The sequence below is a fragment of the Pseudophryne corroboree genome, chromosome 7 (assembly GCF_028390025.1).
Source record: "Pseudophryne corroboree isolate aPseCor3 chromosome 7, aPseCor3.hap2, whole genome shotgun sequence".
Lineage (NCBI taxonomy): Eukaryota > Metazoa > Chordata > Amphibia > Anura > Myobatrachidae > Pseudophryne > Pseudophryne corroboree.
In genome coordinates this window covers 365,510,872-365,582,960 of record NC_086450.1, presented here as the reverse complement: position 1 = coordinate 365,582,960, position 72,089 = coordinate 365,510,872, and the positions used below count along the sequence as shown (strand labels likewise).

Here is a 72,089-nt window from a genome sequence, read left to right as displayed (position 1 = left end):
GCAGGTCCGTCATCAGTCATTACATAATAAATATATATAGTACCTGTCCGGCTGCAGTACTAATGATATTATATTGATTTCATCTCATTATCAATAATTTATCATCCAGTCTAGACTCTATATTAGCAGCAGACACAGTACGTTAGTCCACGGCTGTAGCTACCTCTGTGTCGGCACTCGGCAGTCCATCCATAATTGTATACCACCTACCCGTGTTTTTTTTTTTTCTTTCTTCTTTGTACATACTACTATAGAGTATAGTAGCTTACTGTAGCAGTCTGCGGTGCTGCTGAGCTGACAGTGTCCAGCAGGTCCGTCATCAGTCATCATTACCTAATAAATATATTATCTACCTGTCCGGCTGCAGTACTAGTGATATTATATATACATACATATATATATTGATTTCATCTCATTATCAATCATCCAGTCTATATTAGCAGCAGACACAGTACGTTAGTCCACGGCTGTAGCTACCTCTGTGTCGGCACTCGGCAGTCCATCCATAATTGTATACCACCTACCCGTGGTTTTTTTTTTCTTTCTTCTTTGTACATACTACTATAGTATAGTAGCTTACTGTAGCAGTCTGCAGTGCTGCTGAGCTGACAGTGTCCAGCAGGTCCGTCATCAGTCATCATTACCTAATAAATATATTATCTACCTGTCCGGCTGCAGTACTAGTGATATTATATATACATACATATATATATATTGATTTCATCTCATTATCATCCAGTCTATATTAGCAGCAGACACAGTACGTTAGTCCACGGCTGTAGCTACCTCTGTGTCGGCACTCGGCAGTCCATCCATAATTGTATACCACCTACCCGTGGTTTTTTTCTTTTCTTTCTTCTTTGTACATACTACTATAGTATAGTAGCTTTTTGTAGCAGTCTGCGGTGCTGCTGAGCTGACAGTGTCCAGCAGGTCCGTCATCAGTCATCATTACCTAATAAATATATTATCTACCTGTCCGGCTGCAGTACTAGTGATATTATATATACATACATATATATATTGATTTCATATCATTATCATCCAGTCTATATTAGCAGCAGACACAGTACGGTAGTCCACGGCTGTAGCTACCTCTGTGTCGGCACTCGGCAGTCCATCCATAATTGTATACCACCTACCCGTGGTTTTTTTTTTTCTTTCTTCTTTGTACATACTACTATAGTATAGTAGCTTACTGTAGGAGTCTGCGGTGCTGCTGAGCTGACAGTGTCCAGCAGGTCCATCATCAGTCATCATTACCTAATAAATATATTATCTACCTGTCCGGCTGCAGTACTAGTGATATTATATATACATACATATATATATTGATTTCATATCATTATCATCCAGTCTATATTAGCAGCAGACACAGTACGTTAGTCCACGGCTGTAGCTACCTCTGTGTCGGCACTCGGCAGTCCATCCATAAGTATACTAGTATCCATCCATCTCCATTGTTTACCTGAGGTGCCTTTTAGTTGTGCCTATTAAAATATGGAGAACAAAAATGTTGAGGTTCCAAAATTAGGGAAAGATTAAGATCCACTTCCACCTCGTGCTGAAGCTGCTGCCACTAGTCATGGCCGAGACGATGAAATGCCAGCAACGTCGTCTGCCAAGGCCGATGCCCAATGTCATAGTACAGAGCATGTCAAATCCAAAACACCAAATATCAGTAAAAAAAGGACTCCAAAACCTAAAATAAAATTGTCGGAGGAGAAGCGTAAACTTGCCAATATGCCATTTACCACACGGAGTGGCAAGGAACGGCTGAGGCCCTGGCCTATGTTCATGGCTAGTGGTTCAGCTTCACATGAGGATGGAAGCACTCAGCCTCTCGCTAGAAAAATGAAAAGACTCAAGCTGGCAAAAGCAGTAGCACCGCAAAGAACTGTGCGTTCTTCGAAATCCCAAATCCACAAGGAGAGTCCGACTCCAATTGTGTCGGTTGCGATGCCTGACCTTCCCAACACTGGACGTGAAGAGCATGCGCCTTCCACCATTTGCACGCCCCCTGCAAGTGCTGGAAGGAGCACCCGCAGTCCAGTTCCTGATAGTCAGATTGAAGATGTCAGTGTTGAAGTACACCAGGATGAGGAGGATATGGGTGTTGCTGGCGCTGGGGAGGAAATTGACCAGGAGGATTCTGATGGTGAGGTGGTTTGTTTAAGTCAGGCACCCGGGGAGACACCTGTTGTCCGTGGGAGGAATATGGCCACTGACATGCCTGGTGAAAATACCAAAAAAATCAGCTCTTCGGTGTGGAAGTATTTCAACAGAAATGCGGACAACAGGTGTCAAGCCGTGTGTTGCCTTTGTCAAGCTGTAATAAGTAGGGGTAAGGACGTTAACCACCTCGGAACATCCTCCCTTATACGTCACCTGCAGCGCATTCATAATAAGTCAGTGACAAGTTCAAAAACTTTGGGTGACAGCGGAAGCAGTCCACTGACCAGTAAATCCCTTCCTCTTGTAACCAAGCTCACGCAAACCACCCCACCAACTCCCTCAGTGTCAATTTCCTCCTTCCCCAGGAATGCCAATAGTCCTGCAGGCCATGTCACTGGCAATTCTGACGATTCCTCTCCTGCCTGGGATTCCTCCGATGCATCCTTGCGTGTAACGCCTACTGCTGCTGGCGCTGCTGTTGTTGCTGCTGGGAGTCGATGGTCATCCCAGAGGGGAAGTCGTAAGACCACTTTTACTACTTCCATCAAGCAATTGACTGTCCAACAGTCCTTTGCGAGGAAGATGAAATATCACAGCAGTCATCCTACTGCAAAGCGGATAACTGAGGCCTTGGCATCCTGGGTGGTGAGAAACGTGGTTCCGGTATCCATCATTACTGCAGAGCCAACTAGAGACTTGTTGGAGGTACTGTGTCCCCGGTACCAAATACCATCTAGGTTCCATTTCTCTAGGCAGGCGATGCCGAAAATGTACACAGACCTCAGAAAAAGAGTCACCAGTGTCCTAAAAAATGCAGCTGTACCCAATGTCCACTTAACCACGGACATGTGGACAAGTGGAGCAGGGCAGGGTCAGGACTATATGACTGTGACAGCCCACTGGGTAGATGTATGGACTCCCGCCGCAAGAACAGCAGCGGCGGCACCAGTAGCAGCATCTCGCAAACGCCAACTCTTTCCTAGGCAGGCTACGCTTTGTATCACCGGTTTCCAGAATACGCACACAGCTGAAAACCTCTTACGGCAACTGAGGAAGATCATCGCGGAATGGCTTACCCCAATTGGACTCTCCTGTGGATTTGTGGCATCGGACAACGCCAGCAATATTGTGTGTGCATTAAATATGGGCAAATTCCAGCACGTCCCATGTTTTGCACATACCTTGAATTTGGTGGTGCAGAATTATTTAAAAAACGACAGGGGCGTGCAAGAGATGCTGTCGGTGGCCAGAAGAATTGCGGGACACTTTCGGCGTACAGGCACCACGTACAGAAGACTGGAGCACCACCAAAAACTACTGAACCTGCCCTGCCATCATCTGAAGCAAGAAGTGGTAACGAGGTGGAATTCAACCCTCTATATGCTTCAGAGGTTGGAGGAGCAGCAAAAGGCCATTCAAGCCTATACAATTGAGCACGATATAGGAGGTGGAATGCACCTGTCTCAAGCGCAGTGGATAATGATTTCAACGTTGTGCAAGGTTCTGATGCCCTTTGAACTTGCCACACGTGAAGTCAGTTCAGACACTGCCAGCCTGAGTCAGGTCATTCCCCTCATCAGGCTTTTGCAGAAGAAGCTGGAGACATTGAAGGAGGAGCTAACACGGAGCGATTCCGCTAGGCATGTGGGACTTGTGGATGGAGCCCTTAATTCGCTTAACAAGGATTCACGGGTGGTCAATCTGTTGAAATCAGAGCACTACATTTTGGCCACCGTGCTCGATCCTAGATTTAAAGCCTACCTTGGATCTCTCTTTCCGGCAGACACAAGTCTGCTGGGGTTGAAAGACCTGCTGGTGAGAAAATTGTCAAGTCAAGCGGAACGCGACCTGTCAACATCTCCTCCTTCACATTCTCCCGCAACTGGGGGTGCGAGGAAAAGGCTCAGAATTCCGAGCCCACCCGCTGGCGGTGATGCAGGGCAGTCTGGAGCGACTGCTGATGCTGACATCTGGTCCGGACTGAAGGACCTGACAACGATTACGGACATGTCGTCTACTGTCACTGCATATGATTCTCTCAACATTGAAAGAATGGTGGAGGATTATATGAGTGACCGCATCCAAGTAGGCACGTCACACAGTCCGTACTTATACTGGCAGGAAAAAGAGGCAATTTGGAGGCCCTTGCACAAACTGGCTTTATTCTACCTAAGTTGTCCTCCCACAAGTGTGTACTCCGAAAGAGTGTTTAGTGCCGCCGCTCACCTTGTCAGCAATCGGCGTACGAGGTTACATCCAGAAAATGTGGAGAAGATGATGTTCATTAAAATGAATTATAATCAATTCCTCCGTGGAGACATTGACCAGCAGCAATTGCCTCCACAAAGTACACAGGGAGCTGAGATGGTGGATTCCAGTGGGGACGAATTGATAATCTGTGAGGAGGGGGATGTACACGGTGATATATCGGAGGATGATGATGAGGTGGACATCTTGCCTCTGTAGAGCCAGTTTGTGCAAGGAGAGATTAATTGCTTCTTTTTTGGTGGGGGTCCAAACCAACCCGTCATTTCAGTCACAGTCGTGTGGCAGACCCTGTCACTGAAATGATGGGTTGGTTAAAGTGTGCATGTCCTGTTTATACAACATAAGGGTGGGTGGGAGGGCCCAAGGACAATTCCATCTTGCACCTCTTTTTTCTTTAATTTTTCTTTGCGTCATGTGCTGTTTGTGGAATGTTTTTTGGAAGGGCCATCCTGCGTGACACTGCAGTGCCACTCCTAGATGGGCCCGGTGTTTGTGTCGGCCACTAGGGTCGCTTATCTTACTCACACAGCTACCTCATTGCGCCTCTTTTTTTCTTTGCGTCATGTGCTGTTTGGGGAGGGTTTTTTGGAAGGGACATCCTGCGTGACACTGCAGTGCCACTCCTAGATGGGCCCGGTGTTTGTGTCGGCCACTAGGGTCGCTTATCTTACTCACACAGCTACCTCATTGCGCCTCTTTTTTTCTTTGCGTCATGTGCTGTTTGGGGAGGGTTTTTTGGAAGGGCCATCCTGCGTGACACTGCAGTGCCACTCCTAGATGGGCCCGGTGTTTGTGTCGGCCACTAGGGTCGCTTATCTTACTCACACAGCTACCTCATTGCGCCTCTTTTTTTCTTTGCGTCATGTGCTGTTTGGGGAGGGTTTTTTGGAAGGGACATCCTGCGTGACACTGCAGTGCCACTCCTAGATGGGCCCGGTGTTTGTGTCGGCCACTAGGGTCGCTTATCTTACTCACACAGCTACCTCATTGCGCCTCTTTTTTTCTTTGCGTCATGTGCTGTTTGGGGAGGGTTTTTTGGAAGGGCCATCCTGCGTGACACTGCAGTGCCACTCCTAGATGGGCCCGGTGTTTGTGTCGGCCACTAGGGTCGCTTATCTTACTCACACAGCTACCTCATTGCGCCTCTTTTTTTCTTTGCGTCATGTGCTGTTTGGGGAGGGTTTTTTGGAAGGGACATCCTGCGTGACACTGCAGTGCCACTCCTAGATGGGCCCGGTGTTTGTGTCGGCCACTAGGGTCGCTTAGCTTAGTCATCCAGCGACGTAGGTGCAAATTTTAGGACTAAAAATAATATTGCGAGGTGTGAGGTATTCAGAATAGACTGAAAATGAGTGTAAATTATGGTTTTTGAGGTTAATAATACTTTGGGATCAAAATGACCCCCAAATTCTATGATTTAAGCTGTTTTTTTAGTGTTTTTTAAAAAAAACACCCGAATCCAGAACACACCCGAATCCGATAAAAAAAATTAGGTGAGGTTTTGCCAAAACGCGGTCGAACCCAAAACACGGCCGCGGAACCGAACCCAAAACCAAAACACAAAACCCGAAAAATTTCCGCCGCTCATCTCTACTATAGATATAAACTTAAAATAAATCTGATAAAATGAAAGATTAATTTTGCTTTCTGTCTACAACCATGGTCTGTAAATGATCCAACGTTAGATAGTATTAACCGTATAGTGCACAAAGCTGACCTTGCCATGTAAACCTGACATATGGTACATGATGTGGTGGTGGGTGTGGCCATTTATACATAGTTTGACCAAGGGATGGACTTGGGGACAAAATCAGCCCTGGCATGATGTGGTGGTGGGTGTGGCCATTTGTACATAGTCTAACCAAGGGATGGAATGGGGGACAAAATAGGCCCTGGCATGTGCAACACTACCGACGAGGGCATGCCGTGAGTCGGGGGGGCGTGGACTCACACACCTCCATTTCAATGTAGACTGGCAGGGGGTGGGGGAGCGGCCAGACCAGAGAGCCGGAGGCTGCACTGCACGTGCCTTTCCCAGCTCTCTGTGTTACAGGATCGGCCCACTGGCCCTTCTGGCATTTGCCAGAAGTGCCAGATGGGCAGTTCAGCCCTGGTTTTACCATCCTGTGATGAGAAAAGGGATAGTGATTTTATAAAAGAAAAAAAAATACAACTGCCACATGATCAATGGAACATATATATATATATATATATATATACATACATACATTTATATATATATGGTAGATTGAGCCGTCACAGCGACAATAAAGTTTTCACAGCATTTGAAGTATTCTTTACCATTCTTATTTGTATATCTTGTTTCCCTTTTACACTTACCTTTTACTGTATACTATTGAAATTCAATCTACTGTGCATGTATGGTATTTTTCTACAGGCTGCTCCATGCCACCTCAGCTGTGTCCATCCAGTCAATCAGAAACCACCTGGGGTGAAACAAGAGAACAAGTATCCAAGGCAACGTGTTTTGTGTAGAATTTTCAACCATCACACAAACACATATAAGTAAGATATGAGATACCGTATGTGCAGTCAAAAAAAATACACATTTCACTTTGATGTCAGTGAAGGGCAGAGGTAAACTATGGACTATACTGTATATGGATCAAGATAATTATTTTTTAGGACCAATCAAAGTAACAGCAATCCATTAAAAATTACAAACTAGGACATTTTGATTTCTCTCCATCTCCACTGCTACCCACCATTCATGATGACTGCTTTATAGAGTACAGAAATCCAGCAGCTCTCTTCCTATCAATGCATAATATGATACGTAAGAACATACAGGTATACCTACAATCAGTTTAGTAGTTTTAACCCATATGGTCAAATGGAGTTGAGCTCCCAATGTGGAACATTTATGGGATTTTCCAAAAGCAATTGTTCACTGAATTGGAAGGCTACCACTCTTCTGCCTACCACCCCCCACAATTAGGACCAGTACCTAATGAAATAGTCCCGATATAGGAGGTCATTCCGAGTCGTTCGCTCTGAAAATTTCTTCGCATCGCAGCGTTTTTCCGCTTAGTGCGCATGCGCAATGTCCGCACTGCGACTGCGCCAAGTAAATTTGCTATGAAGTTTGGATTTTTACTCACCGCTTTTTCTTCGCTCAGGCGATCGTAGTGTGATTGGGTGTTACTGGGCGGAAACAGGCCGTTTTATGGGCGTGTGGGAAAAAACGCTACCGTTTCCGGAAAAAACGCGGGAGTGGCTGGAGAAACGGAGGAGTGTCTGGGCGAACGCTGGGTGTGTTTGTGACGTCAAACCAGGAACGATAAGCACTGAACTGATCGCAGATGCCGAGTAAGTCTGAAGCTACTCTGAAACTGCTACGAGATGTGTAATTGCAATATTGCGAATCTTTCGTTCGTAATTTTAAGAAGCTAAGATTCACTCCCAGTAGGCGGCGGCTTAACGTGTGCAATACTGCTAAAATCGCCTTGCGAGCGAACAACTCGGAATGAGGGCCATAATCTGGGCAGTATCTATGCAACAGCAATGCATCTGGGCAATTGACTTTAGAACGTCTCTTTTCTTCCCAGCCCAAATAGCTGAAGGTTTCTAAACATAAGCCAATAACTGGAAGAAGTGTCTGTAGTCTGGGCACAGAGAAATTCCCCAGAGACTTGAACCTCTGTTGCACTGGTTAGTTGTGAACTGGTTGGATGTAGATAGCTTAGCTCTTAGCATCACTATATATGGCTAGAGCTGTACAAATAGGCAACTTTTTTCCTACTATTCTATTACAAGTTTTTCTTGATGAGACTCTTGTCAGTGCTTAAACTTCAAGTTGGGGATGGACCCCTGATTAACCTAGCACCTCTTCTACATCCATTGCGTTAAGAGATGGATGTCAGGTAAAATAGTTGAGGTTGGATGTGGTGAATCAATGAAGTCAGGCAGTGAGAAAATCCATTAATAAACTTTCATCACCATGACTTCAACTATCTATTAGAAAATGACACTTGTCCTTGACTTACTCATTATCATGTTTCACTCTAATATATGTATATAATATGGAAGAACACTTTCCATTCTTTCTGCAGTAACATTTCCTTTCTTTTAGTAAGAATGATAAAAGGGAGTATTTTGCCTCATGACTAACACAGGCACTTTGGGAATTCAAGTATTTTATGTTTGTTACTGTTGCAATATGTGTATGCTGTATATCAATGAGAGAAGCAAGGAATATATTTTGTTCTATTAAATCTTTGTCCTTTGTCCGCAAAGATCCATCTCTACTTGCAAATGAAAAGCTTTCTGTGCAGACAAAAAGATAACAGGAAATATATACAGTATGTCACTTTGGTTTACAGTTTTAATAAGATGTTTTTTGAAATGTGTTTCCCATGCCTAGAACAGTTACCTTATTTAACCCAACCTCTTTTAATCACATGCTTATTTTCTATTATTTAAAATCCTGATGAATGCATAATAGCATGGTGAGATGGAATTGGTACCTATCACTGTTTAAAAACTGCAAAAATTTTAGAATGGATGTACTCATTTAACATAAGTAGGGCATACATCACACACAGCTTTTGGGGGTCATAGTGCTGCGTTATTAGGAATATTAAAACATTTGGTTGACAGTTCTTTACCATTCTTATTTGTATATCTTGTTTCCCTTTTACACTTACCTTTTACTGTATACTATTGAAATTCAATCTACTGTGCATGTATGGTGTACTTGTAATTGTTAAAATACTGCACCACTTTTTGCCGAAAGCATGGTTCTGTTTTGCTGGGTTTATTTTATAAATTATCTCCTATATAATAGCCCAGATCTGTCACTCTGTGACTGTGTGGATAATGCTGGGAGTGGCTATGAGCTCTGATTGGGTTAGCAGCAGGTCTATCACATCCAGTCCACAGCTGATTGGGCAAGAAACGCCCTCCCACACAGGTTACATTCAATGGGAGGCTCTGCCCTTTGGCTGCTGTGTGTTCCCAGAGCAGGTTTAACAATGGGGCTGATGGAGCTGCCTCCAGGTTCACACCCCAAAATAGGCCCACTGCATCTGCAGCAACATACCCTCCAACAATTTACACATAAAAATCGCTATAAATTTGAAAAGGGGGCATGGCCACGGGTAAAAGAATGTGGCCACGCCCCTTTTCTTATACTTTCAGTGGAAATTTGGAGAGCTAGAAATCGGTACAGACCATAAAAAAAGTTACTGTACCTGCCAAAAAGGTTCAGTTGGAGGGTATGCCACTGCATCTGCAGCAAGTCTCTGCGCTGTAGATTGGGGAAAAAAATCCTTTTACTGCAGCGTCAAATGTCCTGCTGCCAGTCCGCCTGCCCCCTCCGGCATCAATAATCCCCATTCCCTAGCTGCGGCGCAGGTGGAACAAAAGCTGCTGTGCCCACCGGCATAGATGTGTATGAAAGCAGCACAGCGGAAGGCTTTCATAGCCCTCCCTGTGCCGGATATTCTCTGAGCCCCGGAGCCTCTTCTGCGCATGATGTCACAGAAGTGCCTCCCCGCCACAGCCGCGTCCAGATCCCCAGAGGCCCTGATTCTGCAACACAGCGCCTGGTCTGCCAGCCTGGAAGCCTCGAGATGGCTGATGTAATGGATAGAGTGGGTGATATCACGGAGGGTAATGTCTGGACGCTGAATCAATGTAAAAGATGACAGTGCTGTGCAGTGCAGTGGGTGTGCAGTGTCACTGACACTGCACAGCACTCTCACCTTTTACATTGATTTAGCGAGTCAGTCAGTTCTGCCAGCCAGTCACTATTGTTAGTGCCAGTGTCCCAACGCATCGTATTACAGGGAAGTAGACACACTAAATAAACTACAGCTCCCAGCAACCCTTAGCGCAGGAGCATTCCGACGCTGAGGGCTGCTGGGAGCTGTAGTTTATTGAATGCATCTTCTTCCCTGTAATGCGGCGCATTGGGACACCGGCGCTAACAATAGTGACTGGCTGCTTGGCTGCTGTGCGAGTCTCTGGGAAAGCCACTGCCAAAGGGAGGACAACAGCTTAGCTGCTTCCAGGATGAGAAGCAGGAGAAGCATTACCCTCCCCTCCCCCACTTGCAGTACCTCTGGGCCCTATCCGTGGCACCCCCCTCCACCACCCGTGGTGGCTCCAGACCCCCACCCCCAGCACCCCCGGCCCTCCCCCACTCGCGGCACCACCACACCCATCCCTCACCACCCGCAGCACCCCCGCAACCACTCCTCCCCCACCCACGGCACCTGTCCCTCCCCACACCCATAGCACCACAGCACCAGCCCCTCCCCACCCGCGGCACCCCTGGACCCCCTCACCCATCCGCGTCTCCCCCGCACCCACCACTCACCCAAACACAGCACCTTCTAGGTGATTCATCCAGCCCTTGCGTGCACTGTTCACGCAGTTGCAAGGGGCTACGACCCCTTAACCCTTTGTCCGTGCTATATTTAACCACTCACACAACTATGATTGGAGGTAATACTCCATATAATAATAATATTGCATGCCACAAGGGTGTGCAACGGTTAAGGGGGCCTTAGTACGCTATCCACCTTGGAGCACTTTTAAACTGAGTGATACTGTACCATACAGTAGATAAGCATGGCATATTTTAAAAAAAAATATTAGGGAGACACGAGTGTATATATTGTGTGTGAAACCCCCCCCCCCCAAAAAAAAAAAAATATTCTAAAAATATAAAAATTGAGGTCCAGATCCAAAAATGCTGTCCAGTCCCAAAATTGAACATTTCTTATTGCCACACTATTACTAATTATATTGGCTATTTGGCACTTATTGCCACATATTGTGGACCAATAGAAAGCAACAATCTTTTAGCTTGTGGCCTCTAATTGGTACATACTGTACAGACACAACCACAGAACTTGTGCGACAGAGAATGGAGGCTGCCAGAAAGGGATCAGAAGCAGCTCCCAGGACTTCCAGAAGGAGCAGATCAATTAACATTAAACAAGTGCTCCTATAAACATAAGCTTCAAGTGATAAACTAATATCAGAATAAATACAGGCTTTAATGGGCAATCACAGGACATAATTTACAAATACAAATAATTATGTTAATAATCAAAATAACTGATTCGCTAATTGACAAAAAAAAATAATTACAGTGATTCAAACCTTGTATAATTCGCTAGCTGACTGCGGCCCTCATTCCGAGTTGTTTGCTCGCTAGCTGCTTTTAGCAGCATTGCACACGCTAGGCCGCCGCCCTCTGGGAGTGTATCTTAGCATAGCAGAATAGCGAACGAAAGATTAGCAGAACTGCTACTAAATAATTCTTTGCAGTTTCTGAGTAGCTCCAGACCTACTCCTAGATTGCGATCAGCTCAGTCCGTTTAGTTCCTGGTTTGACGTCACAAACATGCCCTGTGTTCGGCCAGCCACTCCCCCGTTTCTCCAGACACTCCCGCGTTTTTCCCTGACACACCTGCGTTTTTTTGCACACTCCCGGAAAACGCTCAGTTACCTCCCTGAAACGCCCTTTTCCTGTCAATCATTTACAGATCAGCAGTGCGACTGAAAAGCGTCATACGAACACCAGCAAAACTGGTAAGTTTTGTGTTAAATAACTTAGCGCATGCGCTCAGCGTACCATGCGCATGCGTATTTAGCAGCAAATCGCAGCATAGCGAAAATCGGCAACGAGCGAACAACCCGGAATGACCACCTGCAATCACTGTCATTTATATGCATAAAGTTCCACCTTCACTCACTACAGTAGTTAGCTGTTGTTAAAAATCGACCCATTTGGCAAAAGCCAAACTCAAATCGAAATTATAATTGACACCCCGTAGTGCCTAATACAGCTGCATTGTCATGTTAATTCCAACCATTTAGGGGAGTTATTTTGGCCTGATAACGTGTCTTTCCCTGTATGCTATATGCAAATCAATCAATGGATTATACATTTGAAATGTTACCCCGAAAGGAGAATTTCTGGGCTTATCACATCTTACTGAATCCCCCTCTGTTTTCTAAGCTGACAGAACTAGCAGATATCCCCAAGAACGCGGATGACTGGAGGTTTACATATGCATGAGCATAAATATTTAATATGATGTGTATGCAGGTCAGGCATGAGAATATATAAATCACATTTATGCTATCAATAAAATAAGAACATGTGGAGACATTGCACACAAATAATAAGTTCCATTAATGACAATAATCACTTTCCAGTGAGAGTTTATATGCTAAGGCATCATGAAAAACAATTAGCAAACACTTCAGTATAATTAGCAGCACACAATTAAAACGCAATCCTCCGATACTGCATTTTTAATTAAAACATCTGAAGTTAGGATTTATACCATTTATAAAATCTGACCTAAATCTAAATAGGCTGATTAACTCTGTTGCAGATCAATGTACATTTCATATACAGTAAATATTAAAAAATAAAACAATATTATACAGCAGAATAAATGTTCCTTTTATCTACTGTCTCATCCCAATATTTACCCATATCATGTGTTCTTGCAAGATGTAAAACCATGTAATAATGCAGGACATTATTCCGGTACTGTAGAAGTGACTGGACTACAACTACCACGATTCATTGCAACCCTAAAGATCCTGTGATTGGTAGTTCAGCACAAATGAACAGAACATGTCTCACCCATACACAGTGCAAACAACTATCCTGTGAGCTTAACTAGTTTTCATGAGAACACAGCCTATCAATTCACTAGGTATCTGTGATTTCTCTGAAGCATGAGGTATGCTGTATTCATGTCCTTAAGATATTTTGTGCCACATGCAGTACCTCAATGGTGACACTTGTTCATCAGACTCCTCCACTAATGTTATAGGTTCCTAGTGACTTGAAGGGCAGCATTCTCTTGAATTCTGTTTCAGCCTAGAAAGCAGTTGTCTTCACTGGGGCCAATTCAGTGTTGACCGCAAGCACTTAAAATGCATTGTGTGTATAGGAAAATGCGGATGTTTACCCCTATATACAACTGCACTGTCCTTAGCCATGCGCTGAGCAAACAGTCATTATCAGTGTACACTTACAGAAGCTGGTGCAAGACATCCGTCTAAAAGCAAACAGAACAATGCATACGCACAGCTCGGCAAGCCTGTAGCTCCATCGACACACCATCACTACATCACTGCACCATTTCCACCTAGTTACGCCCATTCAGACTTAAGTGCATATGCAACTGGGATGCATTTGATTCTGAATCACCTACATATGTATGTATATGGCGCCGGAGCATGCGCGGTGCTAAAAATGTCCATATCCATACACAAAACTGACTTGCCTTCAAGACTGAATAGGCCCAAGTCTGTGCAAATGTAACATCTATTTTATGGCCTGAATCTGAAGTGGGAGTAAGGAAAACAAGCAAGTACTGTAACTCTGCACCCGGACAGACCATGTTACAAAGCAAGTGGTGCAAATGCATTTATTATTATTAAAGAAAAAATATATTAAAGAAAAAATATTCCAAAGAGATTCAATGAATGTTATTTAGAACTGAAATTATACAATACACATATTGATAGGCGGCAAGCATAATGTGACTTTGGCACTGGCTCAAATTATCAGCCCTTTACACAAGAACATCAATGGTGAAACCAATAAGAAACGACACAGATGGAGTAATAACCATAAAGAATATCATTACAAATATTTAGCCAGAGACAAACGATAAGGGGGCAATTTTTAGACCTTAAAGGACATTAACCAAGCTGCTTTCCCTATCTATAAGTGAAGTGGATTTTCCATCTGATGTCTATAGAAGTAGACGAGAAGAATCCTGTGTATTCCTTTCTATACATACCACTTGGCTGTTATCATTTGGACCTTTACACTGACAATAAGGATGATGACAATTTATATTTGTTTTGCAATTAATTTTAATGCCCTTGGCTCTTCACAGCTAAACTAAGCAGATCTGTCACCACATTCAAAATGTAACCCTTAGCCACGGTGACTCTTTCACTGCAACACATTCTGCTGTATACGTTCAATGTGATAACTTTTCTTTGGCTTTCTGCCATCAACTGGACTGCAATCATTTTTTATTGGCCATTACCAGACATTGATTATGAGATCTGGAGACGTTCCAGTTCTGTAGTTCACTTGGTTCACTGACTAAGCTTAAATCAAAGGTGGATCATGGAGCCTAGGTAGACTTGCTTCAACTCTCTCAACTTCAGTCACCCGCTTATGAAGCCTGGAGATAGCACACTGCAATGTCTGCATCTTACCAACAGGTGGCAGTGTAACAATTCTACTAATCAATATCTATTATTTGCTTGAGGGTAACTGAATCAGTAATGATATACAGTACACACTAAATACAGTGATGGCTAACCTTGACACTCCAGCTGTTGTTGAACTACACATCCCAGCATGCCCTGCTACAGTTTTGCTATTTGGCCTTGCTAAAACTGATGCAGGGCATGCTGGGATGTGTAGTTCAACAACAGCTGGAGTGTCAAGGTTAGCCATCACTGCACTAAAACAATTTGTACAGATGATTATGGAAAGATGCGCATAGACACTGAAGATGGTTCAGGTAGTGTAATAATATAACTACAATTTAGCACTATGCCACTTTACATGATATTTAAGGAACTTGCTGATCATTTTTACTTTATTTAATTTGATTTATTTTCTTTGCTACAAATGGAATAACAACTCCTTAAATCCAACTAGAAACATTACATCATGCTAATTGCAATTAACTTGCCCATTCACTTCTAGCAGTATGCAATTGTAATTTTAGTGATTCTGTGACAGAATACTGCATTAGATGTGGTGAAAATGGTCAACATTATTTTAGTTGTAGGTCTCATCTCATGATCTGTATTGCCCTTATGCTTACTGAACTAACAATTTTTGGAAAAGGAAGATAACTACTGATGCAGAGATGTGGGAGCTGGTCTATTCATCTGAAGTAGAACATGAAATATGGCTGTATTATTAAACAGTGGGGTTTTGTTGCTAACATGTATTGTAACCCATAGCAACCAATCAACAATTGGAACGATCTGTATAGTGCATGTTACAGTAGATGAATGTTAATGTCTGACTGTTTACTATGCACTTACTATTTGTTAGTAAATAACCACCACTGGTGTATATATATATATAGCAGCAATTAATGTAAGTGTTTATTTAGCAGGAAATATTGGCAATCACAAACAGCCAATCAAATAAAGGCTTTGAATAGTCTACCGTAGGTCAGACTCATAAAAGTCAATACTTTATTTTAGTTAAATCATCAGGTTATTAAATTATTCTTATACTCCTTCAGAGGGTTATGCCATATTTTAATAAACATAAAATGTCATTACATTTATGCATTAATAAGATTTTATACATATAATTTAATAGTAGTGCTGGCATAAATAGTCTTAGTAAAAATTAGTATAAATTCTTTTCTGTTAATCTCCAAATACAGTAGTTTATTTACATAGTTTGGAGGTCAATAAAGTTGAATAAATATATTTATATATACGATTTTTAATATTAAAAAAGAAAAAAAATAGTTTGGCTTCTTATGTCAATAAAGACAATTCCCTTATGGAGAAAACAATGCTATAGTGAAAGTATCCAGAGGCAAACATACTATAAATCCCCTAGATTGTGAGGATCTGAATGATTTAAATTATAACTGAAGGTCACCCTACCAATCTTCATGGTACTGAAGAAACACTTATGGTAATATACACACTCATACACACCACGCACATATTGTGGGGGTGTGTGTGGGTGTCTGTGCATCTGTCACTGTGAATATATACTGTATACAGCTTGAGTCTCCCATATCCAATATTCCAAAATTAAAATATTTTGGAGTGAAACTGAGACAGTGACAACTTTGTTTTCTGATGGTTCAATGTACACAAATTTTGTTTCTTGCAGAAAATTATTAAACATTTTGTGCAAAATTACATTAGGGCTATGTGTGTAAGATGTATATGAAACATAATTGCATTTCATGTTCAGACTTGGGTCCCATCCCTCATTATGGTATGCAAGTATTCCAAATTATGGAAAAATCCAAAATACTTTTGGACCCAAGCATTTCAGATATGAGAGACTTAACTTGCATAATGTATACAGTGTACATACAATATGGAGTATGTTTATTGGAGACAAAATATACAGTACAACAAGCACTCTTAGTTGCACCATGTTCACATACACATTATGTTAAGATTTTGAGCATTTAGGTCACAATTATCTGGGTTTTGTCCATGCCACTATGTGCCACATGAATCTCAAATAAACATGCTCCATCTGTATATATTTGTTTATGTGATTTAGCTTCCTGAACTTATGGTTTCTTTCAAGTAAAAATGGAATCAGAAAATAATAATAATAATAATAATAATAATAATAATAATAATAATAATATTACTATTTATTATAATAAATCAGTATCTTTATTTTTAAAAATACTCCACCTTAAAACTTTAGGGAAATTAGGATTAAATTGTCTTTTTAAAAAGCCTTTATAATTTGTCTGAAACCCATCAGAATCCTGCAATTGGTACATCATTAATAAATATATGTTGTAGCTATATAATGTCAGCAGACTTTAAAGAACTATATATGCTGGGATAGGAAGTGTTATGGCTACTGATGGTCAGAAGAATTATTTGATCCTTCCAGTCACCCTCTGGATGTATGCACTGTATAGCAGAATGCTGTGTAGCATTTTATTTTTGCAATAAACTGCACTCCAGCTGAAACTACTTGTTTGTCAAGGGTTTTATAAAAAATCATCTGAGCAAATAAGTGCATTGTAAAATAAGTAACCTCATTAGAGATTGTCTCAGTAAAGTAGGGCACTTAAGGAAATAATGTCCTGGCTATAAATCTATCAAACGCTCTTCGCACGGTTCCAGGGGTAATTTTGTTGCTCCCCCAAAGACGTCAACGTTGTTATCAGCCCATGGTATGATGTTGCCAGGCATATTGGTAGAGCAGTTGGCTATGTTGACGATATCTTCAACTTTCAGGACACGATCCCATATATTGAACTGGCTCAGTTCTCCCACAAAGGCTTGGGTGGCATCAAATCTTCCTCCAACAGTGTCCTTTAAAAATAAAATAGTAATAAAGTAAATTATTTAGTTCTGCCATGATTAAAAAAAAAAGTCTCAACTCTTTGCATTCAGGTTAGCTCTATGGAAAACTTCCTTACCGCATTTGTGTGAGCCTAAGGTGCAGAAATACAGTATTAAGGCTCGAAGAGAGATAAATTAGAGTAGTTGCCCAAAGCAACTAATCAGCTCCTAACTGTCATTTCAAAGACTGTGCTAGATAAATGTCAGTTAAGAGCTGATTGGGTACTTTGGGTAACTTCTTCACTTGATCTCTCGATAAGGTTTAATACAGTATATCTCCCCCAAGGCAATGTTACCCAACATAATTATAATTAATGTATTACATTTATGTATATTATTGTTAATATTGCTAGGTTCTGCTTGGAATAATCTGTCCAGCCAGCATTGCCAACATTAGGGGCAAACATACGCACAATCTACCATATTACCAGATAAAATCACTACAACTGACAAAAAACTAAAGGCATACCACAAAAAGCTATAATAAATAGTTTTTTAACCGTAGCACTTTATTTTTCTGCCTTCATAAATTAAATATAAATTATGCAGTATGTGCCACACTGCAATGTCTAGTAAAGATCAGACAGAATCACATAGAATGCCAGGTATAGCTTTGCACATATAAATCAAAACCGATGCCTTCATTTTAAAAAACGATGTTCGGCTCAACTATTTATTCGGAACAAGTGAAGGACATTGGTCCCATGGGTGCAGTACAGAAAGCACTGGAAGTAGCATGATTGTTGTGTTGAAGTGACAGGATGCTTTGTAAGGATTACTGTTATGTAAAGAGTAATTACATGCCACACTCACCTGCTCCTGGCCAAGAATAAGAATTCCATTTGGCTTAATTGGGTGCCATGGGGCCAGGTTTTCCCCTGAGCCAAGCTTCACACCGTCCAGGTACGCTTCCCACATACCATCTCTGGTTGTCCATGTGATGCAAATATGATGCCATTTGCCATCCCCAATAGAGAAAGGAAGCTGTGCCACCTGTGCAAAACAGGAAATGAAACATTTAAAAGCCTGCACATTTGACTTTTCTATCTTCCATTTACTGTTTCCTTTAGTAACAGATGAAAGAGAATTGGGTCTTTATTGCATTAAATTCAGTCATCCTAAACAATGCGGCATACAGCTCACAATTTTCAATTCTGAACCTGAGAAACATTTGCTGCACACTATATGCTACACTTGCGGCAGATCCAGACTCCAGACAAATATTATAGTTTGCCTTACAAATAGGGCTGTGTACTGAAATCAGTGAGTACAAATCCAGATTGGGCGGTGAGGGGGATGAGTGAAGGTGCTGTTGCCAGCGCTTATACACCGTTGCAGTGGCACTTTGCCTCCTTTATGGGCTAATTGAATTGACCGCATTACATATGTATTTTATATGGTGTTGCATACACAGTCATTTCTTTTCACTTCTTGTAATTCAGCGCAGCTGCAAAATGAACATATTTCTACATGTTTTTATTCATCATATTAAAGATGCATATTCAAAATAAACAACAATGTCTAATGAGGTTATGAAGTCACGTTAGGCATGTGTGAGAGTTGCCTGTCTGACTCTGGAAATTGTGTTCAAATATTAAGCTGACCACAAACAGGATGCTCCTTCCGCCATAGGGCGAGTTTCTAATTGGATTCACAAACAGGTAGCCAAACAAAATGAGATCAATTTTCTCTCCAGAAACCAATGCTATTGAACACAGAGCAGGTTGCCCATGGGAGCACACAATTTATTATGGGCCTGATTTCTCCTAGGAAATCAGCTAGACTGGGGCTGGTTTCACATTGACAGATAGTCCCCACGCTGTTACAGGGTGACCAGCACAACCTATTTGCTGCTCTTGCTTATTGAAACCTGAAACCAGAGGCGGATTGGCCATAGGGCTAACAGGGAAAATTCCTGGTGGGCCGACGCACCCGTGGGGCCTGTTTTGTTTGAGGACATGTGGTCCTTTTTATAGACATAATGAATAAGATGCAAAATAATTTGCATATATGAAAATTACTTTGCCACTTAGCCTGTGATTGCAGATGATCTAGTGTATGCTCTGTCTGCCTGCTTGGCTGACATATAAGATTGAGTGAATAGTGATTGGGATACGGTTGGTGTAATAAGCAAGAAAATATATCTTTCTAAAGAATGATATAGTTTCCTAAATTCTGAAGATGTATCATACATTGTGCTCATAATATTTAATTTTAAATTTTTTTTAACTTCCCCATTGATGCTGGACATGCCCACTATCTGGAAAGTCTTGGGGGGAGGGTGCTGCTGCCATGGCCCATGGCTAGACCTTACACTTTTGGGGCTGCCCATGTGGGGCCACTAGTACAGATTTTTCCAGGGCCGCTTTTTGTTCCCAATCCGCCCCTGCCTGTAACTAGAGATGTGTGTGGACCCCGGTGTTTTGCTTTTGATTCTAATTAATCATCTTAGTTTGGTTTTGCCAAAACCACCCTCAAGTGTTTTGGTTTGGATTCAGTATTTTCTTCAGTTTAAAATCGATGATCATTGTTAAAAATAGATAAAAATCTATCAAAATGTCTAAAATCATGTCATTTCTGCAATCCAAAACCCAAAATTACAAATTCAAATTACGAACCGCGGGAGGATCCGAACCGGGACTTGGTTCAGATCAGATCTCCACAGGAGATCCGGAGTGGGTTTCAGTTTGGTTTCACAAAATTCAGGTGGATTCAGATTCCTGGAAACACCGAACAGCACAACTCTACCGTTAATCAGCTCAAGCTATTACAGCAATCATCATTACGATGACGATGTTCATTATAATAATGCCTAAAGTATTTTTTTATGGTTGCATCTTCATTGTTTAGATTTAGTTCCACTTGAATGTACTGCCAAAGTTCTTGGTTAGAAAATCTCAGGCTTCATTATCAGGGACCTTTAACACTGTGCAACAGTAAAAATGTTTCCAACACTTACAAATTGTCTCCAAGACTTGTTACATGCATCTAAGAAATATGGGGGCAATTCCAAGTTGATCGCAGCAGGATTTTTGATAGCAATTGGGCAAAACCACGTGCACTGCAGGGGAGGCAGATATAACACGTGCAGAGAGAGTTAGATTTGGGTGGGTTATATTGTTTCTGTGCAGGGTAAATACTGGCTGCTTTATTTTTACACTGCAAATTAGATTGCAGATTGAACAAACCCCACCCAAATCTAACTCTCTCTGCACATGTTATATCTGCCTCCCCTGCAGTGCACATGGTTTTGCCCAATTGATAACAAAAATCCTGCTGCGATCAACTTGGAATTACCCCCTATGTACATAAAATAGATGTATCGCTCACTACAAAACTCTTATTCATGCATTCATAACCTCCCACACAAGATTTAGCAATTCTGTTCTTAATGCCTTTCTCCTCACCAGGCTTTCACCGTACAATCCATTTTAAATGCAGAGGTAGACTTATTTTGCTTGCCAGTTATTCTATGGATGCTCCATGCCACTCTGCCCACTCATACTGTACGTGAGTTGCCAGTTATTTACATTCTACTAACTTACAAACAAATCTGCACCAGCATACATTTATACACTCAGTGCAAATTTAAGACCTCAGGGGTCCTAGAATATAAAACTATTTAGGTGGCGCTTAATAATGCATATACAATGTAAATTACGAATATTGTTTAATAAACAATACAGACAATAAAATCACAAATGACACAAATTAATAGTAAAATACGAGTACTGAGAAGTTTGCTGCTAAATGAACAATTAGCCACTGTTAAAAGTTAGTAGTACAGGTTGAGTATCCCATATCCAAATATTCCGAAATACGTAATATTCCGAAATACGGACTTTTTTGAGTGAGAGTGAGATAGTGAAACCTTTGTTTTTTGATGGCTCAATGTACACAAACTTTGTTTAATACACAAAGTTATTAAAAATATTGTATTAAATGACCTTCAGGCTGTGTGTATAAGGTGTATATGAAACATAAATGAATTGTGTGAATGTAGACACACTTTGTTTAATGCACAAAGTTATAAAAAATATTGGCTAAAATTACCTTCAGGCTGTGTGTATAAGGTGTATATGTAACATAAATGCATTCTGTGCTTAGATTTAGGTCCCATCACCATGATATCTCATTATGGTATGCAATTATTCCAAAATACGGAAAAATCCCATATCCAAAATACCTCTGGTCCCAAGCATTTTGGATAAGGGAGACTCAACCTGTATATCTATGAAGGTATGAAGGTATGAAGGTTCTGAATTCAAACCACAGTTGTGCCGTTACACTGTGGGTCAGATCAGGAATGCTGAATAACGAGTATTGGTATATTTACCAATTCATCAGACGGGCGGAGACTCTCAGTTCTTAGGCAGTCAGTCTCAACGCCCGTACAATCCCGCTTGGTTGTTACTTATGCTTTAGTTAGCCTGCAGTTAGCATTCACACTATAGCGTATTATCACAAATGAGGAGGATGATGTACTGTACCAAGTAGCGGACTTGGTTGGTCACCTCTGTGGTGCAAGTGTTGTGATTGTAAATTAAAGCTGCAGCTTTCCAGCAGTTAGCGCCAGCCAGTGTTCTGATCGTGGGGTCACCAGTGCACACAGTTACGCTCACAAACACTTAGTGGGCGGCCGGGATCAGAGGGATGTCTCAGCGTTCCAAATCGAGGGATCCCCAACACAAACAGTCATGCTCACCGGCACCTTGTGCGGGGAAACGAATTGAGGATGCGGAGCATTGAAGGTCTGGAGCTGGTGTCTGTGCCTCTTGCCCATCTGCAAGACTTTTTTTGAGGAGCGATATATGTTTGGTTGCAAAACTCTGACCGCTCACTTAGTGCGGGTGAGTAGGACTGTGTGCACACCCGCACCACAGAGATGGCCATCATCCTCCTCATTTGTGATAATACGCTATAGTGTGAATGCTACCTGCAGGCTAACTAAAGCATAAGTAACAACCAAGCGGGACTGTATGGGCGTTGACACTGACTGCCTATGAACTGAGAGTCTCCGCCCATCTGATGAATTGGTAAATATACCTAAACTCACTATTCAGCATTCCTTATCAGACACTGAGAGAACGGAAACACGTCCTCTCTCTACACTCTCCAATGCCGGAGTGAAAATGGCTGCGACGCTCGGCTCCTTATATGGAATCCAAACCCCTCGAGAATCCGACAGCGTGATGATGATGTTTTGTCTCATTCTGGTTTCGGAGTCCGGTGGGAGAACCCGAACCTGACTCGGATCTGGGCTCGGGTAGTAAAGTTCGGGGGGGTTCAGTTCTCAGGGGACCGAACCCGCTCATCTGTAATATATATATATTACAGATTGTTTTTGGAGTCAGATTCACATAGAGAGATTCCCCGAGTTCAGTTTTTAATTTGGATTTTGTCCTTTGCCCAGCACTTTGTACAGCTCCATAGTCAGTCATATACATGTAAAAAAATATATATAAAAGAAAAAATGGGGTCAGGGGTTTGTATTGGCGCAGTTTAAATGTAAACAAAAACAATAATAAAATACATATAAGAAAGCAGGTGCACTGCATACATATTTTTACTTAATAGTAGTATTATTGCTGATATGGTGGATAAAAAGGGGGGGACTTATATAGGAGAGGCACAGTTGCCAGTATGCATATAAGAAGATATGCATACATTATGTAAGCCTAGGACTAGTGTCATTTTAGTATGTAAAAATAGTTATAAAAAAAGAAGAAGAAGAAGAAGCAGTAGGACCATTAAGGTTTAGGTCTCAGTGATGTGAACATAATACGAAATCCTTTGTGGGAGTGGGAGAACCCCAAAGGAAGTTAATAGAAGAATAGGAAGACGGCATTATATCAAAATAATTAATTAGTGCTAAAACGGGTAGCGATATGTATATACACATAATTATTAGAGCATTCCTCCAAATTGTTCCCAGCATCTCCAAAGTTACAATACCCGATCTTCTAAGGAGGTCTCCCATCCTTATACTGGCCGGGCCCAGCCTTGCTTAGCTTCCAAGATCAGACGGTATTGGGCGTCCCCAGGGTGGTATGATTGTAATAATAATGTGGGAACACTAGGCATGAGCTCAGAATTAGCCGTATATACAGATATATATAAATAATGTCAATCAGCAGGTATTTTGTCTGCAAGTACATAGGGGTCAATATAATAACCCGCGAAGACATAGGGGGCATGAGTTAGCATGATAACAGCTTCACTTTACAGAAAACTGAGATTGTGCAAAACTGGAAAATTGCTTGAATTGGGGCTGAGAGTGTGCTGCGGGGTACAAGATGTGGTGCCGTTGCCGATGTTTTAATGCTGCAGCAACAGCAACTCGCACCCTTCATGGGTAATTGGATTGTCCCCATAGTATATGATCTGTTGCCCAAGATATTTGTGTTACTGTATGTTAATGCCTTTGTAGAAACTGGTCAAATGGATAGTGCAAGAATTAGAAAATGCATCTATAAAATTATAACTACAGAGGAGCAAGAAGTACTGTCTGTATATAACTATGCTGCTGTGATTACAGCAATTTCAATTGGGTCTATTGAATACTGCTCGCTGAACTCTGTTGGCTTTCTGAAAACTGGCTGCTGTCAGAAATGTAGACAATTATCAAAGCAAATGTCAGGTAATTCCTTTTTTCTTCTACAGCACCTCTTAATGATATACAGTGAACACAAAATATACAGTATATTGGCCCATTTATAGACCTCAGATCCAAGTGTTTCAGTGGAAAAACGGGCGCGCAATAACTGTCACATGATGTGCTGGATATTTTACTTTTAAGGTCTGTAAACCTTCATTACAAACATGGACAATACTGACATCATTGTATTCCATTATTCACTGCAACTCTTAGAATGCGTGGAAAGAATCTCTGTGTAGTCTTAGAATCTGTAACACTTCAGCAGCCCATTCTGTTCCATGCCACCGTGTCACCTTTCCTTGTTATCCACTTTTTCTTACAATTTCTAAAACCTAACATAGATATACTTTATCCAAGATATGAGGCTATTAAAGAGATTAGGTAATGCAAGTCCCTCCACAATGCAACATTAAGTGAAATGAGAAAATTAGGTGTCCTATAACTTGCACTATTTTATCTTAACAAATAAATATGCATTAGACTGGGTATTGCGGAAACTGTATGGATTAAAATCTTAACTACGAGTATAGTATCCAACAAATGTGCATAATTTTAGTGGAACAACAAAAACACATATCAAAATAGTAATAAACATGCTTACAGTTCCATGGGCTTGGTGACACTGGCATGTAAGAGTGACGCATCTTTCCAGCCGAGTTCTAACAGTGGGGCAGATTTTTTAAGCCTGGTGAAGTGATAAAGTGGAAGGTGATAACACACCAGCCAATCAGCTCCTAACTGCCATGTTACAGGCTGGTTTGAAAAGTGACAGTTAGGAGCTGATTGGTTAGTGCGTTATCACCTTTCACTTTATCACTTTACCAGGCTTAATAAATCTGCCCCAGTGACTGTTAGAACTCGTTGGCTCCTAATTGTCATTTTTTAAACCCAGCCTGTAACATGGCAGGTAGGAGCTGATTGGCTGGTGTGTTAGCCCCTACCACTTTATCACTTCACCAGGCTTAATAAATCTGCCATCACCTATAGCTACTGTATGCTTACAGTAGCTTTTAAAAGCATTAATTTTTCCATGACATTAGAATCGCTTTACACTACAATTCATGCAGAAAATTCCCATATGATATACAGTATGCACAACACAATATTAGTTTAAATATTTAAGTTCCTAAGATTGAGTTGGACGCTTACACGTCCAAAACAGACTATAAAAAGATGCACTTACACATATCGTACTTACATGCATACATTATGCTCAGTTGTACTCAGTACTGTATCTACAGTAGTTTCTTCACAAGCAGCATATATGTCAGGTACTGTATATGTCAGATATGCTTACACTCAGGTAGGTCTTAGGCACAAGAATATTTTTTATATATTGTATAATTTGATTAGATAGTGAAGTGATTTGTGGGGGGCCCTATCGATAAAGTTGACAATATAATATGCTGGCAGTGATATTAAATAGTATAACGTCTATATACTCCCAGCTCCTCAAATGTGTTAAACACACTGTAGTTCCCCCCAGTTAACATCATGCCAGACAGAAACCACAGTTCACATATACCACAGTACCCCCCATAATGGTGATATGATGATATAGCTTTACTTTATGGACAAAAGTATTTGGCCACACCTGTTAATTATTGAATGCAGGTGTTTTAATCAGACCCGTTGACACAGGTGTATAAAATCAAGCACCTAGCCATGCAGTCTCCATTTGCAAACATTTGTGATACAAAATGGGTCGTTCTGAAGAGCTCAGTGACTTCAAGCGTGGTACTGTGATTGGACGACACAGTAAGGTGGTTCATGAAATTTCATCCCTGCTGGATATTCCATGGTCAACTCTAAGTGATGTTATAGAAAGTGGAAGCGTTTAGGAACTACAGCAACTCAGCCACAAAGTGAAAGACCACGTAAAATTACAGAGCGGGTTCAATGACTGCTAAGGCGCATGAAAGTTATCAACGCCCTTCTGATTCCATAGCTGAAGAGTTGCAAACTTCCACTGGCATTAATGTGTGGCAGGAGAGTAATGGAATGGGTTTCCATGGCCGAGCAGCTACATGCAAGCATCACATTACCAAGCCCAATGCCAGGCATCGGATGGAGTGGTGTAAAGTACACCGACACTGAACTGAGCAGCGGAAACCTGTTTTGTGGAGTGATGAATCAAGCATCTTTGTCAGTCAGATGGGCAAGTCTGGATTTGGCGGGTGCCAGGAGAACATTACCTGCCTGACTGCATTGTGCCAACTGTGAAGTCTGGTGGAGGAGGTATAATGGTATGGGGCTGTTTTTCAGGGTTTGGGCTAGGCCCCTTATTTCCAGAGATTTCAAGCCAGGCCTTCTCGTTCAACATAAGTGCCTGACCTCATAAATGCTCTACAGAATGAATGGGCATAAATTCCAACAGAAACACTCCAAATTCTTGTCTTCTGAGAAGAGTGAAAGCTGTTAAAGCTGCAAAAGATGGTCCAACGCCGTATTAAAGTATATGCATTTGAATACCATGTCATTACAGTCCCTGCTGGTGTAATGGTCATGCAAACAAAAACGTTTGTCCATATAGTGTATGTGTGTTCCCGGTTGTAAATCTAAAACTGGTACTCGGGAGGCGTTGGTAACCAAACCGTAAGCGTAAGTTCATACCAGTCGCCCGGAGGCAATATAGATGGTTGTGCCCCATATACTACCAACAGCACCAGCACCCCCCCATATTCTACCAACAGCATTGGTGGCCCCCATATTCTACCAACAGCATCGGTGGCCCCCATATTCTACCAACAGCTTCGGTGGCCCCCATATTCTACCAACAGCATCGGTCGCCCCCATATTCTACCAACAGCATCGGAGACCCCCCCCCCCCCGACACTACAGACAGCATCCGTGACTCCTAGATACTACAGACAGCATTGGTGACTCCCAGATACTACAGACAGCATCTGTGACTCCCATATACTACAGACAGCATCTGTGACTCCCATATACTACAGACAGCATTTGTGGCCGCCATATGCTATATCCTTCAATGCAATAAAAAAAACTTACAACAGTATGGATTTATCTAGGAACATTGGGTCAAGCAAATGAAAGTGTTCCGGATACACAAGTTTATATATATATATATATATATATATATATATAGATAGATAGATAGATAGATAGATAGATAGATAGATAGATATTCTTTGGAAAAAGAGGGCACTCACCAAGTTTTCATAAAAGAAAGTCAGAAGATAATTTATTGGTACATCCGCAGGTCGACGTTTCGATCATGTTAGAATGATCTTTGTCAAGACAGCAAAACAGTGTTGTTGGTGACAGAGCACCAGAAGCAGCATGTTCAGCAAGCTCACATGTACAGATATTTATACCATCACCAATCTGAGTAGGCCAAACACACCCACATATGTCACTTCCTGTCAATCCATAAGTAATAATAAAGACATAGCGTTCAAACAAACGTAAACAGGTATCGGTTTGACAATCTCAAGGAAAGTGTGCACTTGTATTCGGCACTACACGCAAAAACGAGGGCCCCAGGCACATTAAAAATGTAATTAAACCCCTAAACAAGTCAAACAGAGACAGGAAGTGCACGTGCGTTCCACCAGCCCGTGGAACGCACGCGAGTACCGGAAGCGTTGCGCGTTTACTGGAAGTGACGCGCGTAACCATGACAACGCGGTAACTATCTGAAATGGCTCAACGTGCTGTATCAGAGGCAAACTAATTGTTGTCATGGAGATAGTAATACCTAAAGGTGACACTAAACAGTGGGTCAGTCAAAGCATCACATTGGCGATGGTGTGCAATATACCATAATGTTATCTAACTAACATAAAATATAACTTTTAATAATAACAATAAAACATAACTGGAAAGATTAAAACTATATACCTGGCCAAGACGCCAGCCGTGGCTACGGCGGCCTCATTTAAGCTCTATGTCTCTTGGCCAGGTATATAGTTTTAATCTTTCCTGTTATGTTTTATTGTTATTATTAAAAGTTATATTTTATGTTAGTTAGATAACATTATGGTATATTGCACACCATCGCCAATGTGATGCTTTGACTGACCCACCGTTTAATGTGTCACCTTTAGGTATTACTATCTCCATGACAACAATTAGTTTGCCTCTGATACAGCATGTTGAGCCATTTCAGATAGTTACCGCGTTGTCATGGTTACGCGCGTCACTTCCGGTAAACGCGCGATGCTTCCGGTACTCGCGTGCGTTCCACGGGCCGGTGGAACGCACGTGCACTACCTGTCTCTGTTTGACTTGTTTAGGGGTTTAATTACATTTTTAATGTGCCTGGGGCCCTCGTTTTTGCGTGTAGTGCCGAATACAAGTGCACACTTTCCTTGAGATTGTCAAACCGATACCTGTTTAAGTTTGTTTGAACGCTATGTCTTTATTATTACTTCTGGATTGACAGGAAGTGACATATGTGGGTGTGTTTGGCCTACTCAGATTGGTGATGGTATAAATATCTGTACATGTGAGCTTGCTGAACATGCTGCTTCTGGTGCTCTGTCACCAACAACACTGTTTTGCTGTCTTGACAAAGATCATTCTAACATGATCGAAACGTCGACCTGCGGATGTACCAATAAATGATCTTCTGACTTTCTTTTATGAAAACTTGGTGAGTGCCCTCTTTTTCCAAAGACTATTATCAGGAACTCACTACTCCTTGGGGTTGAACACCACCATGTTGGCCCCTACTAAGTACAGCCTTGTGCGGATGTCTACGGCCTATATATATATATATATATATATATATATATATATAGTGGCACTCCAGCAGACTTGTGCTTCAACAAAATAACTACAACACCAGTTGCATGAACAGATATATATATATATATACACACACACACACACACACACACACAAACACACAAGAGAGTGAGAGATATTTAGGACCAGGATTAACTTTTTTTTGTTTAGCAACATACTTTTCTACAGTATGCTGGTTTGGATGGCTGTCGTTGGCTCCACTGCGACTCTACACACCTACAAACCTTACAAACAGAGCCAAAGAGACAGTGAGACTGACAGCCGCAGTGCCCCCTCCCTTCTGTTACGATGCATTATTTCAGCAGCGGCGCAGAGGTGGAAGAGGAGACAAACACATGATGTGCTCCCGGGACACTCTACTGTGACAATTGCAGTCGCTTACTAGCACCGCTCGGTACTCACTGCAGAAGGTATCAGCGGTTATAGATATATAACCGCTGACACCTTTTGCAGTGAGTGGTACTAGTGAGCGGCTGCAGTTATCACAGCAGAGAGTCCCGGAGACGGATTCATCTATGACCTCAGAGTCCCGCGGTGCCTGTTCCTCTGTGCCCCCCTGATGGCTAACGCCCGGCGGCAAAAGTCTCATCTACCTCCGGGAGTTACGCAACTGCACCCACCCCCCCATCCCCCACACACACCACAATTCCACTTATAAGGAGTTGCCAATGGTACATGTGCAGTACCAATTTGCTATTTCTTGGGTAAATAAACTTATGTAGGGCCAACGCACCTTCAGCCCCTTACTGTATATTATTATTATAATACACACATCATTTATTAGTTCTACCAATAAGATAGTCACAACTATGTTAAACATTTGTACCATGAAAATGTTCATTTTCAAACTTTTCCTGTCTCTAAAAATTGCTACTTCAGTTTGTTATGCTATGGTCAGGTCTACGAATGTACAGTAAGTAACTTTCATCACAAAAGAAATATTGCTGTCTTTCTGTTTCCTCCTAGAATTGTATCTCTTTATTGAGCTGTGCATTTCTAAAGCATTGAGTGGTCTACAAATGCTGGCAGCACTGAGAATACATTTGAGAATGAATTTACAGCAGCTTGTGAGATCTGTGTGCATTTCTGATAAGCTGAGAGAATGCAGAGCATCTGAATGGTGGCGGGGGTCTCCTAGCAACATTGCTACTACACATTATAGCATGATATGTTTACAGGTTTAATAAGCAGTGAGAATACACAACATAGCTAGCAAATTATACAGTTCATCATTTGTACTATGCAATCAAACTACTAAACATTATATTTCTATACCATTTTAATAAATGCAGATTTAACCCATTTGTTGTCCATTGTTGCTTAAACTGAAATAAGTAAGCATCCTGTCTAATCATTTTTAAACATACTTGCCTACTTTTAAAAACTGAAATCAGGGAGATTACAGTAGCATGTGCCGTGCAAAGCGCGGTGTGCCGCCATGGGGGCCTGTCAAACTCTACCCAAAGGGCGTGTCTAGTTCCACAAATAGGCGTGCCTATGCTTAAATGCTTGTTGTTGCAAGATATTTCTATATAACATTAGTAACAATATATTTTGGGAAGTTTTGCAAGTATTGATACTAACATTACTGCCTGAAATACAGGGTTTCTTATTTGCAATATGTTTTCGCTGTGATATTTCTTTTCTTCTCACTCAGCACAATATGCATGGTAAATGTGATGCCTACTGTATGCAATAAATTCCAAATGCAAGTTGACCGTGTGTGAATTCATCCCTAAACATATAAGTAAATGATTATTTTGGTGTTGTAGATGTTATTTTTATTGGGAACACTGGATTGTCTGCATCTTGTAGGCACGACCTATATTTATTGGATGTGCTATTTTCCATTCCATTGCAGCATTAACCAAATCATTACAGATACCAGCTGCTCTAATTAAACAAATGTGTTTAACTACAGAAAGATTACTAACAACAATTCTTACACCACCAGCAGCAGCAGCAGAGGCATGCTATGGGTCAGTGCACACCAGCACAGATAAGAGGAGTGTGTGATCAGGTACTGCTATCTCTCTCTCTCTCAGGGGATACACAAGGTGGGTAATGAGAGCCGTCCGCAGTGATTCCTGAGCAACTACAGCAACTCACTGTTCTTGCAAAGAAACTCCTTAGTGTCACCCCTGACAGAATCTGAAGAATCCGGGAGAAATGACCTATAAAGCAGGGGATCAGGAGATTTATGGCTGAAACGGGAGGCTCCCGCAGGATGCGGGAGGGTAGGCAACTATGTTTTTAAAGTATATGTCCACAGCAACCAGAATGGATAATGACCACTGATGCAGGCAGTGTGTAAACATAGAAGGGCATATTTGTCAGCAAATACTTGCAGGATGGCCCCCTCCTCTCTGGGGTGCAGTAAACGCTGGCATTGTGGCAGAGTCTACTGCGCATGTGCAGATCTCCAAGAACATGGCGCTCTCCACTGTGCATTCCCAAGTCTCTTGGAAATGGGCACCATACCATTTTTCCGGTGGTTTCTGCTACTGCAGCGCTGCTGCCAGACTCTGGAGGGGTGAGCATAATCACATGAGGGCAAGGTGCGCAGTGTGGTCCCCTCTGGACCCAGGAGCCCATATACACCCTGAACCCATTATAGATATGCCAATTAAAGCTAACCGTCGAATATAGCGAGCACCAGCATACAAAGCATTTTAGAGCTTGGCCCTGTCAGCAAACTCCATCTTAAGATGGTGTTACCATTGTTGCCTACGAGCTACAGTCCACAATATTTTCCAGGAGAGGGATTGATAGGATCCCTCTCTTTTACTGTCTTCTCACACATGTATGGTAATCAGACTGCGCATGTGCAGTAGTGCGACAGCATCCCGAAGGAGAAGGAAAAGTGGAGTGATCGTATTACCAATCACTTAACTTCTATAAGATAACTTGGATGGGCTTCTATTGCATCACGTGTCCCCAAGGTCGTAACTAGGGTGGTGCGGATGGTACACGGCACACAGTGCGTTTGCCCTGTGGATGCAACCACCTGCATTAATTTGCAATCCATCTGTGTGCGCCTATGCCAACTGCAATACAGTAGCGGTGTGCCTGGCTCCTTTTCTGCCAGGCGCACGGAACAATTACACATAGCAGTGAGCTGCAGCTGCTGGTTCCTTTCGACCCCTCCCCTATCTCTGCTACCCTCCTCTGACAACCCCTTCATCTCGACTCCCACATCCAGACAGCATCACTAGGAGAACAGAACGGTCTTTCTTTTTTATTTAATTATTTAATATAATTCAAATCCTTGGATTGTGTAGATGCATGAATTAAGTCTTTATTCACAATGGACTTGAAGTTTCTGTTTTACTACTGTCAAAGTCAGAAAAATAGCACGATGCACACTGCCATATTTGCACCTCATACAGGTCCGCGCTGCGCATGCGTGCGCTCTCCCGTGCGTGCGCATACTCGCTGTTGCGGGCACCCGCGGGCGCGCAGTATGTGCACTTACGGTAGAGTTCATGTGTTCGTAGCGTGCGACTCAATCGTTACATATTTTCACTATATAATGTATTTTGTAGATTATGGTCCCTTTGATAGAATCTGAAAGTTTAGTTAATGTAGCATGTTCATGGACAGAGAAATCCCCCTTTGTTTGATACGAAAGGTCAGACAGGAGTAATACAGTGGTGTTTAGTATCCATCGGAAGAGTATTTAATTAGCAGTATTCCGGTGTTGGTTTGAAGCGGATTAATCGCTCGTGCGAATAGTTATGGACATAAGAAGTTTATGTCCATTTACTATTATTTGCACTTACTTATCCATGCGGCGGGAAACCCAGTTTCCCACCCACCTGAGCAGTTGGAAATCGTCACAGCCCACCTGTATGAATCAACCTATGACCTTTTGTTATAATGCGAGGAGGAATTCCTGTGTCCAATGAACAATGAGATTGTAGGGACCATTGAATTGTATTGTGTGTGGGGCATAAATAGACAAGCCGATCACATCCAGCTCACTCTTCAACGGTTCTCATTGCTGAAAATCGGGAGCTGGATGTCCAGAGGCGCATGCGATCGTTCCCCTTGTGCGTAAGTTTTCTCCGCAATCATATTGTCTTTCTTGTTATTATGGGCCATATCTCTCTCTCTCTCTCTCTCTCTTCTCTTTCTCTTGTATTCTCTTAAACGTAATAGTATTGTATTGTATTTCATGTGTAGTTACCTGGTTAGTTAGTCTATGTTATATTGTAGTGTGTGACTTGTAATTGTATTATTCTTTTTCAAGTATAACATTCATATTAGGCGTTAGACCCTAAGCACGGTATTTGTGTATTTCTTATAGTGTTAAGTATTCTCAGAGCGTCGGTGACGCTCGAACAGCTTTTAAGTTAATAAGGTTACACGGTGTTGCATCTACACTCAATCTCTGCACCAAGGTTTACTGCATAATACACTGTTTTATGGTATAGTTACAAAGGTTTAACATTGTGAGCGTCTGCGCCGCTGGTGATCTCCTCGTGGTCTTGAGCGTTAGCATCGCTATAGCAAATCATTACGTTAGTCGGCAGCCAATAGTGTGTCTGCCTGTGATCTCTTGGCCGTGAGCGAACGTGACGCTTGAGCGTCTCGACCTCGGCTAAGCGATTGCTACGCAATGTGCGTACCCTTACGGTACTCCATACGTCAATAGCGTACAGTGTTCTTAGGCCTCTTAAAGGGTTTTAAATAAGATAAATATTTAGCTTTAACAATTGGCGGCTCGTCCTGTCCTTCACATATCTCTGCTAGGTAATTTCAGCAGACATTATCCAGCAGCAAAGGGCGGGAGGTCATATTCCTCGTAGTGCTGTTTGGATAAGCGTCTGCTTCGCTTAGTAAAGGGTGCTGAAGGAATCCGGAACCGGAGGTAAGAACAAAACGCTAGTGTCTTTTAAAACTGTTTATTTCTATCTTGCGTACGCACGCACATATCTGCATTTCTTTTCATTCGTGTATTTTCATATATCACTCTCCTGTTTGCCATTTTATAATTGATAAAACGTGCTAAGAGAGATTTGTCGCTATTTCATAGTTAAAGTGTAAATGTAATATATAAAGGGATAAAGTGTAAAACCCACACGCAACTCTACCTAAGGTATAAGGAGAGATTGGTGTGTTGCGCGGTAGACGATCGAGAATCATCTACATTGATAAACGTGTTAGTTGTGTTACGGTGGATATTTGCTTTGCGTACACGTGTCTCTAACAAAGGGTGAGACTCGCGTACGCAACTCAAAGGCCGACGCACGCAGCGTAAATTACGCAACGGAGCGTCCGGGTACGCCCACGTAACTCAAAATCACACGATAATGTTATTGCAACAGGCGGAAAGGTGGCAACGTGGTAAGTAGCGCAAGTCTATTTTAGTGTCCGAAATTTAGATTAACAGATCCTTCTCCAAATTCACAACACATCTGGTTTAAAGAAAATTTCTGCGCAGAAATAGAAATAGAAACAAAAGTGTACATGTGGTGAGTGAGTGTTTTGTATATATAAGTTTATACAATTTTTCCAGGTTGAACCACAAGAAGTCGAGTTCTCGCAGAGGTACATACATGTAAGTGACGTGCATGGTGGCTAGGGAGGCATCTCTGGTTAAACATAAAATTTGAGCAGTAGAGTATAGTAGACCAGGAGGTCATACTACAGACCAGGAGGTCCAGGTACAGCATACTAAGAAGTCTGCCATAAATAAGAGAAAAGGGCACAACCCAGGGGGTTGGTGCAAAACCCATATAGGCGAATAAAGCTCTGGCTGAAGGAATTCGCAGCCGAAATTTTCGATTCCACTGGTCGCTCAGCACATAAGATTAGTTGCTTATGTGCTGAACGATTGTACCGCACGTAATTGTGTACATTAGTTAATCTGACCAGTACCATTTGGGTACGAACCCGGTCATAAAACTATTTGTACACTCTGATGTGATTTGTGTAATTTTTTATTTTCTGAAGGGAAGTTCGCTGGTCACTCAGGAATTGTCCAACAACCAATAGTTACTGGAAAGAGTAAGTGTTCTGCGGATATCCCTTGCATGTTCCAGTAAATAGAGGTTCATAGGGGCCCTGGGTCGAGTACGCCAGCGCTAAGGCAGTGTGTGGGTCATATTGGTCGGCGTGGGCGAGTGAGTGGGGTACTCGGTAAACCGCCACCGTCAGCCTATCGTGAACATTTTGGTTTTTGTAAGGGTTCGCTGAAGACCCTGATTGAAGGTCAGAGGTGGTGAAAGCAACGCCTGCAAGTTATGGGGGCCAATTGTTCAGGAAGGGGGCGATCAACCTCGGTTCGGGTTGATTCAGTAAACCGACCAGTCGGGTCGGCAAGGTACGTAATGTGTGAAAAATATGGTTCACATACAGAGGTTTTATGTGATGAATGGGAGAGAATGACAGTGCATGACGGGGAGAAATTCCCAAGAGTAGGTAGCTTTAGCCCAGAAGTGTTGCAAAATTTAAGGAGGAGGATATGTCTCATTAAATCAACAAAGAGACGAATCCAACATTATGATTATTTGCAGTTATGGCAACAGGAGGGTGAAATACAGAGAGGATTGGCTCTGGCGGCGGGATCTAATCCTATCAAGAAATTGATAGCGACGGCCCCGCCGCCACCATACATATCAGGAGAGAAATTGGTTGCGGAGAATGACGCATTAGGGTGTAACAAACAAACACTTAGCAACTGTGTAAATGTTAATAAGTTAACTAATGCAAGTATTAACCCGTGCAAGTTGTACCCTGTTTTGAACTTTCCCCAGGAGTGTGATCAAGAGGACGAATCGGCAACAATATCAGCGCTCTCTCTAGCAGCCACCATAGCAGAGACAACAGTAGGCACGGCTCCACCCACGAGATTAGTAACAAAAGCCCCTAGCGGAGGGATAGGTGAGGTCGTATCTACAGGTAAGTACGGCACCATACACTACGCTGAAACCATTTCACCACAGGCTGTAGAACCTACACAGAGTGATGTTAGTAAACTTAATCCTGTTAGGGTAATAGCACTGCCAAATGGGAAAACTGACACGACAGGAATCACACCTGTTAGGAACATTGCCATGTACAGCCCATTTTCCCGAATGGAATTAAGAACCATAGTGTCAGAATTCCCTGACCCTAGGAAAGACTTAGTTGCTAGCCAGAAATACATCAGAGACCTAGGGAACACTTTAGAGCCCAATAACAAAGACTGGCAGGTATTGCTGAGGGCATGTTTACCCTCCAATGTCGACGCAGCTCAATTTTTAGCTGACTGTGGATTAGATCAGGATGTACCTCTTACAGATGTGTATAACAAAGATAACGTAAAAAGAATAAGTTTACAGTTAAAGGAGTATTTTCCAGCGGTAGTTAAGTGGAACAAGATTTTCTCCATTAGACAGAAAGAGTCAGAAACTGCTGCAGAATATTTTCACAGGGCATTACTAGAAATGGCAAAATACACAGGTATAGAGGACATTAAAACAAACATAAACCATCGAGAAGTAGCAGTATCTGTACTAATGGATGGTTTAAAAGAGACATTAAAGACAAGGGTACAGACCACGCAACCATGTTGGTGAGGTCTGTCGGTGGCTACTTTGAGAGAGGCTGCTATTGATCACGACCGGAATATCACCCGACACAGGGAGTCATAAGGTGATAAGTTAATGGCCGTAAGTATACAGGCCCTGACCACAAGGCAGCCTTTGTATAAATCACCAAACCCTGTGGGTAAGTCAAATGTGGTAACTTGTTTTTCTTGTCATAGACAGGGACACATGGCACGAGACTGTAGAGTGAAAAATTCACAAAACTCATATCAACCCCCTAGACAACGACACGACACACGACATTGGGAGCAGGGTCCGCAGAAACGGAGTTATGAGCCACATGCAGGGGAAACAAAAAGATACCCCCCGAACAGAGACTGGCAAACTCCTGGCAGTTCCCATTTAACCCCTTCACAAGTAGTTGCTGCCAGCGGGATTCAGGGAGGTCACCATACCCAATAGGGGTGTGGCCATACCTGTAATCTGCAGCCAGTAAAATTGATTGCAAGTCTTGGGAGTGAACCTGAAATTGCAATCAATGTAGCTGGTAAATCATTAAACTTTCTTGTAGATACAGGGGCGGCCAAATCAGTGATAAATTCAACAGTGGGCATGAGAACCACTGGTAAGACAATTCCAGCCATAGGGGTAACGGGAGTAGTCCAGCACTACCCTGTTAGCAAACCAGCCGAGATTACAGTAGGGCCTTTACATACCAAGCATTCCTTTTTGCTGGCTGCATCGGCACCGACTAATCTCCTGGGAAGAGACTTATTGTGTAAAATGGGGTGCGTCATTTATTGTACTCCTGAAGGTGTATTCTTGGACATACCTGAGAATCACGCTCAGGAAGTGCGAGACATGTTAGACTCCCCATCAAAATTAATGTCACATACCATTATGACAAATAGGACTCCATCCCAAGTAGAAGAAATGACATCCCAGATACCAGAGTCACTTTGGACTAAAGACGGACAAGACACTGGATTGATGGCAAACGTAGCTCCGGTAGTTGTGCAAGTAAAAGATGGTAGGATAGCTCCAAAAATCCCACAGTACCCTCTGAAGCCAGAGGTGGAGTTAGGAGTTTACCCAGTAATAGAGCGCTTGCTACAACAGGGCATTCTGGTAAGAACGTCCAGTACTGCCAATAGTCCCATCTTCCCTGTGAAAAAGAGTGGGGGGAGGGGTTACCGGCTAGTGCAGGATCTAAGGGGGATTAACAAAATAGTTGAGAGTCAGTTCCCCGTAGTGCCAAATCCAACTGTCATCCTTATGCAAATCCCTCCCACTGCGAAATTTTTCACTGTTATTGACCTCTGCTCCGCTTTCTTTTCGGTACCTCTGCACCCTGACAGCCAATATTTGTTTGCATTCACATACAGAGGAGTCCAATACACATGGACTCGATTACCACAAGGTTTCATAGACAGTCCAAGTATATTTTCCCAGGCTTTGCATGATTGTTTACAGTCTTTCCAACCAGAGAATGGATCAGTATTAATACAGTACGTGGATGATCTACTACTGTGTTCTGATTCATTGGAAGCATCCCTGAAGGATACGAAGCAGCTCCTGTTTCATCTTTCAGACACAGGACACAAGGTTTCCAAAGACAAGTTACAATTATGCCAAACTAAGGTAAAATATTTGGGACACTGTCTAACACAAGGACTGAGACACCTGACCGCTGATAGAATTCAAGCAATTAGAGACATGACTCTGCCACAAACCCAGCAACAAATCAGAACATTTTTAGGAATGTGTGGGTATTGCCGTAACTGGATCCCAGGATTTTCCATTCTAGCATTACCTTTGCAGGAGATGGTCTCCTCAAACAAACCTGATCGGATTTCGCATGCAGACGAGTCCGAGATGGCATTTGAGAGACTTAAACAGTGCCTAACGCAGGCACCAGCATTAGGTATGCCAGACTATGGGAAACCCTTTGAGCTGTACGGAACAGAAAGTGCTGGTTGCGCGGCAGGCGTCTTAACCCAAAAGCACGGTGATGCCAGCAGGCCAGTAGCATACTACAGCGCTCAGCTAGACACGGTAGCGCGATCCCTCCCCACATGCTTGCGAAGCGTTGCTGCAATAGCATTGCTAGTAACGAAAAGCGAAGATGTAGTGCTAGGTCACAACCTCACAATTCATACACCACATGCAGTGTCAGCCTTGCTAAATTCTGCCCAAAAAAGGCACGTCTCATCAGCGCGGTTTACAAGATGGGAATTGGCACTAATGGCCCCCGTAAACATCACCATAAGGAGATGCAGTGCATTAAATCCTGCAACATATCTCCCAGGTGTGCCTGGACAGGCACAAAGGGTGGAGGATGAGAGTGGTGGGGAAGGAGAATTTAATACAAAGGAGGACACACATGATTGTATGGAATATTTGACCCAAAATTTTACCGCAAGGCCTGACATCAGTGACAACCCACTGGAAGATGTAGATCTAACTTTCTACACGGACGGTAGTTGTCACAGACAGTCAGACTCGGGAGACTTGTGTACTGGATACGCAGTCGTAGATGACCAAGGCACCATAGAAGCGGAACCGCTAGGCCCACCTCACTCAGCCCAGGTTGCTGAACTGGTCGCCCTAACCAGAGCATGTGAATTGGCTAAGGGCAAATCAGCCAATATCTACACCGATTCTAGATACGCATTCGGGGTAGTCCATGATTTCGGAGCCCTATGGCGCCTCAGAAATTTCATGACGGCAGCTGGTACACCGGTAGCGCATGCAGCTCACATCAAAAGGCTTCTAACAGCGATACAGGAACCCGACAGAGTGGCTGTTATCAAGTGTAAAGCACACACATATAGCCAAGACCCAGTATCACTTGGTAACAGCCGAGCAGACGAAGCAGCTAAGTTAGCAGCTGGGACCCCCAGACAGACAGACACCACACAACTGATGGTATTTAATACCATCAACACACAGAAGTTGTGTGAGATGCAAAATTTGTGTTCCACACAGGAAAAGGCAGTCTGGAAGGCAAAGGGATATGGGCCCTCATTCCGAGTCGTTCGCTCGGTATTTTTCATCGCATCGCAGTGAAATTCCGCTTAGTGCGCATGCGCAATATTCGCACTGCGACTGCGCCAAGTATCTTTGCTATGAAGATAGTATTTTTACTCACGGCTTTTTCATCGCTCCGGCGATCGTAATGTGATTGACAGGAAATGGGTGTTACTGGGCGGAAACACGGCGTTTTATGGGCGTGTGGCTGAAAACGCTACCGTTTCCGGAAAAAACGCAGGAGTGGCCGGAGAAACGGGGGAGTGGTTGGGCGAACGCTGGGTGTGTTTGTGACGTCAAACCAGGAACGAAAAGCACTGAACTGATCGCACAGGCAGAGTAAGTCTGGAGCTACTCTAAAACTGCTAAGTAGTTTGTGATCGCAATATTGCGAATACATCGGTCGCAATTTTAAGATGCTAAGATACACTCCCAGTAGGCGGCGGCTTAGCGTGTGTAACTCTGCTAAATTCGCCTTGCGACCGATCAACTCGGAATGAGGGCCATGGCCAGGAGTCCTCAGGACTCTGGACGGATGGACAAGGTAAACCGGTGGCCCCCAGAGCATATCTTCCATGTTTAGCTGAGGCAGCTCACGGGCTGACTCATCTGGGCAAGGAAGGGATGTGCAAGTTGGTAAGAGCATATTGGTGCGCCCCAGGATTTTCATCTCATGCAAGTAAGAGAGCAATGTCATGCCTTACATGCTTGAGAAAGAATATCGGAAAGGCAATACCAACAGAACCATCTCATATCCCACCTACAGGCGGTCCTTTTCAGGTAATACAGATTGACTTTATTCAATTACCCCCTTGTCGAAATTTGAAATATGTACTTGTTTGTATAGATGTATTCTCAAATTGGGTCGAAGCATTTCCTGCGGCCACAAATACCGCTATGTTTACTGCTAAGAAAATTGTGCAGGAATTTGTATGTAGATATGGTATCCCTAGAATAATTGAAAGTGACAGGGGTACCCATTTTACAGGTGATGTCTTTCAAGGAATGTGTAAGTTGATGGGAATTGATAGCAAGCTGCACACTCCATACCGTCCACAGGCGAGTGCGAAGGTGGAAAGAGTGAACAGCACTATTAAAAATAAACTGAGCAAAGTTATGGCAGAGACAGGATTGACATGGCCAGAAGCTTTACCCATTGTACTGTACAGCATCAGAACCACTCCCAGGTCCCCTCTTAATCTGTCTCCCTTTGAAATCTTGTTTGGTCGACAACCGCATGTTATGATTAACCCTCAGGATGATTTGAAGTGTAACAATGAAGTGACTGTAAAGTACTTGATTAACATGAGTAAACAGCTAAGGAATCAAAATGATAATTTGAAGTTGGTGATTCCTGATTTACCAGATAGTAATTGTCATGACATTGAACCTGGGGATTATGTAATGATACGGAATTTTCTACGCTCAGGTTGCCTTATTGACAGATGGGAAGGACCATACCAAGTCTTATTGACTAGCACTACAGCATTGAAAGTTGCCGAGAGAGAGACTTGGGTTCATTCGTCTCATTGTAAGAAGGTTGCTGATCCAGAGAGGTCCCGTAATAAGGAACAGACGGTAGAGGAAGTTTTATCACTGGAGTGTCTGTTCCAGGAGGACTGAGGCGGCATCTGAGCATTGAGAATCACAAGATCAAAAGCAGTTGTCGATTCCCTGTTCCCTTTTATTGTTTTTCTCCACTTCCCATCCCCCCTCCCTCAAATTATTTTTCCCCCTTCTCATTCTTCTTTGTTTCCTCCTATAAGATGGACTTGCCCCAAGAGACTGTGATCCGGATTTTCCTGTTGACCATGATGTTGACCAGAGCAGTCTGTTCCGGCGAGAGTACCATGGAGGTCGAGAGAGGTTCTGGAATGGGTTCTGATGACAGAGATGGAGGCGTAGTTTTCCGAGAACAACATAATCAACAAGCAAAGGCGAGTATCAGAAAACGATCCGATAGCATTGACCATAGAAGGAATTGTGAAGGATTGTTAGCTGAAGAAAACTGTATCTGTAGGCTCTGTGACAATGTAGTTGAGGATGGGTGCATCAAGAAATGCCAATGCAGTTTTAATATCCACATGGACCGGCATCCCTTGAGTGACTATCACTCCTTAGTGGGTAGTGTGCTAAATCAAACAGATTGTTGGGTATGCTCCCAAGTACCTCAAGGTCATAGCAAATCAGGACTAGTACCATTTCCTTTAACGATAGGGGAGGTACTTGAGCTAAGTGGTGGGAGGCCGGTGGACAGGAGGTTTAATATCTCCAGTCCTCCTAGTTTGAAGCTCCACCAATATCATGTGGATAGATCCCTCATATGTTTTAACATTTCCAATCCCCGAAAGCCGGGAAATTGGGAAGTGTCATGGAGTAACCAAACCATGACCTTTTCATATAGAGCAGATAGAATGCCGACAGATACAGAGCTTATACGCCACATAGCCAGTAGAGGAAAATCTTTCCGATATAGGTATACCCTAGGAAATAGGATTACGAGAGTTGGAGAGGTATCACCAGGATACTGTGCACATATCGTACAAGCTGATACGTGTACTAGACAGATGGGAGAATTAGGGTTAGGAGATTTTACATGGAAGATGTGTAATATGGTTATGTCCTACTCCGTCCCATATGTTCTCCCCGATGATGCATATTTCATATGCGGGAGGAAGGCGTATAAGTGGCTTGCCCCAAACTCTGAAGGATTGTGTTATATTGGAAAAGTATTGCCTGAAGTAATTACTGTATCACATGCCAAAATGAAAGATATACACCGTGTTGCCCAAGCTCCTTATACTCATACCCATTACGAGCACGTAGTTAAACGGCACCTGATAGAAAGAACAGAGCATCCGGCCTCTGACATGATCCATGAATCCACCGGGATTCAGTTTCTAATCGCGTTAGATATCACTCGCACCGCTAGAGGAGTGTTGAATTATAAATACTTATCTGCGCTCGCAAATTTGTTAGACAATATCACAGAAATGTATGATGACACGTTTAGGTATACTGGAAGAGAACTTCAAGCTTATAAAACAGAACTGGTTCAGCATAGAATGATTCTCAATTATCTCACGGCAGTAACAGGTGGATATTGTGTCACACTGGCAACGCAGTACGGCGTGAAATGTTGCACATATATTACAAATAGTACCGAGGACCCGGTCGAGGTCATAGACCAAAAGATGGACGATATTCTCCAATTGAAGTGGGAATTTCGCAGGAGACACAATCTCACCCTTGCTGCTGTGAGTAATGAGCTGACTGGTTGGGTGTCATGGTTGAACCCGCAAAATTGGTTCTCTGGTTTAGGAGAATGGGCTCAAGGAGTCATAATGGATGTTGGGAAGTTTCTCCTATGTATCTTAGGTGTTATCATAACGATTGGCTTGATATTTAGATGCGGTCAGGCTTTAACGAAGTGTAAACAAAGTACCAGGGTGATGAGTTTAAGGAGTGAGGAAATTGTAATTCCAATGGATTTGATTTATGACCCAACTGTAGAAACAATGATGTGATGAAAATGCGATTTCTACGGTCCGTTTCTTTCACCTGTTTTTCCGGTTTCTCCAAGGTAACAAGACCTACGTTTGACGAGGAATTTGATGATCCTGTATACAGACAACTGATGGATTAAAGAAGAAGTTTTGACAACCTTATACACAGATATTTGATGAACTTTGCCATAGACCCCCAGTTTCCCTAGAAATTTTAAAATTACGCTAGCCCAACACTTTTGTAAGTCTATGGACATTGACAAAGCTTTTTGCCCACACGCCTTTTGGCAAAAGCACAAAGAAGACTGCATTCAACAGACACCGAACAAGACTTCAACCGACAAATGTTCATTTACCTGACATAGAATACCACTGCATTTACCGTAATTATGTCTTTTCTTCATCTCTACAACCTTCAGGTAATTACACACATAGTCGATAGGGAATACAGGCACAGATATCAGCAATCACATATTCCCCCATTCATGTGTCATCAACTAAAATGTGCTCCCCATTTTGTTACAATCACAGCCGAAAAGAGCTCGGTAAAGTTTGACAGCCCATCCACAGACCCGTACCACGGGATAAGAAGGAATTCAAATGTATGCTTCGCAATGCCTCGAAGCTTGATTTAAAACACGTACGGCACGATGATACATGACCCCCAAACACGGATTCATACACACATGCTTCTGCTATCTCACTAGGTCATACCCTTTTCCTACCTTCTCCTCTCCTCCCCTACCCAACCATGTAAATGTATTAACCCCTGACATATATTTTTCTCTTTTTGAAATGTTTTAGGAAGTGGCAGTTATTGTTGACTGCCAAAGGGTGGACTGTCAAAGTCAGAAAAATAGCACGATGCACACTGCCATATTTGCACCTCATACAGGTCCGCGCTGCGCTTGCGTGCGCTCTCCCGTGCGTGTGCATACTCGCTGTTGCGGGCACCCGCGGGCGCGCAGTATGTGCACTTACGGTAGAGTTCATGTGTTCGTAGCGTGCGACTCAATCGTTACATATTTTCACTATATAATGTATTTTGTAGATTATGGTCCCTTTGATAGAATCTGAAAGTTTAGTTAATGTAGCATGTTCATGGACAGAGAAATCCCCCTTTGTTTGATACGAAGGGTCAGACAGGAGTAATACAGTGGTGTTTAGTATCCATCGGAAGAGTATTTAATTAGCAGTATTCCGGTGTTGGTTTGAAGCGGATTAATCGCTCGTGCGAATAGTTATGGACATAAGAAGTTTATGTCCATTTACTATTATTTGCACTTACTTATCCATGCGGCGGGAAACCCAGTTTCCCACCCACCTGAGCAGTTGGAAATCGTCACAGCCCACCTGTATGAATCAACCTATGACCTTTTGTTATAATGCGAGGAGGAATTCCTGTGTCCAATGAACAATGAGATTGTAGGGACCATTGAATTGTATTGTGTGTGGGGCATAAATAGACAAGCCGATCACATCCAGCTCACTCTTCAACGGTTCTCATTGCTGAAAATCGGGAGCTGGATGTCCAGAGGCGCATGCGATCGTTCCCCTTGTGCGTAAGTTTTCACCGCAATCATATTGTCTTTCTTGTTATTATGGGCCATATCTCTCTCTCTCTCTCTTCTCTTTCTCTCGTATTCTCTTAAACGTAATAGTATTGTATTGTATTTCATGTGTAGTTACCTGGTTAGTTAGTCTATGTTATATTGTAGTGTGTGACTTGTAATTGTATTATTCTTTTTCAAGTATAACATTCATATTAGGCGTTAGACCCTAAGCACGGTATTTGTGTATTTCTTATAGTGTTAAGTATTCTCAGCGCGTCGGTGACGCTCGAACAGCTTTTAAGTTAATAAGGTTACACGGTGTTGCATCTACACTCAATCTCTGCACCAAGGTTTACTGCATAATACACTGTTTTATGGTATAGTTACAAAGGTTTAACATTGTGAGCGTCTGCGCCGCTGGTGATCTCCTCGTGGTCTCGAGCGTTAGCATCGCTATAGCAAATCATTACGTTAGTCGGCAGCCAATAGTGTGTCTGCCTGTGATCTCTTGGCCGTGAGCGAACGTGACGCTTGAGCGTCTCGACCTCGGCTAAGCGATTGCTACGCAACGTGCATACCCTTACGGTACTCCATACGTCAATAGCGTACAGTGTTCTTAGGCCTCTTAAAGGGTTTTAAATAAGATAAATATTTAGCTTTAACACTACGAATGGTAATGTACAGTACATGATTACATGTCTCCAAGTGATAAAGCCAATATGATGTGTGTCTTAACTGCATCTGGGCCTTTATTAAATGCCAGTTGAAGGTAATGGAAGACAAGTAGAAGGCTAAAATAGGAGAACCAACCTTGTGCATAAATCTCCAGGGTCAAACTAGGATTGTCGTCACTCGGGTCAAGGCAGTAATTTGGCGCTCCACCCCCCCCCCCCCAAAAAAAAAAAAAAAAAAACAAGCCCTGTCAGACTAAAATAATCAGACTATCAAAAAATTAAAAAAATTGGGGATACTATTGGACAATATTCCACCATGTGCCTCAAATGCCCTATGCATTACATGCCTCCCCAGCGTGTTCAACTACATGCTCTCCTGTGTGTTCTCATATACTGCACTATATCATAACACTTCATCACTGCACTACATTCCCCTGTCCACTGCACTACATCACTATACTACATCACCTACTTGCTGAACTACATCACTACACTACATGACCCTATACACTGCACTACATACCCTATATGCTACCCTACATCACTACACTACATGCCCCTACACACTGAACTACATATCTTATATGTTACAATACATCACTACACTACATCCCCATATATGCTACATCACATCAGTGCACTACATGCCCCTATATACTTCAATACATTACTACACTACATACCCTATATGGTACAATACATCACTACACTACATCCCCCTATAAGCTACACCAAATCCCCCTGGGAGGCAAAGCGGAGGTTGATACTGCTAACTAGGAGCACAGTGCCGATAATAAAGTCTGTCTTTAAACTCACGACAAAGCTGCTGTAGTGATACCCGATGAGATTTGAAGGTTGTCTAGGCTCTTAGTTTCCACTGTTAAGTGGATAGCTAACAAAGTGAGCTTTTTATTTCTGTAACATCGGTGACTGCACCTGTTAAAAGCCTGGGGCAGCGTGTCCTCTCAATGGTGTGTAGCCAACAGCTTGTTATCGGTTGGTGCTGGGCAGGCAGCCGGGATCATAGCTTGTTGAAAAACACAGCACCAACACCTCGCTTCTATAGCTTGTACGATGCACTGCATGCTAGTTACAGCACTGCATGGCAATGAAGAGAGTTTAAAACAGTAGCCAGCATAGGAGAGATCCCAGGTACTGGAGCTCACCTGCACAGCATCGGAGCCAGCTGCGGGCAGACAGGTGGGTCAGAGACATTGCCCTGGGAGCTGTCTACTGTCTTGCTGGAGCAGCACAACAACTGCTGGTTTAAAAAAAAAATACCTGCTTGCCTGTAACTCCTCAGCACCCCTCAAATCCTGCATCCGTGGCGTATGCCCACTTAGCCCCTCCCCACTAGTTGCGGCCCTGATCTTACCTAGGTTAAGGCATAAACAGTCCATTACCTGTTTTTTATATTGTATTCATATCTGTAAGGGCATAGAGCAATATGCTGTAGTCCTCTTAGTATTCTCCCTTGAGACTAAACCAATTGTATTCTGTCCATACACTGCAGGCCAACTGACAGGGACCAGCTGACAAGTACAGTGGAGGAGCAGCCAACTGTCCAATAGTTGGAGCACCTTCACAGACTACAGTACACAATGTATGGAGGTGATTTCCATTCACAGCCTGAAGTTGGCTGAATGATGGTAAAGTGGATTGGATCAAATAGATTTGAAAAATCAAACTGAATGATCCAGACCATTTATCAGATTTTCAGGCTATGAATGATCAATGGCCAATACCATACAATAAACAATAATTGACAGTCGATAATTGACAGTCAGTATAATCAAGACAGTCGAAAATTGTGCAGTGTATTGACAGCTCTACAGAGGTGTGCCTAGCCGGTCTCATAATTTCATTATAGTCACGCCCTTAGGGATCTTCTTCAGAGGTGGATGCAGCCACTGAGTTTGCTTGCATTGGCCACATCCACCGGATCTGCATGTGCACTAGCGATACAGCGCATTCGTGGCCCTTCACCATGCAAACGCATCCCTGAGGGATGCGGTCGCAAGATGATTGACAATTGCAGGTGTTTGGTGGGTGGCGAGGCAGCATTGCAGAGGCATGGTGGGCAAAATGGCGGCGTGTTAGGTGTGTTTCCAGGGTGATTGTGTGACATCACATGCAGCCGTTCTGATAAAAAAATGGAGCCGTCATCCTCTAATTTGAGTAGATGGACAGTGATACAGATCTTGCTGCGGAAGCAAGATCTGCGTCCATCTTTGAATAACCCCCTTATTGTATCTGATATGTGTTACTAGAGAGGGAGCAACAGGTTATCATATTAGTTGCTACAGGTCATCAAATTTTATAATTTGCATCTACTGTATATTAGCAGATCATCCCCAGTATGTTTCATATACCATTTTTTTGTGCAGCAAAATGTGTTATGAAACATCCCATGTATAACTCTAAAAATAATGAATTATGCAGTATTATTTATCTTTCACCTACTTTTTATCTGTCACAATCTCATCACCATGTTTTTTTTTTTCTAAAAGCAGACCGCACATACCTTGTCATTGATTAATAGTTCAATTGGGTGATTTCCCCACTCAATCAGCACAATCTCATTGGCTTGTCCTTGTACAGCATAGGAGAATGGGGTTCCAATACCAGGAGATGCGCTCGACTTCAGCCACATACAGATTGTAAAAGCAAACAGCTCAGGCAGAGTCTTTTTAATCTTCCCATACAAGTAATTTGTACGAAGCGGGAGGGAAACCTTGAAATCATCTGGTGATTTAAATGCGCTGCTTCCTGTTTAAACAGAGAGTAAACACAAAATGTTATGCTCTGGGTTATTTACCTGACAATGAAGAAAATTAACTGTGTTTAAAGAGAAACAACATTGCCTTTTGTAAAAGATCTTAAAAAATAATATTCAATAAAATTGGTTTTTACATTCACAGAAATATAATTTTACTGTGACGAAATTAGGTATATTGTTGAAACAAAGTGCTACAGTAATCAAAGAATACTTTTTTGTGAAAAATAGTTCTTAATATTTGTGCAATAAGGTGTGTGAATATAATTGGTGTGTAAAATATAGTAAACCAAATCCATAAAGAAAACATAATTTCTCCACTTATCAATGTACTGTACAGTAGATAAAGTGCACGGGTATGGGTTGTTGGGTCGACCGCACTTAGGTCGACAGTTCTTAGGTCATCCACTATTGGTCGACATGTAGTAGGTCGACAGGGTTGCTAGGTCGACATGGCCTATAGGTCGACATGAAAAAAGGTAGACATGAGGTTTTTTTTCATTTTATTGGTGTCATTTTCTTCATCCAGTGATCGGGAACCCCAACTAGTGCACCATGTCCCCTCGCATGGCTTGCTAAGGTGCCTTGGTCCGCTACCGCTGCGCTCAGCACTGGTTACCATTCCCAATTGTAGCCCACGTGGATCGCAAAGTATGAAAAAGTTGAAAAACTGGGAAAAAATTTGAAAAAAACTTTTTTTCATGTCGACCTATAAACCATGTTGACCTAGCAACCCTGTCGACCTACTGCGTGTTGACCAATAGTGGTCGACCTAATGACTGTCGGCCTAACGACCGTATCCCAAGTGCACTGTGCCAGATACCTGGGGAATTGGTCAATCTGATAGATTGGATGCTCCAATCAGACTATACTGTAGTATGTGGGTATATACTTACTGTAGCACCAGGCGGCACTAGTGAGTGGGGTGAAGTGTTTTGACAATGGTATTAACTTGAGTCTATTAATTTTATAGTTGTTTGCTATGAGGTGAATAAAGTATAGTTAGTGTTTGGACAGTATCAGGACATGAATATAACTTTTTTTAATGAGGAGCTGAGGGAAAGTTTGTCTTTTTCTTAACTTAAATGTTATTTAAACCTTCACATATGTTTAGAATTTATGGGTTAATGGGCCCCATTTCTGTTATACAATTATTCTAAGCATGACACTATTTGGGATTCAAGTTACTTATCAACAATGTTGCAAGGATGAGCCCTCAAATCCTTTCTGTACGTGTACTGATTACATGTAGCAGATAGGTACAGCACTTCTGTTTGCCTCTAAGCATCCAGTCTTACAGTAAGGGGAAGAGTGGATGTGTTGCCAATAGTAACCAATCAGATTCTACTTTTACAGAATGTATTAGATACATTATAGCTATAAGCTGTTTGGTTGCTATGAGCAACTACACTCCACTACTCCTCTTTCGAAGTATTGCCACCTCTTCCCTTAAGTAACCTGCATGGTGCCTAAACGGATTATGAGGCATCACCAGGAACAAATTCTGAATGTACAGAGTGAATGTTAATTCGGCAGCTAACTGCAATTTCTCATACCCACTGTCCACCATACACTGCGTACCACATGGCATACAGTACCCATTATGCCTCCTACTTCACTAAAGTTGGAAGAGAGGATAATTCATGCTTATAAAAAGAAAACATCAGATGACGATCACTCCTTCAGGTTTCTTTCAGACCATCACTGAGCCTGCCTTGCTGTATGTGCATGGCATGAAACTGATGGCATATGCCCATGCAGCATCTCCTGGGGCATGGCCAAATTCAGTAAACAATAAAAAAATCAAACTCAATCTGGCTGGTTGAACAAAAATCTGGTATTGTATGAGAGCAAATGACAATCAACCATTTGCTCCAAAACACCAGAAAGCTGAATAAACAGACAAAATTGGCCATTAAACCGATTTAACCAATTTGTCTGAACTACCATATTTGTCTGCTTCCCATTGTTTGGAAGCAGAGGGGTAACAAGGATGGAGCGACCAGGGCACATGCCCAGGGAACCGTGGCAGGACCGGCAGAGGGGGGCGCCGCTGGCCAGTGCAGTGCACTAGCAGGCGGAGTGTCCGCTGCAGCCTGCTGGACATCACGCCTGGTGTTTGCTTATGTTCACTTAATAAATCAATGTTCTTCGGACTCCTTGTCTGCACTACAACATCTCTGCAATAAACGTGGGATGGCTAAATACCACTGGGCCAATAGGAGCAGGAATTTTCAGAAGGAGGTGGTAAGTAGTCGCTACCCGGCCAATGGTAGGATTCGTGAAGCTGCCGGAGCCAGTATCATTGGGTGGGCAAGGCATCAGGAGGCCAGCGTCAAAAGTTTGGGAATCTGTGTCTTGGCGGGGCTGGCACCAGAATGGTGTGATAAGCTCGCCAAACTTGGCCCACACTGAAGAGCAGAGCCCACGGGGCTACTAACAATCGCTGCACATTTTCCTTCACTGGAATGTCCCACCACTAGGTACAGTACCAACTAGTGGGTGACCGTATCAATGTCGTGGTCTAGAGTGACACTGACATTGCCTGTACTAGTACATTTGCACACCAGCAGTATATTGAAATACAATATCACCATCAGCACCAAGACTCAGACACTAACACACCACAGTGCTTGTTCACATAGTGCTACCAATTGAAGTGACACCGATTTCTGTTCCTGTACAATCAGAATGCTGATCATATTAAATGAATACTCTCTTAACTAGAGTGGATGAGGATGTTTCTGGTGAGAGATCACATAGTCGTCATATTAACCCACCTACTTACAGGGAAAGTAGAACGCTTAGGCATATTTCCAGGTCATTATATTAGCCATCAGGTATTCTACATTTATTACTCACAGAGGAGTTGGATTTTGCCTTTCCCTCTGTGCCATCTCTCTCTCTCTCTCTGCACCAGGTCTCTCTCTCTGCCCCATGTCTCTCTCTCTCTGCCCCATGTCTCTCTCTCTCTCTCTCTCTCTCTGCTCCACATTTCTGTCTCTTTGTCCCATGTCTCTTTTTCTCCCCCCAGGTCTCTCTCTCTCTGCCTCAGGTTTCTCTCTCTGCCCCAGATCTCTCTATCTCTACCCCAACTCTATCTCTGCCCTAGGTCTCTCTCTCTCTGCCCCAAATCACTCTCTCTCTCTCTGCCCCAGGTCCCTCTCTCTCTCTCTCTCTCTCTCTGCCCCATGTCTCTCTCTGCCAGGTCTCTTTCTCTCTGATCCAGGTTTCTCTATCCATACCCCACTTCTCCCTCTCTCTGCTCCAAGTCTCTCTCTCTGGCCCAGGTCTCTCTCTCTGGCCCAGGTCTTTCTCTCTCTCTGCCCCAGGTCTCTCTCTCTCTCTCCCCAAGTCCCTCTCTCTCTCACCCCAGGTCTCGGTCTCAGGTTTCTCTCTGCCCCAGGTCTCTCTATCTTTACCCCAGCTCTCTCGCTTTGCCACAGGTCCCTCTCTCTCTGCCCCAGGTCTCTCTCTCTCTGTCCCTGTTTTCTCTCTCTTGCTCGCTGCCCCAGGTCTCTCTCTTTGCCCCAGGTCTCTCTCTCTCTACTCCAGGTCTCTCTCTCTCTCTTGGACCCAGGTCACTCTCTCTCTTGGACCCAGGTCACTCTCTCTCTTGGACCCAGGTCACTCTCTCTCTCTTGGACCCAGGTCTCTCTCTCTCTCTGACCCAGGTCTCTCTCTCTCTCTCTCTGACCCAGGTCTCTCTCTCTGACCCAGGTCTCTCTCTCTCTCTGACCCAGGTCTCTCTCTGCCCAAGATCTTTCTCTATGATCCAAGTCACACCCTCTATGCGCAAGGTCTCTCTATCTCTCTGACCCAGGTCTCTCTCTCTCTCTATGCACCAGGTCATACTCTCTCTCTCTCTCTCTATGCCCCAGGTCTCGCTCTCTGATCCAGGTGTCTCTCTCTGTCCCAGGTCTCAGTATCTCTCTTTATCTGCCCCAGGTCTCTCTCTCTGCCCCAGTTCTCTTTCTCTTTTGGCCCCAGGTCACTTTATTTATTTATTTATTAGCAGTTTCTTATATAGTGCAGCAAATTACGTTGTGCTTTACAATTGGTTTCTTTCTCTCTGTCCCAGGCCTCTCTCTCTCTGCCCCAGGTCACACTTTCTCTCTCTCTCTCTCTCTCTGTACCCAATATATCTTTCTCAGACCCAGGAATCTCTCTCTCTATGCCCCAGGTCTCTCTCTCTATGCCCCAGGTCTCTCTCTCTGCCCCAGGTCACACTCTCTCTATATGCCCCAGGTCTCTCTCTTTCTACCCCAGGTCTCTCTTTCTGCCCAAGTCTTTCTCTCTCTCTGCCTTGGGTCTCTCTCTCTCCCCTCCAGGTCTCTCTCTCTGCCACAGATCTCTCTCTGTCCCAGGTCTTGCTCTCTCTCTCTCTTTTTGCCCAGGTCTCTCTCCCTGCCTAGGTCTCGCTTTCTGTCCAGATCTCTCTCTCTCTGTACCAGGTCTCTCTCTCTCCCCCATACCTCTCTCTCTGCCCCAGGCCACTCTCTCTCTGACCCAAGTCTCTCTCTCTGACCCAAGTCTCTCTCTCTGACCCAAGTCTCTCTCTCTGACCCAAGTCTCTCTCTCTGACCCCGGTCTCTCTCTCTGACCCCGGTCTCTCTCTCTGACCCCGGTCTCTCTCTCAGCCCCCGGTCTCTCTCTGTCTCTCTCAGCCCCCGGTCTATCTCTCTGACCCAGGTTTCTCAGTTTTTGACCCAGGTAACATTGTCTCTCTGCCCCATGTCTCTCGATCGCTGTCCCAGGTCTCTCTCTCTCTGTCCCAGGTGTACCTCTCTCTATATGCCCCAGGTCTCTATCTCTCTGCCCCAGGTCTCTCTCTCTCCCCCAGGTCTCTCTCTCTCACCTCAGGTCTCTCTCTCTGTCTCAGGTTTCTCTCTGCCTCAGGTCTCTCTTTCTCTACCCCAGCTCTCTCTCTTTGCCCCAGGTCCCTCTCTCTCTATCTGCCCCAGGTTTCTCTCTCTCTCCCCAGGTCTCTAGCTCTGCCCCATGTCTCTCTCTGTCCCTGTTTTCTCTCTATCTCTTGCTGCCCCAGGTCTCTCTCTTTGCCCCAGGTCTCTCTCTCTGCTCCAGGTCTCTCTCTCTCTGCCCCAGTTATCTCTCTCTCTGCCCCAGGTCTCTCTCTCTCTGCCCCAATTCTCTCTCTCCCTCTGCCCCACTTCTCTCTCTCTCTCTGCCCAAGGTCTCTCTCTGCCCAAGGTCTTTCTCTATGCTCCAAGTCACACTCTCTCTGCCCCAGGTCACACTCTCTCTATATGCCCCAGGTCTCTCTCTCTCTGCCCCAGGTCTCTTTCTCTCTCCCCAAGTCTCTCTCTCTCTCCCCAAGTCCCTCTCTCTCTCTCACCTCAGGTCTCTCTCTCTCTCTTACCTCAGGTCTCTCTCTCTCTCTGCCCCAGGTCTCTCTCTCTCTCTCTCTGCCCAAGGTCTCTCTCTCTCTCTGCCCAAGGTCTCTCTCTGCCCAAGGTCTTTCTCTATGCTCCAAGTCACACTCTCTCTGCCCCAGGTCACACTCTCTCTATATGGCCCAGGTCTCTCTTGCTCTCTCTGACCCAGGTCTCTCTCTCTACCCCTGGTCTCTCTTTCTGCCCAAGTCTCTCTCTCTCTCTGCCTCGGGTCTCTCTCTCTCCTCCAGGTCTCTCTCTGCCATAGATCTCTCTCTGTCCCAGGTCTCGCTCTCTCTCTCTCTTTCTGCCCAGGTCTCTCTCCCTGCCTAGGTCTCTTTCTGTCCAGATCTCTCTCTCTCTCTGTACCAGGTCTCTCTCTCTCTCTCCCACATACCACTCTTTCTCAGCCCAAGTCCCTCTCTCTCTCTCGCCCCAGGTCTCTCTCTCTCTGTCTCAGGGATCTCTCTGCCCCAGGTCTCTCTATCTCTACCCCAGCTCTCTCTCTTTGCCCCAGGTCCCTTTCTCTCTGCCCCAGGTCTCTATCTCTGCCCCAGGTCTCTATCTCTGCCCCAGGTCTCTCTCTCTGTCCCTGTTTTCTCTCTCTGTCTCTCGCTGCCCAAGGTCTCTCTCTTTGCCCCAGGTCTCTCTCTCTGCTCCAGGTCTCTCTCTGCCCCAGTTATCTCTCACTCTTGTCCCCAGGTCACTCTCTCTCTCTCTGCCCCAGGTCTCTCTCTGCCCATGGCCTTTCTCTATGCTCCAAGTAACACTCTCTCTACCCCAGGTCACACTCTCTCTATATGCTCCAGGTCTCTCTCTCTCTGACCCAGGTCTCTCTCTCTACCCCAGGTCTCTCTTTCTGCCCAAGTCTCTCTCTCTCTCTGCCTCGAGTCTCTCTCTCTCTGCCATAGATCTCTCTCTGTCCCAGGTCTTGCTCTCTCTCTTTCTGCCCAGGTCTCTCTCCCTGCCTAGGTCTCTATCTCTCTCTGTACCAGGTCTCTATCACTGACCCAGGTCTCTCTCTCAGCCCCTGGTCTCTCTGTGTCTCTCTCTGCCCCATGTCTCGCTCTCTGACCCAGGTCACATTGTCTCTCTGCCCCATGTCTCTCTTTCTCTGTCCTAGGTCTCTCTTTTTCCCAGGTGTACCTCTCTCTCTATATGCCCCAGGTCTCTCTACATCTCTGTCCCAGGTCTCTCTCTCTTTTTCCCAGGTGTACCTCTCTCTTTATATGCCCCAGGTCTCTCTACATCTCTGTCCCAGGTCTCTCTGTCTCTCTGCCACAGGTCTCCCTCTCTCTCTATACCCAAGGTCACTCTCTCTCTGCCCCAGATCTCTCTCCATGCCCCAGGTCACTCTCTGTGCCCCAGGTCTCTCTCCCACTCTCTCTGCCTCATCTCTCTCTCTCTCTTTCCCATTCATCTCTTTGTCCTCTCCATTTGGAGGCTCCCTGCTGTATGTCAGGGCTTTTGACAGGACTCATGATTGCTCTGCGTATGATGTGTGTGCCCCAGTGGGACATTTTTCCAAGTATAATATGAAAAGTTGTATCTGTTGAAAAGCATAATATGCACAGCCTTGCCATTTGTAAAGTATAATATACAGAGACTTATAAGTCATGTCTACCATGCAAAGCCAAACTGTTGTGTCAGATTCAAATCAGCACAAATATGAATCTTTGGAAACTAAGCAGCTATTAGTCATTAGATAGGTGTTTGTATTGAAAATCAACTTTGTTGAGATACCCCGAACCCCCTTTGTGGCTCAAAACATCCTGCAATTGTTTGGTTCCACCAACCCCAATGCTTACCCTGCTAATATTGTTTAAATATCTAGAATGGTGATGTTGTATAATAGACAGTGTACTTATAAACATAGAATTTTACAGCAAATAAGAATCACTTGGCCAATTTAGTGTACCCAAAACACATGTACACGGACACACCAGGGTTCTTTTCTTTTTCTCTTTCCTAATAATCCTAAAGTCACTTCCTATTATATGTTCAGTATTTATATGTCATGGACACCCTAAAATGACAAGAATCATGGAATTCTTGTATTAAAATGAGAAATCTGATTAGTTCTAGGCAAATGTATTAAGCAATAATGCAGTGGGGATAACGACTTACACATCCTTTTATAAAGCTTAATTACTGAATTACTGACCCCCCCCTCTCTCTCTCTCTCTCTCTCTCTCTCTCTCTCTCTCTCTCTCTCTCTCTCGAGCAGCTACATCTTGCCTACATACATGTTCTAATTGTTGATCATTGCCTACCTGTGATGCTTATGTTAACCTCTGCTGCATTGGCCCTTGAGGTTTAAATATGTCAGACAAATGTATATTTGATTTCAAAACCTGGGGCTCTAGTTCTCGTACTGCTTGGGGCTATGTTATATGAATACACTGCACAGTTAGAACAACATCTCTCAATGAGTAATTGCAGGATAGTTTGCTGATCAGGGACACTTCAATGACATACTGTAGTTCTAAGCATTAATTTTCCTTCACCCCCGTTGATAGTTATGTGATACAAATCTGTGAGGTTACTATTAGAGTTCTATTAAGACAAGTTTCTTTTACTTGAACTAAAATGACTATTCTTGGCATTGACTGACTAGTGTATGTTTCTTTGCATGTCTCTGATTAGCATGGGCAATGTGCTCTTGCTGGGGTGAGACTGACTGGACAGTGTACAGGTGGTTTACAAGATGTCTTATGGTTAATTAAACATGAAAATAGATAATTACAGAACCTTGAACACAATGTAATAAAAAAGTAAATCCTATAATATTCATAAACATTTAAGCATAAAGACTATACGTAAACTGTTTAAAGCTACAGTATAACCAATCATAACATTTAAAATTGAGGTATAAATAAATGAAAGCTGTCAGTCATTATACAGTATGTTATAAAATGTTCTCTTCAGTAAGCTGAGTAACACTGTCATGCATAAGACATATACCCTTCACCAAGATATTTGTAAAACTACTCGTATATGACCTTAGAATGAAACTATTTGTAAAACTACCCATATGTGACCTTAGGATAAAGCTAAATGTAAGCTACCACTCATTGGTGGTCATTCCGAGTTGATTGCTAGCTGCATTTGTTCGCAGTGTAGCGATCAGGCTAAAAAATGGCAGTTCTGCGCATGCGTAGCAATGTGCACGTGTGACGTACGGGCACAACGAACGATGGAATTTTGCACAGGGTCTAGCGATGCATTTCAGTCGCACTGCTTGCCACAGAGTGATTGACATGAAGTAGGCGTTTCTGGGTGGCAACTGACCGTTTTCAGGGAGTGTTCAGAAAAACATAGGCATGGCTGGGGAAACGCAGGCGTGGCTGGCTGAACGCTGGGCGGGTGTGTGACATCAAATCCGGAACTGAATAGGTTTTGAGCTACACAAACAATTTTTGCAGGCAATCTGCGATAAAAACATTCGTACTTCTGCTAAGCTAAAATACACTCCGAGTGGGCGGCGGTATAGCGTTTGCACGGCTGCTAAAAACTGCTAGCGAGCGATCAACTCGGAATGACCACCCATTATGCAGTAGGTTTTGTACAGATCGCTTCAATAAAACTAGAAAAACTACAGGAAGGTTGGGGTGCTTAGGAAGTATGCCTGTCCCAATATCAGACTTGGGGCCTAATTCAGATGCAATCGTTGCAACGTCAACAATCGTAGACTGAAGCCCTTTGGGGAGTGTGCTCGTGCAGCGAGCGCACTGCGTGTGCACACCCCAAGAAGCCCAGTGAGATGCGAAAGCATCACAGGGCTGCGATCGCCTCTGCCGGACTGACAGACCGAGGCAGTCGCTGGGCGGGAGGGAGTTTGCCAATGGCATTATAACACTGTCAGTGGGGTGCTGTCCGGACACACCTGCTGGGACAGGCCGCGGTGGCTGCGTCACGCATCACACGCAGCTGCTGCGACCCAGAATGCGGTAGGTAGCCACCTGCCAGTGCAGCCAGGCTGCACAGACAGGGAGCTACTCAGTGGGTGCCATGCGATGCTCTTGCACCTGTGCTGGGTGTCAGGGCCTGACATGCTGGGCATCCCCCCTCCCTTTCCCCTGCATGTCTGAGAATCTGATAGTAGATGTGCTAAATTTAGCACATTTATGATCAGCTCTGAATCACCCCCTTGGATCCTAACGGTCACCAAACCGATGGCAGGAGTAGAATGCCGGCGGGAAGGGGGGGGGGGAGGCAAGCGTAACAAAGACCCTTGCGGGCTCACCACGCTGCAGGCTTGGAGGCGAGCTGGGCTCGCTACAGGTTCTATTCCCACTCTATGGTTGTACAGGACACCCACGAGTGGGAATAGTCCCTGTTAGTTGGCATGACGACTGTCGGGGGTTTAGAGAGGGTGGGATGTAGCCTTCAGTATTGTGACCACCGCTGGTCACATAACTACATCCCATTTTATACAGGTGAGACAGTGTTAACTACCACATGTAACCAGTTTCATTTACCAATTATCAAAACTTAAAAAAGATCATAAGAATGTTTTCTCATATACCTGAATGAGGTTGATATATCCCGCAATGTGTACTGTACTGCACTACAGGAAGTACAATTCTATCTACTCCATCTGTAAATTCCATAACTATTTTCATAAGTCAGAGATTATATCAGAGAGAATTTTATATAGGGGTAGTTGCATCCAGTGCCATAGGTAGGTGTGGTCAGAGTGTGCCACCACACATAGCGCTGCACGGTAGGGGATGCTGTTGGCAGTACTTGTAAATTATCTATTTTAATTACTTTTCACTTACAGCTCCCCCCTTTTTGAAGCCCAGCATCTCCTGACTACCCTGTCTCCTACCCCCACCACTTCCATAGCTAATACCTATACAACACTCACGAACTTAACTTGAGAGCTCTTTGTTATTCAGTCACACTGTCCCAAGATGCTGATATACCTGGGATTCAAACCCATTGCCTGTGGCATTACAGTCAGACATTCTATTTATTGAGCTATCTGACCCTGCATAGAAAGATAGAGAATTCTATTTGAAGCTTACCTTGTACTGTGTGAAAAAAATGATCAGCATTACAGCTGAGCAGATCTATGTAGTGTATGGTTGCAAGGGATTGGATGTGTGGCTGCACACTACATAGTTCTGCTCAATTGCAATGCTGATTATTTTTTACAAAGTAAAATAAGATTCACATTGTTAGAAATTTCATAGTTTTTATGCAGGATCAAATAGATCAATGAGCATGGTCTTAAACTTAAAAGCAACAGATTATAGGTTTGAATCCTGTTTACAGCAGTATTTTAAAATGTGTTATTTAGTAAAGGGTATTGTTACTGAAAGATAACGAGCTCTCAAGTCAAATGCATTAATCTGGTATAAAGGGGTGTTATGTCCAAATCTATTTACTTGCAGTGTTCTATAAATGTGTGTAAAAGTATATAATAAATATATATATATATATACACACACACACACACACACACACACACACACATACATACATACATACATACACACACACACTATCCAAAATCCGACACTCCTCGGGTAATGCTGAAATGCTGCGACAGGTACCCTCCACAATGAGCCTCCTAGCAATCTCACGTAACATACCAACGCAACGGGAGCACTCCTGGCTGATTTTATATATATATATATATATATATAGTTGATTTTTTACAAAGTACAAGTAGCTTCATATTGTTAGATTATATTAGAATTGTTAGAATATATATATATATATATATATATATATAAATATAAAACAACACGAGGCATGCGTCTTATAGCCCTTCTGAAAAAATGGGGGGAGGGGGCAATTCTCTTTCTGGTACTGGGCACCAAAAAGTCTAGTTACAGCTCTGCTTGCATCTAATCCTTTATGATATCTTAAGTTAGTTTTAGAATATCAGTGCTTGTACTTTCTTATGGTGCCTTCGTACATCAAATAGATTTTGCTATTATTGATGAGAATACAGAGAATCACCTCAAACAAACGCAGCAGCCCAAAATGATCTTTACCGAGACTTTTTCAATAGAATTACCTTTCTCAAGCTCATGAACTCTTTCTAGAAGAGCAGAGAGCGCAGACTCTGTTCTGTGTCTGTGTGCTGCACTCTCATTATGAAGCAGTGACTTCTCATCTTCAAGTTCAGCCACTTTGTTTAAAAGCTGATGCTCTAAGTCCCCCAGCCTCCTCTGGAGTATCTCTCGAAGATCATTAGGCAGAGCCGCATAAGACACATTGGATCTCAATTGATGCTTCAACAAAAAAAGACAAATCAATTAGGCATTTGTTAAAAAGGTTGCAAATCCAAATTACCCATCCTTCCTGCAGTGTGTCCCTGGCATCCCCTGCAGAAAAATGGATCGACCCTTTGCATGCTAAAATAAACTGAGGCTGAGCAATACCAAGGGCAGCCAAAAACAACTAACCATATTAGAAGTTCACTATCTGCTACTGGATGGCTGTCTACATATGGTGTAGTCACTATTACGGCAATGCAGATATACTTTTTTACGTGAAATGTCTTTAAAAAATGTACAATCCACAGGTTTGTGCCTATCATGGCTCACATTCAAAAATACGTGATTATGCCAAGGATTATAATGTTCCTACAAATCTACAAGGGATTTGAAATAAGTATGCCACTCGGTGGGAATTACGAAATGCCCAATAGAGTAGCAAGGGTTGTGAGAATAATGAGTACACTACACAGCAAGACATCATTCTGAGCTGCCCTATTTAAACAACTTAATTAATGCATTTGATTCATGCAGACATATTGCTTTAAATATTATCCCATCCTGATGTCCCAGTAAATTAAATTTGAACTTCAGAGACAAAATATAATATGGATATGCATTATGTAATCCATTAATGAAGAAGTTGCAACTGCGACCTGCCATGCTTCCAAAATGTGTATTTCAACTACAGTTATAACATATTACATAGTCATAAAACTAACAGTTGTCAATAATTAGTGACTGTAAATTGACATATTATTTCACACAAAATAAATTCCTTCTTATGTGCAGAGTGAATGTTCTACCATATTGTGTACTAATAATACAATAACTGTATAGTCCATGATAAAAAGAAAATGGTATATTTTTGTCATACAAGTATATATTATCAAGTATTTGGTTACATTTTTGCAAGAAGATATTAATTTGACATAACACTTCTGAATAAATTATTTATTAGTGATGTTTACAATTAGATTCACAAGAATATGCTGCAGGATTTCATGGAACAGGTATAATGTTTCTGAACAAAAGTGTAAAAATACTAAGATCATAAAAATTTACGGAGGGAGTACGGTCTTTCACTTGTTGGAAATATCTGGACATGCAATATGGATTTTATATTGTTTCTTGCTCTGTATTACAAAGTACAGTATTAGTAGCACAATCAATAAATTAAATATACATTTACTTTCATATTGTTTATTAACCTTCAGAATGTCCAAGTACTGTACCACATAAGAGCAGAAAATACATACTGCATTTGTGCATAGTGTAGTGTAAACATCCACTCTGCTCATAATTTGCTTTTACAAACCACAAGATATTTATGAGTGTAACAGTAGTGTATTAATGACCATTAAAGAAATCAATGTGCTTCTTGGGAAGTGGACTTAAAAGCTGTTTTGTGTTTACTGTCTAATGTAACATCCTTATTAAAGTTACTATTTTATGACTCTGAATTATACAATTATTACATAGAAATATTTACCTATTGATTTATTATAAAGTACCATGGCAGTGAAATTCCATTATAAACATTTTGTATATGTGTACTCCAGTAATCTTTACTAAGGTACTCACTGTAATATATTGACAGCAGTAACTACCAGGCTGTCCAGTCAGTACCTTGGACAGGTCACTGGAAACTACAATACCGTACCGTGCACACACTGTACTGCTGTACATACACCTAGAGCTGTCCTAGGTGCTGAACGTATCATTCATTCACAATCTGTTTAAAGCAATCTTATCGTGAGATTTAATTTCCAATTAATATGCCAATCTCGTATAAGAATGAATGGAATATATGCATTATATCCTAACTTGTCCAATGACTATCTATCCTGTTTAAAGGACTTTAATGTGAATGGACACCAAACACAAACACTGGCATAAAAAAGCCATTTAATTTTTACATGAAAATATATAAAGTTTTTTTTTTTTTTTTTAAATAAGAAAAAAATGTACCTCCAAATTCTCCAGCCTGTCTTTTAGGGACTGCATGGTGCGGCTGAGTTGGTCGATGATCTGGCTGGGGTCCCTGGGGAGATCTCCCATGGTATCTTTTCCTCCGGACTTCCCGGAGAGTTTTTTCCACGAGCCATGCTTGCCATCCTGCCCTGCGCCCTCGGACAGGCTCTCGCAACGGGTAAGCTTGGCAGTCAGCTCCCGGATAGTCTCCTTCTGGTTACCAATCGTCTCCTTCTGCTGCAGGATTGTCTCCCGCAGCTGGATCACGGTGGATCGCAGCTCCTCTTCCGGGGTTCCGGAGTAGCCTGGCATATGGCAGCCTGGGGTGGCATCAGGAGGGAGGGCAGTGCAAACGAAGCGCTCCCCTGGCTTCTCCTGGGTCTTTATAGTGTTGCCTGTGGCCAGGGCGAGCAGGCAGATAATCCCACTTATCAGAGCGATCATGCCTAGTGCTACCACTACAGCTCCACACAGGAGCCTTCCCGGTTTGGTGTTCTTTAGCTCGCCCAGATCAAATCACTTGGATTAACCAGATCGTGCAGATTCCCTCTTCAACCACAACTCTCCCACAGGTTGCTGCAACAGGCGGCTGAGTTTAGACGACCAAGTCGGACCTCTTGGTCGTTTGGTGGACTGTGCACTTTTGAAGTAGTGCCGAGTGCTAACAAAGCGTCGTAGAGGAGAAACTACACTAAGGTGCCACTTTCTGCTACTTGGTGGACGTCCAGCTAGGGAGAGTGATTCTATGCGTGTGTCTGCTCTGTGCGATCCTCCTTCTCTCCAGCAGAGACAGCCACTGCCCGAGCTCATCTCACAGGCACATCTTAAAGGGACAGCGTCGGCAGGCGTGTCTGGATTGACAGACTCACTGGCATTTAAACGTCATCTCGTCCTATAGCATTCATACAGTATACAGGCTTTTAAACGTGATTATGATGATGATGTTGCTGGTGGTGGGCGTGAACGCCCTGAAATCTCTTATTGGTTACACAGCAAACATTGTAAGACACTTTACAAAGGGACTAGTACACTTGTTGTGGCACACTTTGTAATATTATTAATATATGTTAGCAGCACACATATACTGCATTGATCTTCTAGACAATAGCAAAGGAGAATAGTTTTACTAAACAAAGAATCAATGTATTTGTTTGCCAATACTCAATTACAAAATAATGCATTGCTATTTATTGCTGTGCTATGAAAGAGTTAATCATTTCCTCTCCACAGGGTGAGATGGGTTTGATGGTTTTTTTTCCCAGTGTAAAGCCACCATTGAGAAAACAGGATAGTGAGAGTTGGCTACTCAAGGGGGAGATGCATTATTAATTAGCAAACTGTATTAATGGACTTCTTGTGATTGAAAGTGGTTGCTACAGTATGGCTTTCCATATTATTGTCTATTAGATGGGCTGCTGGTACTCTAGGAAGAAAAGCACTTTTTATAGACCGAGGCTGAGTTTGCTCTACTATTCCAGTTACAGATTTTTGTGGCATTGTAAATTGGAATTATTGCACACATTATAGTGGAGTTATTGTACAATTTATCACCTAAGATGATTTTACCACTGAATGTAACTCAGTTCATGTTCTCTACAATATTTGCATACATTTACCATCAGGTCTGTATATTTCATTTGGCAATATAAGGTAAAGTAGGATGCATAGTATTTTAATGCACTTAAGTGCACCACACTTTTAAAACCTAATTTTTCTTCAGTTTCAAAATATGCATTTTTTTTTTTTTTTTTTTTTTACTTCCAGTTTTGGTAATGTGCTGTAAGGGGATATCCAAGGAAATGTTTCAAAAGAGATATCCTTTTAGTTTTAAGGGAACATTTTTTTTTATTCTAAAGTGCATACAGTAGCGCAGTATGGACGTTGTAATGGTTAGCATTACTGTCTCACAGCACTGAGGTCATGGGTTAGATTCCCACCGTGGCCCTAACTGTGTGGAGTTTGTATATTCTCCTCATTCTTGCATCGGTTTCCTCCAGGTGCTCCCTTCGCCTCCCACAACCCAAAAATATACTGGTAGGTCAATTGGCACCCAACAAAAATTAACCCTAGTGTTAATGTGTGTGGGTGTACATGTGGCAGGGAATACAGATTGTAAGATCCACTGTGGCAGGGACTGATGTGAATGGACAAATATTCTCTGTAAAGCACAGCAAAATATGTGTGCGCTATATAAATAAATGGTAACAAATATTAAAAATAAATTAATAATAAAACATTACGTTTACTGACATGCTAATGCATAAAGATACAATACATTCATGAAACCTGCCTTTTGATTGGTGTTTCTGCAATCTCAGCCTCAGTGTTACGCAGCCTCAGTGTTACACAGCCTCTGTTTTTGACTGTGAATGTAGTCATGGGGTCCTGGGTAAGATGGCTTCCTGGACCATCCCCTAAGGATTCAGTGAGAGGAAGGAGTTAATATGTTGTAGGTGATAATGCAACTTTATGGATTCTGCCATGGTTTTCCAACATTTTTTATCTTTTGAAATGTAAACAAAATCCTCAAAACTCACCTTTAAACTTGCTCTGAAAATTCAACTCTTCATTGAAGCCTACCACACTACTGCCAGATTGCCTAACCTTTGCTTTACCCCATCTTTACTCCCCTCTCTTTCCTTGTGTCCACCCATCCCAAAGATTGTAAGTTTTAGTGAGCAAAGTCTCCTCTCCCCTGTTTCCTCCACATTAATTAAATAATTGAGTATTATAATTATGTAATCATATATACACTAGTTTATTTACCTGTGTCACCTCAGTACCTGTCCGTCTCCCCAACTCCGCTCCATCCTCCACTCTGTATGGCCCCAACCCTCAATTCTGCCCCCCTCCGCTACCGCTCCATCCAGACATCCCCCTGCCCCCAAACCCATTGCATGAACTCTACCGTCCCTGGCTCATTGTTCCCTGTGGTCAGTCCTCCTCTTCTAAGTCTGTCCCATCTCCTGTGCAGTGTTTCTGTTCTGGTTTGTACAGTACTATTCTGTATTTGTGCAAATTGTTATGTGTTACCCTCATGTATAGCACCCCTTTGGCATCATACTGTATAAATAAAAAATATGATAATAATAGAAAACAATGTTGACATTAGAATGTCCACATTGTTCAAACTGTCAACAAGCATCCTATCACATTTTTGGAGTGAACAGGGCAGGTGGATGTGTAAATGGAGATCAACACAGATGTGTAAATGGGAGAAGAATGGGTGAGGGCTTTTTAAGTGAGTGTGAGAAGCTTGAATTGGATTCAGAAGGGGTAGAGGAGCCAGTGTAAGGCTTGTGAGAGAGGAGAGGTGGACATAGTACATTTGGAGAGGAAGATAGCTGGGCAGAAGCATTGAGGATAGATTGGAGTAGAGAGAGGCATTTTTCAGGGAGGCAATATAGGAGGAGATTACAGTAGTCCAATCTGGAGATGACCAGTGAATGGATGAGAGTCTTAGTAGCATTGTGGGTAAGAAAGGGTCTGATCCTGGAAATATTTTTGAGATAGAAATGTCAGGACTGCGAGAGGTGCTGAATGTGTGGTTTGAAGGAGAGGTAGGACTCAGGGATAACTCCAAGACAGCATACTTAAGGGCTAGAGGGGATAGTGGTGTCATCAATAGATAAATTGTGGGAGGTGATGTTATGTGGGAAGGAGATCAGCTCATTCTTAGACATGTCAAGTTTAAGAAAGTGCTGGGATATCCAAGAAGAGATAGCGGCGAGACAGTAGGAGATACAAGTGAGGAGAGAGGGTCAGAGGTCAGGGGAGGAAAGGTAGATCGGAGTATCATTAGCATAGAGGTGATATTGGAAGTAGAATGAGCGAATTATCTCACCTAAAGCGGACATACAGAGAGAGAAATGGAGAGGTCCAAGAACAAAGCTTTGGGGAACACCTACTGTTAGTGGAAGTGCAGGGAAGATGGCATCATGAGAAGAGAAAGAAGGAGCAGTCAAAGAGGTATGAGGATAGCCAGGAGAGGGCAGTATCATGCAGACCAATTGAGTGAAGGATTTGCAGGAGGAGAGGGTGATTCACAGTGTCAAAAGCAGCAGAGAGGTCAAGGAAAATAAGCAGAGAGATATGGACCTTAGATTTGGCAGAATGGAGGTCATTGCAGACTTTCTTGAGGGCAGTTTCAGTGGAGTGGAGAGGACGGAAGCTAGACTGAAATGGGTCAGGTAGGAAGTGGGAGGAAACAAATGCAGTAAGGTGGTTGTAGACAATATGCTCATGGAGTTTGGAGGTAAAAGAAAGGAGAGAGTTGGATCGGTAGGTGGAGAGAGTGTTAGGTTCATGGTAGGTTTTTTAATAATTGGGGAGATAATCTACTGCAATACTGTGGGGAAGAGTAAATTAGAGATGATCTAGAGATTTGGTAAATCACTACACTAATACCCCTTTCACACCGCACAAATAACCCGTTATCGACCCAGCATATTGCCGGGTTGACACGAGTCACTGTGCAGTGTGAAAGGGGTCAGTGATTAATTCCCGGGTTGCCTGACCTGGTAATTCAACCCATGAATAAAGAAGGGTCATTCCCAGGTTGAATATCGGGTCAGGTGCAGTGTGAAAGATTTGCTGGGTCAATGAAACCTGAGACCCATTCACAGCATAGGGAGAGGCGTCGCAGAAATTATGTAATCTCCTATCATCGCATCCGCTCCTGATGCCGGCTCAGCCTCCTGCCTGCAATGACAACCCATCCTGGCATATTGACCCCCCAACGCTTCACCGGAGTGACGGGGGTTGGGGAGGTGAGTGCCAGAAAAACAGAGTGTGGTGGGGTCTGACAAAGTGGACGGCAGGAACACACAAGATGGAGAATGAGGTGTCAGTTATACATATATACACTGCTCAAAAAAATAAAAGGGAACACTTAAACAACACAATGTAACTCCAAGTCAATCACACTTCTGTGAAATCAAACTATCCACTTAGGAAGCAACACTGACTGACAATCAGTTTCACATGCTGTTGTGCAAATGGAAAAGACAACAGGTGGAAATTATAGGCAATTAGCAAGACACCCCCAATAAAGGAGTTGTTCTGCAGGCGGTGACCACAGACCACTTCTCAGCTCCTATGCTTTCTCGCTGATGTTTTGGTCACTTTTGAAAGCTGGTGGTGCTTTCACTCTAGTGGTAGCATGAGACGGAGTCTACAACACACACAAGTGGCTCAGGTAGTGCAGCTCATCCAGGATGGCACATCAATGCGAGCTGTGGCAAGAAGGTTTGCTGTGTCTGTCAGCGTAGTGTCCAGGGCATGGAGGCACTAACAGGAGACAGGCCAGTACATCAGGAGACGGGGAGGAGGCCGTAGGAGGGCAACAACCCAGCAGCAGGACCGCTACCTCCGCCTTTGTGCAAGGAGGAACAGGAGGAGCACTACCAGAGCCCTGCAAAATGACCTGCAGCAAGCCACAAATGTGCATGCGTCTACTCAAATGATCAGAAACAGACTCCATAAGGGTGGTATGAGGGCCCGACGTCCACAGGTGGGGGTTGTGCTTACAGCCCAACACCGTGCAGGACGTTTGGCATTTGCCAGAGAACACCAAGATTGGCAAATTCGCCACTGGCGCCCTGTGCTCTTCACAGATGAAAGCAGGTTCTCACTGAGCACATGTGACAGACGTGACAGAGTCTGGAGACGCCAAGGAGAACGTTCTGCTGCCTGCAACATCCTCCAGCATGACCGGTTTGGCAGTGGGTCAGTAATGGTGTGGGGTGGCATTTCTTTGGGGGGCCGCACAGCCCTCCATGTGCTCGCCAGAGGTAGCCTGACTGCCATTAGGTACCGAGATGAGATCCTCAGACCCCTTGTGAGACCATATGCTGGTGCGGTTGGCCCTGGGTTCCTCCTAATGCAAGACAATGCTAGACCTCATGTGGCTGGAGTGTGTCAGCAGTTCCTGCAAGACGAAGGCATTGATGCTATGGACAGGCCCACCTGTTCCCCAGACCTGAATCCAATTGAGCACATCTGGGACATCATGTCTCGCTCCATCCACCAACGCCACGTTTGCATCACAGACTGTCCAGGAGTTGGCGGATGCTTTAGTCCAGGTCTGGGAGGAAATCCCTCAGGAGACCATCCACAACCTCATCAGGAGCATGCCCAGGCATTGTGGGGAGGTCATACAGGCACGTGGAGGCCACACACACTACTGAGCCTCATTTTGACTTGTTTAAAGGACATTACATCAAAGTTGGATCAGCCTGTAGTGTGTTTTTCCACTTTAATTTTGAGTGTGATTTCAAATCCAGACCTCCATGGGTTAATAAATTTGATTTCCATTGATAATTTTTGTGTAATTTTGTTGTCAGCACATTCAACTATGTAAAGAACAAAGTATTTAAAAAGAATATTTCATTCATTCAGATCTAGGATGTGTTATTTTAGTGTTCCCTTTATTTTTTTGAGCAGTGTAGATAGATAGATATATCAAAAATATATACAGGCGTTTAGGCACTCACTAATTGGTGCAAAAATACTGTTAGCTTAATTATAACTCACAAGTAATACAAAGTGCAATTAGTGGAATCAGTCGATGTTTCGGTCCTTTAAGGACCTTTATCAAGACATTGGCAGCATACAAGTATAGATGTGTAAACCAAGCAGCCAGACCGCCACCACCAAGAGCTGCCTTAAATAGCCTCAGCAATTGACAGAAGAATCCAAATGAAAACAGAGTTTGGAGAACTACGGCGCCCTCGGAGGCTGCAGTAGAGATGCACTCTGGGTATCACTCCATACCTAATGGTAACCTGATAAGGAAACAAATTGAGAGTACCTCTGCGTGAAAGAGGTACTCTCAATTTGTTTCCTTGACAGAAGAATCCGCCCAATTGTGCAGTGCATCATGGAATGACACCTCTACAGGAAGTACCACTAACGCATACTAAACTCTGTATAAACATAGGATGGCGGTCATTAGGTCGACATGAGTTAGGTTGACATACATTGGGTCAACCACATTTGGTCGACATGCATTATGTCGACATGATCACTAGGTCGACCTGGTCATTAGTTCGACATGTACTAGGGCGACATGAGTTTTTCACAATTTTTTTAATTTTTAGACCTTTTTCCTACTAAACTATCCACATGGACTACAATTGGGAACGGTAACCATGCCCAAAGCATGGTGAGTGAAGCGAGCTATGCGAGGGGTTACAGTGCACTAATTGGGGTTCCCCGTTACTTTTCGAAGAAAATAACACCAAAAAAAAAAGTAAAAAAACCACATGTCAACCTTTTTCCATGTCGGCCTAGTACATGTCAACCTAATGACCATGTCGACCTAATGCATGTCGACCAAACATGGTCGACCCAATTTTTGTCGACCTAACTCATGTCAACCTAATGAACCACACCCATAAACATAAGGGCACATCCTTGGGGGTAATTCAGACCTGATCGCAGGGATGCAAAAAACGTACCCTAGCAATCAGGTTGTCGATGCCTACAGGGGGAGGGTCAGTGTCAGACTGGGGCATGTAGGGCTAACCGGGGGAATGCAGTGGTAGGGGCCCATGTTTACGGGTGTGGCCAGTCCACAGTGGGGGTGTGGCCTGCCACCTCATTGGTTTGACTAACCATTAGAGAGTGCAACGTCTGGGCCACTTCATAAATATATACAGTAAATTCAGATGCTGCATGCATGATAATGTACCAGATTAATAACAGATTAATAACAGCAATGCACTGTAGAGAATACACCAAAGTACAGTATAAGGTAACATATGTATAATGTATAATTCAAGTGCACAGTCTGGAACCTGATCCTTAGAGCAGGAGGTGGGCCCCCGGGCAGTGGGGCCCACCGGTGGTTTCCTTTGTACCCCAGTGGGCCAGTACAAGCCTTGGGAGGGTATTTGCTGTGTGCAGGTGTGCGATCGCATTTGTAGCAGAATTGCACAAACATCAGTTTGTGCAGTTTCTGCTCAGCCCAGGACTTACTCAGCTGCTGCGATGATCGGGGCCGGAGCTGACGTCAGAAACCCTCACTCAAAATGCCTGGTCCCTCCTGCGTTTTCCTGGACACTCCTCTAAAACGGTCAGTTGCCACCCACAAATGGCCTCTTCCTCTCAGTCACCTTGCGATCGCCCGTGCGATAATTTTTTTTGCACCATCCCGTCGCTATGCACCGATGCCCGGTGCAGTCGTGCTGGCGCATTGCGGTGCATACACATGCACAGTACAGACCTGATCGCCCACTGTGCGAAAACATACAGCAGCAATCAGGTCTGAATTACCCCCATTGTCTGGATTTGATGTGGCTGGATCTCGTTCCTTGTGGTAGGGCCGTGTGTTGCTAGGTTTGAGGATGGTGTGATTTTAGGAGGCTTTATATAGTTCCTTCGCATCAGAGACTGAAGTGCTAGCTACTATGGAGAAGTAGACGGCGGAGTACATAAACTAACACCAGGTAGATGACTAAGGGGGTCATTCCGAGTTGATTGCACGTAACAACTTTTGCTTCTCAAGCGATCAACTAGACGCCGCCTATGGGGGAGTGTATTTTAGCATAGCAAGGCTGCGATCGCTTGTGCAGCCCTGCTATGCTAAAAAAGTTGTGTGTAAAACAAGACTAGCCCTAGACATACTTACCTGGTGTGATTATTTCAGCGATGCAGGTCCCGGAATTGACGTCAGACATCCACCCTCCAAACCCCTGAGTTCGCAAACCACTCCCGGAAAATGGTCAGTTGATGCCCCGGAATGCCTTCCTCCTGTCAATCTTCTTGTGGACACGGCTGCGCAATGCGGCCACCGCGTATGCGCAGTTCTGACTCGATCGCATGGCTGTGAAGAAGTGCAGCATGCGATCAGGTTGGAATGACCCCCAAAGACTCAAGACAGAAGTGCAGAGTCTAACCTGTCAGTGGTATTCACCAAAGATCCCCACAAGGGAACTTGTGCTTAGTTGCGCCTGACAGGCTGGTCGTGATCCCCATTCTGGGTCACATGGGTTAGCACTATAAAGGAATGATTTAGGAGTTACCATTGGTAGTAAATATTGGACTTGCACCGATGATAGAGAATATCAGACTTGCACTGATGGTAGATAATGTTAAACTTGCACCGATGGTAGAGAATGTTGGACTTGCACTGATGATAGAAAATATCGGACTTGCACTGTTGACAGAGAATATCGGACTTGCACCAATGGTAGAAGATCTTAGTACCGATGGTGCTATGGGCCTAATTCAGACCTGATCACTGGGCTGCTAATTTTGCTGTCTTGCGATCAGATCGTCGCCACCAAAGGGGAGTGTAAATTTGCCCGTGCAAATGTGCAATCGGATGTGTACACCGTGGTACAAATGTCTCTCAGTCAGCGGACAGCTGCAAGACCATTCGCACCTCATGCACCATCAAAAGTTTTTTCCACTGTGAGCAGTCTGTGCACAGCCCAAGACTTAATCCTACAATGCGAAGAGAATAGGCTGATCGGGTCCGGAGCTGACGTCACACATCCTCCCTCAAAACTCTTGGGAACGTCTGCGTTTTCCCCAAAACTCCCAGACAATGGTCAGTTACCACCCACAAATGGCATCTTTCTGTCAATCAGCTTGCGAATGGCTGTGCGAATGAAATTTTCACACCAGTCTGTTGCTGTTTGCCAATGCCTGTTGTTTGGTGACACGCATGTGCATTGCGGTGCAAACGCAATCGATTGTTAATCGCCCGCTGTGCGATAACGCACAGCAGTTAACAGGGGAGTGATTCAGATCTGATCGTAGATGTGCTAAATTTAGCACATCTACTGTCGGTTTCTCTGACATGTGGGGGGACGCCCAGCACAGGGATAGTCCACTCCGCATGTCAGGCTCTACCCCACCCCACACAGGTGCAAAAGCATTGCACGGTGGTGATGCTATCACACTTGCCAAGTACTTCCCTACCTGCGCAGCCTAGCTGCACTGACAGGTGGCTACCTGCCTCATTCTTGGAAGCAACGGTTGCGTGTCATGTTACGCAGCCGCAGTGGCCCGTTCCCACAATGGTCCAGACACGCCTGCGTTGTCCGTATCGCACCCACCCAATGGCATTCTAACGCCATTGGCATGCCACATCCCACCCAGCAACCACTTCTGCCTGTCAATCTTTCGCATCTCACTGGGTGCGCAGTGCATCAGGCTACGATCCCTGCCGCTGCATCGATCAGGTCTGAATTAGGCCCCAGGTCTGAATCAGGCCCCAAGAGAGAAACTATACTGGGATCAGAATCCCCAGGAATCAGATAGGGTTGCTGGAGATCATAGAGAAAATGCTCATATGCCGAGCAGTGTGACTTACGGCACTAACAACCTTGGCCTTGCTAACCAGGAAGTTTTATATGCAAGGGTTGTTCTGGATTGGCTGGAAGTTTCAGCTGAGCTCCATACTGGACAGGATTGGAC

General features: G+C 43.4%; 1 protein-coding gene and 1 pseudogene across 1 annotated transcript; both read right to left on the bottom strand.

The window, feature by feature from the left end:
* Window positions 1-12,401: 12,401 nt before the first annotated feature.
* On the bottom strand, window positions 12,402-62,508 carry NPTX2 (neuronal pentraxin 2). Its single transcript, XM_063934505.1, has 5 exons — window positions 61,659-62,508; window positions 59,486-59,702; window positions 47,807-48,051; window positions 18,367-18,546; window positions 12,402-17,523 (listed from the first exon to the last, which is right to left on the bottom strand). The coding sequence occupies exons 1-5, from the start codon at window positions 62,103-62,105 to the stop codon at window positions 17,296-17,298; spliced, it is 1,317 nt and encodes a 438-aa protein (XP_063790575.1). The 5' UTR covers window positions 62,106-62,508; the 3' UTR covers window positions 12,402-17,295.
* LOC134946007 (5S ribosomal RNA) lies at window positions 23,497-23,615 on the bottom strand (annotated as a pseudogene).
* Window positions 62,509-72,089: the final 9,581 nt, after the last annotated feature.

What these genes read in the sequence shown, in the direction of transcription:
- NPTX2 (XM_063934505.1), bottom strand. Translation starts at nt 62,105, where the DNA reads ATGATCGCTCTGATAAGTGGGATTATCTGCCTGCTCGCCCTGGCCACA. An exon ending in ACAGGCTGGAGAATTTGGAG is followed by an intron (nt 59,703 to 61,658) that starts GTACATTTTTTT and finishes TTTTTGTTGAAG; the next exon opens with CATCAATTGAGATCCAATGT. An exon ending in TTATTCTTGGCCAGGAGCAG is followed by an intron (nt 17,524 to 18,366) that starts GTGAGTGTGGCA and finishes TTATTTTTAAAG; the next exon opens with GACACTGTTGGAGGAAGATT.